This window comes from Coenobita brevimanus, chromosome 90 (genome assembly GCF_032717465.1).
Source record: "Coenobita brevimanus isolate Jiangsu-jjx chromosome 90, ASM3271746v2, whole genome shotgun sequence".
NCBI lineage: Eukaryota > Metazoa > Arthropoda > Malacostraca > Decapoda > Coenobitidae > Coenobita > Coenobita brevimanus.
Genome location: NC_137043.1, coordinates 5675299 through 5747387, shown reverse-complemented (window position 1 = coordinate 5747387; position 72089 = coordinate 5675299). Strand labels below are relative to the sequence as shown.

Sequence of the window (72089 nt, the reverse complement as noted above, 5' to 3'; positions counted from 1 at the left end):
TACTTAATATCACTAGGAGTCAATGGGAGATCGATGATGTGTGAAAGAGGTGGAAGGTAGGCTTTATCATGAAAAAAATATAAACGCATATATAACTATAATTTAAAGAATAGAGTATTTGTGACAGTCAGTAGGAAGAGAAGGGTGTAAAATGGAATGGAAAACGTAAAGTATAATATACATTAACACTATCTATCTATCTATCTATAGCCCGACGCCCTAATCCCGCAAAGGGTGGCCGCAGACAAAACGCCTCCAAGTCGCTCTGTCACCCACCATTTGACTACCCTTCCCCCAACTCACCCCCCCTTCCCTCATATACCTCTCAACTCCATCCCTTCACCTCATCCTCGGTCTACCCCTCCCTCTCCCTCCCTCCACCTCACCTACATACACCCTCTTAGTCAGTCTTTCATTCTCCATTCTCTCCACATGTCCAAACCACCTCAGTGTATTTCTCCTAATCTTCTCAACCACATCCACATCCACCCCACAACGATCCTTCACTTCTTCATTCGTCAACCTGTCCCTCCATGTCACTCCACATGCTCCTCTCAAGTAACTCATTTCCACTGCTCTCACTCTTGACTTGTTCCCCTCTTGCAAGGTCCACGCCTCGCTTCCATACGTCAGGGTAGGGATCACAATACTATCATGTAGTGACTTCTTAACTTCCATACTCACCTCCCTATTTCTCATCACTGCTTTCAGTGAACCAAAAACCTTCCGTCCCTGCTGTACCTTTTCACGCACTTCATCCCCCAAAGTTCCATCCTTACTCATCACACTACCCAAGTACTTGAATGCACTCCCATTCTCCATATCCTCACCATCCAACCTCACTGTACATTCTGTGACTTCATTCCTCTCAAACACCATAACTTTACTTTTGTTTACATTAACTTTCAACTTCCTCCTCCTACACACTGTCCCAAATTCATTCACCAAACCTTGCAACTTCCATTCATCTTCACTCAACAATACTGTATCATCAGCAAACAGCAACACTGGAATCTTCCAAATCTCACCCTCATTCATTAGAGCCACCCCCCTATCCACTGCCCTACCTTGCACCTCCTTTACAACCCCATCCATGTATATATTAAACAGCCATGGAGACATCACACAACCCTGTTTCAGTCCCACACTGAGATCAAAGAACTCACTCAGCTCACCATCCACTCGCACCGTAGCCCTAGCTCCTTCGTACATACTCTTCACAGCACTCAACAATTTCCCATCCAGTCCATATATTTTTAATACCTTCCACATACCTTGCCTATCTATTCTGTCATAAGCTTTCTCCAAGTCCATGAAGGCAGCATACACTTTCTTTCCCTTCTCTAGATACTTCTCCATTAAACATCTTAGAACAAATATCTGATCTACCCGCCCTTTTCCCTTCCTAAATCCCCCTTGTTCTTCTCCAACTAGCTCCTCTGTCATATGCCTAACCCTATCAATGAGTATTCTACCATATATTTTACCAGTCACACTAAGAAGGCAAATACCCCTATGGTTACCACATACTTCTCTCTTCCCTTTTCCTTTGTATAAAGGAACAATTATACCTGATTTCCAGTCCTCTGGAACCCTTCCCTCTTCCCAAGCCAATCTACACAACTTCCATATCCACTCTGCAAAAATCTCACCCCCATACCTCAGCATTTCACTACACACTCCATCAATTCCTGGGGTCTTTCCCAACTTGATCTTCTTCATTGCTTCCACTACTTCCTCCCTACTGATCCCTTCCTCCCTCCTCTCATCTCTTCTTCTCCCAGCCATTCCCCAACCACTTATACTCGCACTGCTGTCACTCTCTACATTCAACAAATCCTCAAAGTGCTCCTTCCATCTCCTCTATTTCTCTCTCTTCTCCACCAACAATCTATTATTCCTATCTTTCACTCCCCTACTATTTCCCATTTCACACTGCCTTACTTTCTTTACCTCCTTCCAAAACAATTTCCTACTCTCCCTCCATTTCACACTCAGATTCCTCCCAAAATCTTCATCCACTTTCTTCTTACTCTTCTTCACCAGTCTCTTCACCTCTCTTCTCCTGCTCACATATACCTCTCTCTTCTCTCTCTCGTCTTCTCCTCTACCTCTACTACTAACCATTCACTATATGCCTTCTTCTTTTGTTCCACAGCTCGTTTCACCTGATCATTCCACCATGCTGTCCCTTGCACACCCTTGCATCTCCTCCTTACTCCACAAACCACCTCACACGATACGACTATCTCTTCCGTAAATATCTTACATACGTCTTCCACCCCTTCCATCTGCTCTAACTCATACCTTCCCAATCTTTCTTCCACTATGCTCTTATACTTTGCCATTTTCTCACTATCTTGTAATTTCTCCACTCTTCTCACAGGAGCTGTTTCCTCCTGTCTTCCCCTTCGTCTCCTCAATCACTTTCTTTGCAGCTCTACCTTGGTCATCACTAAGTGATGGTCCGAGACTCCATTCCCCCACCCTTTCCACACTCTTGCATCCAACACTTGTCTTCTCATTCGCTCATCCACACACACGTAGTCTATCATTGCCTTTCGTTCAACAAGTTCACCATTCATCCTCCTCATTACTCTCCATGTATACCGGTGGATTATCATATGTCGAAAGTAGATGTTGGCTATTGCCAACCCCTTACCAGCACAAATGTCCACCAAAGCACTACCATTCCCATCTACTTCAGCTGGCACACCCCGCTGACGAACCACTCCATCCACTCGTACATTCACAACTTTGCCATTCATGTCTCCAATCAAAAGCACTCTCTCTCGCTCCTCTCAAATTTGTCCATACATGCGTCTACTTTCGCCCAAAACTCATCTTTCACTCTTGCCACTCGGTCCTCTGTCGGAGGATACACACATACAATCGCCCACGCTTGTATACCTACTTTCATCCTCACCCATACAATTCTTGCACCCACTGTTCCATACTCTTTTATATTCTCCTTCCACTTCTTGCTTATCATCAGACAAACTCCCTCTCTTGCCCTCTGATTCTCACTGACTCCCGCACATATACCTAAACCATATTCCCATTCTCTCACCCTTTCACCTTTCCATTTAGTTTCAATCAATCCACTTATTATCCACTTTTGCATCCTCAAGCACCTGAACAATCTCTCTCTCTTTCACTTCATCATTCACTCCTCTCACATTCCATGTTCCCACCCTCAGAATGTCCTTTGTCCGTTCCTTAGTCGTCAACGTATGGTCCGTCCTGGTCCGAGGCGCTTTTGGCCGCGCGCTTGTTTAGTTAGTTCTCTTTACGGGGTGGGGCACTAACCCACCACCAACCCTTTTAGTCGCCTCGTACGACAAGCAGAGATACTGGGGGAGTATTCTTGAAACCCCCCTACCCCCAGGGGGACACAAATACCCCTTAAATCAAGTACTGTGGGAAATACCGGCAATTCAGACGATCCATGTTCCATACATCCTTCGACACGTAGAATTTTACTATAGACAAAAATTAAGACTGGCTCTGAAACACATACCCTTAAGAGGAAATCAACTTATTTGTCAAAAAATGTAGTAATCCATATGCAGTAACTGAAGGGATGTGAAAATGAAGTAGAATGACCAACCAACTTTTAAAAGAAATAACAAACAAATGGAGCAGATAAAATTTGTACTTACATTTGTAGATCAGGTACAGCACAACTAATTACCTGAAAAAAGAGGAAACCACTTGATAAGAGGATGAATGATTGATTCCAAATGAATCTTATAATAAAACAGTGTATGAATAAAACATGACAAGCTAGCTTCCTGCATTGTTAATTTAATAGGTCATAGAGCTACCGCATATGAGCTGAACTCCTACCTACAGTAATCATAATGGCTGTCAATAAATACATGTACAGCAACATATTAAGTGTGATTTACGAACAATGATGGAGAGAAGCCTTAACTGATACAGCTTTCTCTCCTTAGGATGGCCCAGATTTTCGTCCTTTTGTAGCTATTTCTGGTAGTTCAGAGGCATAAAAAGACAGGCCAAGTTATGTTAATCGAGTTAAGTTCAACACATGTGATGCAGGGTTCTGGCATTGGCGTTGTCTGAAATCCCTATCAGAATCAGTCAAATAATTCAATGCTTCCTCTTAAAGGAATACCCGTATGGGTGCTGGCCATGGTACAGCCGATGTTTTCAGTGGATTAGGAGCTAAACTAAGGTTACTTGTCAACAGTTGCCGGAACTGGAAATCGATGAGAGAAAGAAAAGCTAAGTTGTATGATAAGATTATTGTATCAAAGTGATAATCTGAACTTCGACTTTGAATATCAAATACTTATTTATTTATATTTTGTATTTATCTTTTATCATATACTGTTCATTCATTCGTACAGAATAACAAATATAAATGAGTTCAAGTGTATATAAAAGCTAACCCATATCACTGCAATTCATATAACATAACTTAATAGAATACATGCATATGGGGTAAAAAGCAAAATCTACAGTTCGATAATGAATCGTCTCATGCACAGGCTGCAGCAAGTGTCTGTGGGAGGTGCATTATCGGGATAGAAACAATAGCAAGCGGAGTTCCACAAGGGTCAGCCTTAGGAACTGTATTGCTCTTGATAACTGCCAATAAGGTAAAGTGACGGGCACACGTCATGAGATGCTTAGCCGCGGTGATCTAAACATAAACCTTTGAGCCTGTGGCGGGTTATTCACCCAATATCCTGGGATACAAGGCCAGTGCATCATCCATGTTACCACCGTTACCTTCTGTTGGTGTTATCCTTGGTCCTTATTTTACCTTCCATCCCACAAAAGGTGGATGGACATTGGACACCTGATTAGAGTGACGGCAGCTGCCAGCACCAGGATTCGAACCCTGGCGCTAATGGGTCGGCAGCTTTGCCGTTAGCAACACTGACCACTAAGCCACCACGGCTGGTGATTTTCCCATTAATGTTAGCTGAACAGTTAGACTGTTCGCCGACGATACTAATGTATAGAAGGGATGACAGAGATTTAGACATTACTCGACTTCAGAGGAACTTGGATAGTTTGTACTGTTAGTCGGGAAGCGGCCCCATTTAATAAGACCTAATGCAAAATAATGCATTTTGGGCATACCAACAATATAGAGACTTACCACCCGGACAAAAATAATCTAAATATGTCAATGGCCATTACAGAGGAGAACAATGGACTTTGAGTTCTGTTCGATTCTTTGAATTTTTCAAAGCATGTTAGCATATTATCAGATAAGACAAATTTTATGGTTGGTGTTATCAAAAGATGCTTCAGGAAATTAGCAAAGGATTACTCACGTTGTACAAGTCTCTTGTTCGGCCTTCGTTGGAATATTGTTCCACTGTATGATCACCAGTATTTAAGAAAGATGTTGATACCTTCGAGAAAGTTCAACGGATGATAACCAAGATTCTTCCAAAGATTTGTAACTTACACAGAAAGGATAAAGTACCGAGAACTGCCAAGTTTATCCTATAGAAGGAAGCAAGCAGATGTGTTGCGAGTTTTTAAGATAATATCTGGTGTCGATCACCGGGACTATAAATTTTTTCCAGTCAGAAAGAATATAAGTACATGAGGATATTCCAAAAAGTTTTTCAAGCCTCATGCTACACGAATGCAGTGGAACAACAGTTGGTATAGGATAATTCAAAACTGGAAATCACTTCCTGAAAAAAGTAGTGGAAAGCGATTCACATTAGTTCAAGACAGCACTTGAGAGCCAATGAAAACATGACCCACATAAATACAGCAACACTTTCCACCCCTGCACACCTGGCTTTTTGAGAATGTGGGCTTCAGAGAGGCACATAAGCAATTGGCTTCAAGGTCTAATGCAGCTTCTTCATCTACACTGAAACCACTAGGTCGCCCGTGTGAGGTGTGAGCACTATAGAAATTTTCGTTTATGTGATGATCCCCAATTGTCGCATCATTTGTTTTCAGTTTGGTAAATAAATCAGTTACAGGTACAGTACGTGGTACAGCATCACTGGCGGTCAGTGAGAGGAGAAGGATACATTACGGAAGAGAAAAGGTAACCTCAGTCAGATAACTGTATAATTGAACATAAGAGGGATCAGTAAAACAGAGGAAAAAATTATCCAGATTAGACAAGGGCAGTATGAAAATATGACAAGTATCAGTTGCAGTAAATAGGATGTTATACTTTGAGAATGAGAGGGCAAATAAATTTAGAATTGAACACAGGAATAATGAAAGTAAGATAAATATCAGAGGTGACACAGAGAAACGTAAAGAATGTAATGGAAACGATATATACTGAATAAATTGAAGAATATAGTGAAAATGTGTGTCTGTGAGAGTCAGCAGGTATGACATAAATAAACGTGAAAGATATTTCATACGCTCAGATGAAGGAGTTTACGTTTTGCTGTATTAGAAAAGAATATAATGAATGCATGATGCGTATTTACTGTGGTTGTCAGTGAGAAGAGGACAAAGAATAGAAGGGGAACTATTTGGACTCAGAAAAGAATACCTTGCATAACTAAGATGCCAAATGAAATTACCGGCATGTCTTTATTATACGTTCTCTTATAGCCAGACGATTTTATACAGTTCAGGAGAAACCTTTTCTAACTGAAATTACCGTCAGTGAGCTCCCTGTCCCCCTTACAAAGCTTACCATGTTGGGGATTCTTTGTTCATAATGCTTACAAATCAAGTGTGGCAGCGACCTCGAGAATACGACTATTAGTTGTCCTAATCTCTGAACTCCTCTTTTGGATTTGGAAGAATTAACAGAAAACAGGAGAGCCAAAATCTCTCTCTCTCTCTCTCTCCCTCTCTCTCTCTCAGTTGAAATACACCCCCTGGACTACCCCTGGGCGTTACCCACAATAGAATAGAATACTAGAGTTGTTCCGTACATAAGACATAATGGTTATAGTATTAACTACTTTATTCTTCCATGACCTACTCTCCACTGAACAAAATCATTTCGAGTAAACTGGAACAAAATATTATAGATGTCCCGATCATGAGATAGTCAAAGTGTATTATACATGACAAATCGTTTAATAGTTAGTGTTACGAAGTCTCCCTAGCCAACCAGGCTACGACCCATCATATTATTCCTAACCTCAGCACTGCTATGTTGGATACGGTTCCTCTGATGTGGTTGTGATAGTATTTATTGTCTGAGAGGGGGGCCAGAAAGAGTCATATTAACTGAAGATGGAGATAAATGTGACCACGATACTGTTTCCTTGGATCATATTAGGTCAAGGGAAAGATTAACGAGACTAAAGAAAGATTTGTGGGAGGGAAACATTAGGAGTTTATGTAAGTGTGAGACAAAAATGTGATGAGGACAGCTAGTCCTTCCATGTCATGGTTGTAGGCAATTATGCTGTAAAAACAAAATATCATAATGCTTCTCACTGGCGTTGTTTCTCAATCCTGAACAACATCTCTTTAAGTAACTAAGTGTATAAAACAGAGTTACTGAATGCAGGTGGGGGCGGCGAACAATGTCGAAGAAGCCAAAACCGAGGGAGGAAAAGGAGAATAACGACTAAGTGGTGACGTATCCATCACTGTATTCCTTATTTCTCCAGTAAGGATAATAGGCGTTTGGGACTAGGCTTCTTAAAACAGACATTTAAAGCGAGGGTTGCCAGTCACTCTTCCTCCAATGGCATTATATGAACAATAAACCCCAACCCTCATATAAATGTAGGCGCTTATGTCACGTCTAGTTCAAGCGACATACCCCACTAGACCACCAGGCGTCCATTGGGTTATGTGGTTACCATTAAATGTAGTTACAGGTTTCTGGGCTACAAAAACAGTATAAGTTATAAATCGATGTAAAGTTATTTGAAGACAGTTCCACAGAATGAGTGGATGTTCGGCGCTTCCACCTACCTTCCGAGTGGTGAACATACCACTAGAGAATTCAGCCTAGTCAGTGAAAAGCTAATTCTCTTCTAAAAGTAACTAATACCTACCTTACCTTGCAGCAATTGCCCTGATGTGAGGTTCGTTTCACCTATGAATGTGAGTGCTTTGTCCCGTCACATTTGCTGCTTTTACGTATTTATATCGTGTCATTACGTTTGCTGAAAAGATGTCAGTATTATTTTCAGGAAACTAGAGTCTGCATTCGCATGAGCTTAGGAGACTTCATGACGCCGCTTTCTTAACTGTTTATCTTGAATATCACACTTTAAAATTCACTGCTAGTCTCTTTTTATCTGTCTACCTATCTATTGCCAGACGCCTCAATCCCGTATGGGGTGGCCACAAACAAATCGCCTCCACGTCGCCCTGTCCCCCGCCATTTCCCTGCCCTGCTTCCAACTCACACCCCCTTCTCTCATATACCTCTCCACCCCATCCCTCCATCTCATCCTCGGCCTCCCCCTCCCTCTCCCCCCCTCAACCTCACTAACATACACTCTCCTCGTCAGTCTCTCATCATCCATCCTCTCCACATGGCCAAATCACCTCAGTGTGTTCCTCCTAATGCTTCCTATCACATCCACATCCACACCACAATGCTTCTTTATATCCTCATTTGTCAGCCTGTCTCTCCATGTGACTCCACAGGCTCCTCTTAAATAACTCATTTCCACTGCTCTCACTCTAGACTTGTGTCCTTCCAACAACGTCCAAGTTTCCCTTCCATACGTTAGAGTTGGTATCACAATACTGTCATGTGGTAACTTTTTCACTTCCATGCTCGCTTCCCTGTTTCTTATCACTGCTTTCAAGGAACCGGCAACCTTTCTTCCTTGTTGTACCCTTTCAAGCACTGCACCCTCCAAACTTCCATCCTTACTCATCACACTACCCAAGTACTTAAACGTACTCACATTTTCCATTTCCTCACCATCCAACCTCACTGTACATTCACTGACTTCACCTCTCTCAAAAACCATCACTTTACTCTTCCCTACATTCACCTTTAGATTCCGTTTCTTACACACTTTCCCAAACTCATCTACCATGCCTTGCAGCTGCCCTTCGTCTTCACTCAACAACACAGTATCATCTGCAAACATCAGTACAGGGTGTTTCCAAACACTACCCACTCTCACCAGGGCCACTCCAACATCCACTACCCTACCTTGTACCTCTTTTATTACCCCATCCATGTACAGATTGAACAACCATGGAGACATGACACATCCCTGTTTCAACCCAACCTTCAAAGAGAAAAATTCACTCAGACCACCATCCACACGCTCTGCAGCCTTAGCACCATCATACCTACTCTTCACAGCATTCAACAACATCCCATCTACTCCATATATTCTTAATATTTTCCACAATCCTTGTCTATCCACCCTGTCATATGCTTTCTCCAAATCCATGAAAGCCGCATACAACTTCTTTCCCTTCTCTAGAAACTTTTCCACTAAAGATATAAGAATGAATATCTGATCTACACAACCTATTCCCTTCCTAAAGCCTCCCTGTTCTTCACCAACTAATTCCTCTGTTCTTTCCCTAACTCGGTCAATAAGTATCCTACCATACACTTTTCCTATTACACTAAGAAGACAAATGTCCCTGTGATTACCACACACTTCTTTCTCCCCTTTTCCTTTGTACAAGGGAATAATTATACCTGACTTCCAATCCTCCGGGACTCTACCTTCCTCCCAGGCCAATCTGCACATCTTCCACATCCATTCTACTACTATCTCTCCCCCATGCTTCAGTCTATTTATTTCTTCTAAATTATAGTGGAATCTTTTTTTGCTTTCCTTACCTTTAACCCTTCCAGCGCCAGAGTACATCGCGACTGCGGAGGTAAAAATCAAAGATATTGTTCGAAAATTTCTGAATACAATCATGAGAGCAGGGGGGAATCATAAGACTTCATTACTAATATGTCATTTAAGTGAGGACACCATAAATTCTGTGGAAAACATGCTTAGATTATCTTGAGAAATTAGGTTATCATTTAATGACTTAGTTGGACGGAAAAAAGAGATCTAGCAAAGATGGAAATGAAGTATTGTGATATAAATTTTATTAGATATCTAGATCAGTAACGTCCTGTTTCCAAATTTCCTATTGGAATGAAATGTTGACAGGATCCTTTATTTTTTATAGCTTAACGTATATACTAGGCTTTGTTAAAATATTGGTTTATAAAAATATTCGTTAACTGGGGCTTCCATTATACGTAATACTACGCATCTCTCATATTTTATTAATTACACTGGATAACAAACATAAACCATTTTTTTGTTTATGTTGATTTATACGCTATTTCTGATGAATGTCAATGCGTAGATTCCAAATGTGCTATTTGTTTTTGTGTAACTCTAGAGTTACAGGAATTATGCAACAACATATGTATCGTACAAGGACAGGAACTGCAACTTGTTACCATTTCGAGAATGTTGAGAATGTCAAAGAATATATATATTTCCGGGTGTATATTATGTATATAACTAGAAAATGGGCAAACAATAACATCACAAGGAAAGCAGGGCACATAGTATCTAGAAATGCACTTTTGATCTTGACTTTCTTCTCTAGCTGTGATGACAGTCGCTCAACAATCCCCAAACGTAACAGCCCATCATTGTCTCTTTCCACCTGTCCTATTATCTGGTTTCCATCAGCAGAATATCCTGGTGGAACCACTCGCCATGCTCCTCGGTGACTGCACCCAAGTTGCTTTTAAAGAAATCGAGGTGGGAATGCAAATAGTGCAATTTGATTGACATTCTGCATCCAAGCCAGTTGGAACGCGCCGATCAGGTCATCGATAAGCTGTGCGGAATCTGGTCTCCTCTGGTTGCCAAGAAAACCTTCCACAACCCCTCTGAAAGCATTCCAAGCGCCTCTTCATCATCTGTCATTTTACCCTGGATTTTACAACTCGCAAGCATTCTTCGAACTTATGGCCCGGTGAATATACCAGCCATCACCTTTGCCACACTCAACTTGGGAAGCATTATTTGGATATGCAGAAACGCATCACCATCTTTGTCAATGGCTTTCACGAACTGTTTCACAAGACCAAGTTTTACGTGTAGCGACAGTAGCAATACCTTTTCTCTAGTGATCAGTGGAGCTCCCAGAACGTTGCATGACCCTGGTGTGAGACTATCTCTGAGAGGCCAGTCTTTCCTAATGAAATGATCTGCATCACTCCGACTGTCCCACAAACATAAAAAACATGAGTACTTCATATAACCGACTTGCATTCCAAGTAGGAACGAAATCATTTTGAAATCCCCACAAACCTCCCAACTGTGATCTGAGTACTTGATCTTTGTCAGACAAATCTTCACATTCTCATAGCCTTCTTTCATTTCCACAGAATGTGCAACTGGTATTGATGGGGATTCATTGCTATCATACAAAAGTACAGCTTTTAGGCTTTTCACGGAACTGTCAATGAAGAGTCGCCAGTCTGAGGCCCTGTAATCCACTCCCATGGCTTGGAACAAACCTTTAACATCAAAACAATAACACAACAAGGTTTCTTCACAAAGTTTGAAGAAGGATGCAAACTTTCCGTGGCGATTCCTATAGCTGAACTTGCAACTGGGATCCAACAAGTTCCATTCACTTAGACGTGACTCCAGAAGCTCAGCATTGGACTTTGTGAGTCCTAAATCTCGGACCAAGTCATCTAGTTCTTGCTGATTGGGAAAGTGTGGAATGTCTCCAGAACATTCTCCAACATACGATTCATCAGGACTTTCCCCTCCATCATCGACGATGTCGTCATGGTCAGAGACAACTTCTGTGTCTGCAGGAGGGACAGGAATCACTAGCTCATCGTTGTGAGGCACCAGAGAGATCGAAGAAGGCAAAATTGGATATACAATTTTCTTTCTGCCCTTAATGCTCTTCGTACCACTTATATCAACCATGCAAAAATAACAATCGTTGTGGTGATTCAAAGGCTCTCACCACATTCTCGGAACTGCGAAAGGCATCTTTTTTCTTGTTTCTTGTAGTCAAGCTTCAAGTGCAGAGCATCAGCAATCACAAGTGGAATGCAGAGCCCAAACCTTATCTTGATCGTCCATTGCCACTCCAAAATACGATTTGCATCCACGAGCAAATTTGATATCAAGCTGGATTTTGTGTTTGATCATCTTCAGTCCAATATATTCTCCACATACATAACAAAATGTATCAGCTGACAGCTTGCAAGAACATCCACTGGTCATTCTTATCAACAGAAACACCTTTAGGAACAGCTCAAAAACACTTCGACCAGGCAGACTATCAATGTGAGACTATAACCCATCAAATGAACTGACTCGATCCGCGTTGCATGACGCAATAATGGTCATATCAGCGACATCTGCATGGACGCAGATGGTGTGTGTGTGTGTGTGTGTGTGTGTGTGTGTGTGTGTGTGTGTGTGTGTGTGTGTGTGTGTGTGTGTGTGTGTGTGTGTGTGTGTGTGTGTGTGTGTGTGTGTGTGTGTGTGTGTGTGTGTGTGTGTGTGTGTGTGTGTGTGTGTGTGTGTGTGTGTGTGTGTGTGTGTGTGTGTGTGTGTGTGTGTGTGTGTGTGTGTGTGTGTGTGTGTGTGTGTGTGTGTGTGTGTGTGTGTGACGTGGTAAGCAATTCATCAGCCGTTACATCGGAGCATGGTAACAAGACTGGAAATAAACAATTGCCGATTGTCAAAAACCTAGAGACAGACAAACAAAACATACACCATTGGAATCAGCGTGAAAAACTGAGTCTAATAAGACCAAGGAAGTTGAATAAATTCTTTGTTACACAGTGTTATGAAGTGATTTGATATAATCGCCGAGCTCTGTTCTAATAGTATCATATTCTAATGGCTGTCTCCTGTGTGATGTATATAAAGATTTGCTTTATGACTACACCTACCTTCACCATCACAAAGTCGTGTGACAATTGTGTCATGATTAACGAACGCTCTTAACGCACGATACTGTTTTGGTTTTACGTAATGCACATTTTAGTTTGCACTAGGTTAGTAGGTTATAAGCATTGAGGGGTCTGGGGGGCCAAGCAATTAATTAGATTTCAATGCTTATAGTTAGGCTTCCACTGCTATTTATGGTTTTAAACTGTATACATTTGAGTTTGTTTTGGTGTGATGACGACATGTCCAGTCGGCGGGATAGGCATTAAACACGCTATCGGGGGCGTTCAGGCGGCTGTCCGTAATATCACTAGGTAGGTATATTTCTTTTGTTCTCCAGTGTCTTTTGATACTGAGATGTATCTAGTACTAAAATGATTTTCCTTGAGAACGCAAGTCTAAGAAAACAGCTTCAATCCGTGCGTCACTCCTTTTAACATTTACCTAAATATTTTCAACAGGAATAACAGAGTAAGAAGCCTGCGAGACCTCAACAAGTATGTTTATGTATGTGTGTGTATACTGTATATAACTGCCAGGCTTAATGGCCACGTTATGGCCGATAGCCGTTAATTAAAAGAAAGAAAAGAGAGAAAGGAATAACGATACGTTTTATCCATGGCACTGATAATTCTTTAATGATGGAAAGACTTATAACAGTGAAGGTGAATATTCCGACAACCTCTCTTCCCTCCAGTAAGAAATCTCTCCTCGAAAGTGAAAAAAAAAAAAAAAGTCGATTGGCGGCCTTATGAACAATGTGATAACAGGTATGAAGAAGAAAAATGTGATCTGGTTAATAACTGAAAGGCAGCGAGAAATTGAGACCGAGTCCGGGGGGTGATTTCCTCTTGCTGATACGGCCCACAAGATTTACAGGGCACGCAACCCCCCCACCACGACAAGGTAGTTCCTGTGGAGGGGGAGGGGAGACACACACACACACACACACACACACACACTGAACCCTCCAAACATATACAGGGCAGGAAATTTTGTCACGGGTGCAATAAACGTCCTTTGTATAACATTTTTCACACATAATAATTGATCATACTTCTTTGTCAGCTGGAGCAATTTATGATATACAGATCTTTACTTCTTTTGGTCTGTCGACTCATCCGCCGTAATCAGCAGCAATTAACCCTGTCGTTTGCTTACATGCCAGTGGTTTTTCAGCAAATGGGGATACTTTACCTTTGACAGCCAACCTCCGGACCTGGGCTGCGGCTCTTTCAAATGGTAAATCCAGCGACCTGTACTATGCGTGTAGGCATAAAACCGCGTGACACATCATATAACATGTGTTCAACGTTGACAGTGACAGTTCTTTATATTTGTAATACCATAACAATTTTACTTTTAAGCACTAATGTTGATATTACAGTGGTCTTACTGTAAAAAAAAAAAAAAAAATACTGGCTGGCCATATTTCTTTTTACTCTATTTGTTCTTTGATGTAAATGCTAATATTCTGACCCGAGCGTCCGATCTGTTTCATGGTACAGCGTATACTGTCTTGTTTTTTTTAAGTCAGTCACCACTTCAAGGACTCGGGACTGTTTCGTATCTTTGAATTCAAACATTATGTTATACAGCACTAAAAAGCTGATTCCTGCCTATTGTAACTGTCACTGACATCAGTAACCGACAATTGTGCTTAAGACCTTATGCTTCCAAATAATTACATTACATATGGATTATGAACCACTTTCGGGATTGCTTCAAGACGATGATTACAGGTCTGACGCTTCAGGTGTGTTTTTAATTTATCAGTCTTTTAGCAGGTAAAGATAATGTTGTTGGCTGAATCTCTCTCTCTCTCTCTCTCTCTCTCTCTCTCTCTCTCTCACACACACACACACACACACACACACACACACACACACACTTCAGGACAATAATGTCGTCTTAAAGCTATACATGATACAATTACTATTATATTAGCTTAGGAGAAAGAGTGGTTAAAAAGTGGAAAATGGTGTAGTGGGTAGCACGTCCAGCTCGAGACTGTCTTACTGGTACTATCGTGGGTATTCTTGTGACAGGGCGGTGGGTCCAGTGGAAGATTAGCGAAGGAATTTATTTGGAAATTCAAGTAATAAAGCGGCTCCTGCCACAGCCTGGGATTGAACTCGCGTCCTTCCAGACACAAGGAAAAATATCAAATACCGGTAGCTTCTTAGACGTAAGAAAATTGTCATTAGCTTGTGATGAAAAGAACCTGACCCGGTAAAACTGACGTATAATATTTTTTCCAAACAGCAAATGCTAAGCCTACTTTACCCCTGCACAGTTGTTGACTTTGTGCATGGGTTTTGTTCACCTCTGTGTAGAGTACAACTCTCACCTGTGGGAAGGCTCCCCACATACGGCCCTTCTCGAGAAAGTGGAGTCAAAGGCTTTTCGCCTCATTATCTCTCCTTCATTTATAGGCTCCCTTCAACTTCTGTCTCGTCGCCGCACTGTTGCATCTTTATCTCTTTTCTATCGCTACTTCAGTAGTCACTGCTCCTATAAACTGTCTGTATGCATCCCTTCACCACTACGACGGGTGCGTAGTACCCGGCTAATAACAAACTCCCATCCCTATTCTGTCCAGCTTTCTAATGCAAAAGTTAACTGTTATCTTGTTTTTGTTTTTTCTTGGAAGGAACAATTTGCGGGCTCCTGGCCTTTGGTTCCTTCTTCCTTGCATAAAGAAATTGTATTATAAATCCCTTGATATAACGTGGTATCTTTTCGGATATATTCTTGGTACCTCAACTCGCCGACTCGAATTCTTCCCGCTCCTTCTGGCATCTTGCCAAAAATCTTTCTAACAACTTTACCTCATCATCCTTCCCTCCTCTTTTCTACTCTGATGGTTCTGTAGCTATTTCTTCTACTGATAAAGCAGATCTCTTCGCACAGACTTTCTCCTCCAATTCTACCTTAGACAATTCCGGTGCTGTTCCTCCATCACTTCCCCCCTCTGACTTCCACATGGCTGACATTAAAATTTCTTCAGTTGATGTATTTTCTGCCATCACTGGCCTCAGTACTAACAAGGCATATGGGCCTGATGGGGTCCCTCCTGTTGTTCTCAAGAACTGTGCTTCTGTGCTTACACCCTGCCTAGGCAAACTCTTTCGCCTTTGTCTATCAACTTGTACCTTTCCTTCTTGCTGGAAGTTTGCTCTCATTCAGCCAGTCCCAAAGAAGGGTGACCACTCCCAACCCTCCAACTATCGTCCAATTGCTTTAACGTCCTGTATTTCAAAAGTTTTCGAGTCAATTCTTAATAGAAAAATTTTAAGGCATCTTTCCTATCACAACCTTCTTTCCGATCGTCAGTATGGGTTCCGTCAGGGACGCTCCACTGGCGATCTTCTCACCTACCTTTCAAACTCCTGGTCATCCTCCTTTCGGGACTTTGGCGAAAGCTTTGCCATTGCACTTGACATCTCAAAGGCTTTCGATCGAGTCTGGCATAAATCTTTAATTTCCAAACTGCCCTCCTACGGTTTCTATCCTTCTATCTGTGCCTTCATCGCTAGCTTCCTTTCTGGTCGTTCTATAGCCGCTGTTGTAGACGGCCATCGTTCTTCTCCTAGATCTATCAACAGTGGTGTTCCTCAGGGCTCTGTCCTATCACCAACTCTCTTCCTTTTATTCATCAATGATCTTCTAAGCTGTACATCTAACCCTATCCACTCATACGCTGACGACTCCACCCTTCACCTTTCCATTCGGTTCCCGCAACGCCCATCTCAACAGTTACTTCAACAAGCAAGGGATGAGGCTGTGGCACACCTAATGTCTGATTTGGCTCGTATCTCTGACTGGGGTAAAAATAATATGGTTGTCTTTAATGCATCTAAGACTCAGTTCTTACACCTATCAACCCGACAGGGTCTTCCACAGGTATACCCACTAATGTTTAATAATATTCAGCTTAATCCTGCATCATCCTTGAACATGCTTGGGGTTTCATTTACTCGGGACTTATCTTGGAAAGATCATATTACATCTCTTGTAAAATCTGCTTCCAAGAGATTGGGTGTGCTAGGCCGACTCCGCTCTTTCTTTACCCCTGCACAATTGTTGACTCTATACAGGGGTTTTATCCGCCCCTGTGTGGAGTACAACTCTCATGTGTGGGGAGGCTCCCCACATACAGCTCTTCTCAATAGGGTGGAGTCAAAGGCTTTTCGTCTCATTAACTCTCCTCCTCTTACTGACTCCCTTCAACCTCTGTCTCTTCGCCGCACTGTTGCATCTTTATTTCTTTTCTATCGCTACTTTAATGGTCACTGCTCCTCTGAACTGTCTGCTTGCATTCCTCCACCTCTACGACGGGCGCGTAGCACCCGTCTGGCAGCAAACTCTCATCCTTTTTCTGTCCAACTCTCTAATGCAAGAGTTAACCGTTACTCCCAATCTTTCATTTATGCAACAGGTCAGCTCTGGAACTGTCTCCCTCTGTCTGTATTTCCTGCTGCCTATGATCTCCAGTCTTTCAAACGCAGTGTGTCCAGGCATCTCAAAATGATCGGATCTTGAATTTGGCTCTATATTGTATTTTGTTTTTCTCTTGGAGGGAACTGTTACTGCGGGCTCATGGCCTTTGGTTCCTTCTTCCTCGCATTAAAAAAAAAAAAAAAAAAAAAAAAAAACGAATTTATTTATCTCTGGGGAAAACTCTTGAAGCGATGAGGTAAAGGGAGGCTATATTTAATCATTACATTGCGAAAAGTGTTTCCAAAACCGAATATTACTGTCTGAAGTCAACATGAACAAAATATGAAGTGCTCCACCGGCTTTAAGATGTTAAAGTGGCACAAGTTACTCATCATTCCCATGAGTCAGGGGAAGTAGTGTCGGCATGACAAGTCCCGTCCCCTGTCCTGCCTTTTTCTCCATGAACTTTGAAAAATAATCCATTGAATGCACATCAGACGACACTGATAATAATGCTCTGTGTCCAGAAAAGGTATCAGTGTTGCCTGCTAGTCATTACCCTTACTTACTGTATTTTCGAAATCCATGGAGAGGAAAGCCTAGGATGACGAAAGGACTTTCGATGCCGAATGTACTTTCTGTTATACTCAGTTTTTGCTGGATCCATACGATTTTATTCGTCATACACCTCTCACTGAAGGGGTTAATGAGGGCAGTAAATAACCCGTACAGTTAAAAGATGAATAATATCGCCTTAAGGTGGCTTCCATAAAGTGAACAATACGTCATCGGCGTGAAGTATAGCTCAGCCATTTTAACATGGCGAAGATTTTCGGCCTTTGCTTCCTATTTTTCGTTCAATGGCAGAAGTAAATAATATTGCGGCCATATATCCTTTTCATAACAGTTCTGCGTGATCAACTTTATATCCTATATGCTATCTCTTGTTGCAGATCAGCATTCAAGATGGAGTAATGACAATTTTTCTCCTCTATTCTTTTCGCCATAACTTAACCTGTATTTTTTGTCCTCTTGCAGCCTATTTTACACAGCTCTTTAGCAGAATTCGACAATGCTACAGTTCCACAGCTTTTCCACAATACTTGTTGTGACAACGATAAAATTCTAATGCTCATCAACTGTTACAACTCCAAATTTAAGATGAAGAGATGAAGTTTTTAGGCCGAGTTAGAGTAAAATATGTATAGTTAAAGTGAACAGAATACAGATAACTCCGTGAGTCCCTTGATGTCCTATCTTCGTTCGTTCTTGCTACTTCCAGACCATATTACTAAGATTGGGAGATATTTATTGTAGTGAAGTCGATGACATATTGAAATAAGGTCTCCAGCCCAAAAATTGTCTCCAAAGCTAAAAACCTCCCCCGGATATAGCATCATCATCATCATCATCATCATCATCCAATCCAGTGTTTCCCCAGGAGGTGCGTAGGGAGGAAATAGCATGAACATAATAAAAAATGAGTTACCTGATTGCAGGAACAAAGTAAAAATAGATATTACCTTGACAGTTGAGAAGACCACATGAATCAATATAAGACTGTCATTTCTCGATGTGGAGGCATCTCTGGATGCGGCTCTGCCCGTCTCTCACACATTAACGATTTTTGGAGACGAGTTGCTTCATTTCAGAGATTTTAACAGACACATCACAGCACACCACAATACACCACACACCACACACCATGCCACACCAAACACCACAGCACACCGCACCATACAGCACAACACAGTACAAAATCACCCTCCCACACTATACCACACCAATGACATTAACAGAAGGACCCTGAAGCTCCCTCCTCTAGTACTTTTGAACTTGGTTTAGGACCGACAAATAAATAACTATACGCAGCTAAGTATTATACTTTGCTAGAGTACAAAAATAACTCCGAGTCTATTATCAGAAGGGTACAAGCCAACCCCTGAAGCCCGTGACACATTTTATCTAATTAGTCTTACGGATGGGATGACAGAGTGCTTAGAGAGATGATGTTGTATCCGAATGGACGCGAGTTCAATCCCAGGGTTGGACAGGAAACAGTTTAAAGAGTTGAATTTCTTTTAAACAGATTTAATAGATCTAGCATACACCTCACCGACACGTTATTAAAAAAAAATAATAATAATAATAATACCCTTATACCAGTCCGGAATCAGACAGCCGTAGCACGATTCAATACGGACGGTGGGTGTTAGAGCCGAAGTAGTAACATGTGAATGTGTGTGGAACGTAAGAGAAACGGACTGTTATGCCTATGCCCAAAATAGGAGAAAAAATGATATTTTATTTTCGTGAACGAGTTAACTAAGCGTTTATAGGCTTCCACCTCGAAAAATTCCTCCCAAGTTTAATAAAATCACAAAAATATAACCAAGAACATCATATACGTCATGTAACTTAGCAGATTAAACGAGAAAGATAGCCCCAAGAAAACTGAGCAAAAAAGAAAAAATTCTATATGACTTTCACTTAATATTCACTGCCCTGTAAGAGCACAGGGGCCCAGGGCTAAGCTAGTCTTGAAATTTAAGGCACCAATGACGACTCACGGGTTCCTAACTTGTATTATGGGGGCAATTACCACCACCCCCCATGTAAACTCTGATGGGTCACATCCGGTTGGTGTTCCTTAACTCACTAGACCACGGACGTAAGGGAAAAAAAAAAATTGGTTGTGTGGTTGTCTTGGCAACGAATAACTGAGATTGTAAACAATTAAATACAATATGTTCCCAGGACTAATTGCATTAACCTGTATAAGAGCGACACAATATATCCGGTAATTGTTTGTGTGAGAAGTTCTCCTTAACGTTATGGTGGTCTGATGTATTGAATTAGGGACATTGGTTGCTCTGAAGGCCGAGGGGGAGAACTACGCTGGACTGTACTATGTTTAACCTTCCCATGATCGGAACAATTCTTGTATCTCATTCCAGCTAACGCCAGACGCTTATATTCCACTGATTTTGGGACGCATCAACTTGAGAGCCAATTCTACGAGTAGGCTATACGTGTTTCGCTTATATTCCACTGATTTTGAGACGCATCAACTCGAGAGCCAGTTCTACGAGTAGGCTATAGGTGTTTCACCTAAAGTTGCCCCAGATTTTCATCGTATTGCGGCTTATTTCATGCAGCCCAGTGGCACAATAAGATAATGCTATGACTCTGCATCCATACCACAGCACTTCCTGGCGATTAACATCATATTCTAGCGTTAATCTACTGTTTCAACCCGCGATTCAAGACGGAGGCATGGCTATTGTGGGCCAGGTTAGAGTAAAAAGAGTTAAATGTCATTAACCCTTTCATCATAGGAACAACTTTATTCTACTCCAGCTAACACCAGGCAATTTCATTAATCTGAGAGCTGATATAGGAGCCTGAGAGTGTTAATTGCCTGTGAGTTAAGTTTGTCCTGCCGGTATGGTGGTCAGGTGTACTGGATTTGCAGCTTACTGGATGTTGTGAAAGCCTGTCTGTCTATCTATTGCCAGACGCCTTAATCCCGTAGGGGGTGGTCACAAACAAATCGCCTCCATGTCGCCCTGTCCTCCGCTATTTCACTGCCCTGCTCCCAGCTCACACCCCCCTCACTCATATACCACTCCACTCCATCCCTCCATCTCATCCTTGGCCTCCTCCTCCCTTTCCCTCCCTCCACCTCACTCACATAAACTCTCCTCGTCAGTCTCTTGCTCTCCATCTTCTCCAAGCCAAGGGGGATAATTACACTCTATTACATTATACTAAATACTGCCAGGCTCCTGTGACTCATTTATCCTAATACAATCATCTGGCGTTACATCAAAGAGAATACCAGACTTGTTCCGATAATGAGTGGCTACGTGGCAACAATATTAACGCTCTCAGCTCCCTATGATCACTTTGCAGTATGCACATACTCACACACTCAAATGCACGCACACACAAACACTCAAATGCACACACAAACATCACACATATAAACAAACATAAACACACACAAACACGCAAACACACACATACATACGAACTCTCAAACACACACACACACACACACACACACACACACACACACACACACACACACACACACACACAGTCGCTCAGTCAGTTAATTACCGCTCACACTTTTTGTAACGGTTGTTAAAAACAAACACATGTGACAATGACCTGTGATCATAACTACTGTACATGCCGCACCGAACTGCAGACTGGAAGTATTTGATCCGGGAAGAACAGGTTGTCTTCAGACTACTGGAACCCTGCCATGCAGTCCACAGTCAACAGTCATCTCTCTCTCTCTCTCTCTCTCTCTCTCTCTCTCTCTCTCTCCAGTTTATAAGAGCAGCGTTGTTTGTTTGTTTGTTTGTCCTTCAGTCACGTCCATACCAAGGGCCAGAGACCCCCAGACCCACATATATCTAAATCAGGGTGACCCATGGATGGTTCTAAGGGCCTCAAAATTAAGATGTGGGTCATTTGAGGTCACCGGTAGAGTGTTCGCCTTTTTTTTCTTTCTGCCCAGGCAACTCCGGGTACCCCTGCAGCCCAATTTTTGGCATGGAGACTCACATGACCTCCAGTTCGAACATAGGCTATATGAGGATGACCTCCGAGATCATTTGAGGTCACTGGTCGGAGGTCATTTGAGGTCACTGGTAATAGTAAACAAGTGCGCACAAATGTTGTGCATTATTCTGGACCTTCTATAATCCCTCTTCAAAAGCATGAGTGGTTCATGGTCTTTCCAGAGTAGAAAGAAAGATTGAACTTAAAAAAGTAGGATTAGGGTGTTCGCCTTTTTGGTCCGGGCAATGCCGGGTGCCCCTGCTAGTGATGAAATGATCTCCAGTTACAGGAAAAATATCAACTGACATATTACCAATACCCTGCCACGGACTCGTACTTTTAGTATTCGTCTGTGGGGATAGAGAGGAGAAAAGGGAGACCTATGGTGAAGTGGAGGGATGGCGCAGAAAGGTATAAGTGAAGCTAGGTTGAGATGGAGGTAGGACAGCTTAACAGTGGAGAACATGGCGACATGGAGGCGATTGATAAAAGAAAATAAAAATGGTCACTGTCTCATGGGCCATATAAAATAATAAGAAAAAAAAATCCTGGTCACAAAAGGAACAAGAAGCAGCACTTGAGAGGGTGGAACACTGAACTGGTCTAAATGCCGAATATTTGACTCTGTCCTGCGATCTTGACCTTCAATAGATACTACATACATATATACATCATCTTATCCTGTGTTACTCCATGAGGAGCGTCGGAGCCTGGGGTTGGGCAAGTTGGTCCTGACATTTAAGATGAGAGTGACCAGCTTCGCTCATCCGTGAGTGGCATTACGTGAGCAGTATATCCCAACCACCCCTTGGATATAAAGCTATAAACCTACACAGGTTCAATCTGGTTGGAGAGCCTTAATTATCCACTAAACCACCAGGCGCCATAATTTGATTATATGGTTACTACCCAACGTAGTAAATGGTGTCCTGGTGTACAGGAAACCATTTGGCTTGTCACTCAGGGCAGAGTCACCCGCAGACAGAAGGAAGAGGAAAGAAAGTAAGAAGAAAAAGAAACAGAAGAGGAAGGCAGGGGAAAAGGAAGGAAGAGAGCAAAGGGCAGTCATCCGAGAGGAGCTCTACACTGAGTGAGTGGATGGTGAGCGTCCCCACATACCACCGTCAATAGATACTGTGCTTCAATAGATTATTCTAAAAATCCAGTAAATTCATTCTTACAAAATCCTCAGTCCTTCCAGCATGTCGTGTTCATATCAGATTAAAACTGTTTAAGCTGAATTTGGCCACTGACCTTGGTATTTGACCTCTCCCAGTGACCTTGACCTACGACTGACTGTTCTCAAAATCAAGTATCTCTATCTTTTTTTTTTTTTTAACCTGAACTTTTCCATCAGGTTTAGTCTACATCGGGTAAAAACTCTTTAAGCTGACCATGTCATGAGACCTTGACCTTTGACAAAATGTTTTCAGCAATAATAGGTGATCCTCAACTGAACTTCAACTGATTCTCGAAGTTTGATCCAAAGCAGAACAAACCTAGTTATTCTGTTCACTCACAGATACAAGGGCAGAAACTTCACCTTGCCGTGTGATCTTGATCTTTGATTGGTTCTAATCACAAAAGCATTTCGTTCTTGTCTAACCCTTAACCCTTCCAACAGGTTTGGTTCAGACTATCAAAACTGTGTGAGCTTGTCTTGCCTTATGGCCTTGGCCTTTGATCTTTCCCTATCACGTTGACCTTTGACTGATTATTTTCAAGACTAAATTCTTTTATTCATGCCTTATCTTCAACCCTTACGCAAAGTTTGGTTTAAATCAGCTGAAAAAAAGTTTAAACTGACTTTCCCGAGTGTCTTGACATTTTGACTTACTGCTTTCAGAGACACTGGGTTTGACCCGCGTCCGACTCTCATCCCTTCCCTTACGTTTGGTTCAGATCAGAGGAAAACTGCTTAACATTTTATATCTTCTTTTTTTCATACACAACATATTTGTGTCAAACTTTAGCCTTGCTGAATGATATTGGCCTTTGACTAAATGTATTCCTCCTTTTACATTCAATCATTTCACCAAATTTAGTCCAAACTCAAAACTGTTTGTGTTGGTCTTGCCATGTTACTTTGACATTAGACCTTGCACTGTGACTATGATGCTTGACTGATTGTTCTCAAAACTGAAACCCTAAGTTCTTGTCATACCTTGAACATTTCATCCATGTTTGGCTTAACTGTGGTCAAAACTTTATAAGTTGATCCTGCCATATGACCTTGACCTTTTGTTCTCGAAAACAATGAACCCCTTGGCTGACTCTTAACATTTCCGCCAGTTCGGTTAAAATCGGATAAAAATATTTAAGTTATGCTGCTGCTGCTCTCTCTCTCTCTCTCTCTCTCTCTCTCTCTCTCTCTCTCTCTCTCTCTCTCTCTCTCTCTCTCTCACACACACACACACACACACACACACACACACACACACAGGTGTTAATGTGCAATATGAAAAATAATCGCTCAAAATATATGCTGCGAAGTCTGGTGTGCCAACACAAATACAGATGATAACCTTCATACATACAGTACATAAATACATACACAGGACTACATACATATGCAGATGTCTCTGTTCCCAAACGGATGTGGATTGCCACGACATTAGCGTTGTGGGACAGGTAGGATGGAGAGAAAAAACCATATTCTATGTACCACAGGAGGCTTTGCGGCACCTCTTCCTTAGTTATTTGTTCTGCATGCTACATTTTCTTCTGTAAAATTTATATTGTTTCAATACTGACGATGTCTGCATCAGCAGCATACGAGAGGATTATCTGGTGCAAAAAGCAGACTATACCGCTAAGAACTTGGTGCTGTGAAGCCTCCCGTGCTATCAAGAACACATGCCAGGAGAGCCAAATGGTGAAGTGGGACTGCCAGGACTGACACAAGAATGACATGAAGAATTCCTGCCATATGGCTGCGTACACAGAGAAAGCAGGTTGCCTGCGGGCTGGTTTCCAGCGCCGACCCGCGCTGGTTACCTGCGGGGGTAGGCGTTCACAAAGTAACCAGCTCCGACCCGTGCGACGTTAAAGGGACGTTAAAGGGACAAGGGAACATGAAAGGGACAAGGTCGCAGTCAGTTGTGATCTACCAGGCATAGTGAAAATGTCAAGCTCATCTTCTGATGAGTTCATATTACTTGACAGTGTTCACCCAAAGATCAAAAGGAAAAAAATAGCAATTCATGAAATATAATGCAAGAGAGAACAGCTTGGAAAATATCACCATCTTTTTTGTGATCTTAAAAGGGACCCCAAGAAGATTTTTTCCAATATACAAGGATGGCCCAAGAAACTTTCTATATTCACAAGAAAGTTGAACAGTTTATCCGTTACATTTCTGTTTGCATGGAGCTTACTCCTTTTGTCCCATAATGCTGATCGCTCAAAAACATTGCAATTAGGAGCTCAACATCCATCTTGCTCTCCAGTCAGTACACCTCTACCCACCTTTACCCACGCGGGTTGAGCAGGCAAGAATGGTCCGAGGATTCCGGAAAGCGAGTTGAAGCAGGCTGCCTGCTCCGACACGCTCGACCCCGCTTCTTCTATGAACACCCGCACTTGTTTGTATGGTTTAATTCTTGGTGCAGGTCGGGGCCGTAACCCGCGCGGGTAAATCCACTTTCTCTGTGAACGTCCGCGGGCCGCACGTAGCCCTGGTGCACCTCCTGTGCTGCCCGTCGAACTGCATGATATTACATGAATATTTGGGAGCAGTTCAGATATAATGTGAGCAACGGAATGTTTTTGGCATTGACTTACCAGATGTGCTACTTTGAGCAGTTGCAAGTGCATTGGGTTCGACATTCACTAAATTTACCAGCGAATCAGTCCAGATATTTTTTGATTTAGTGAAGATGCCAAAGATATTATCATGGCATATTTGAGGCATATATATTCTTTCTTATTTCAATAAAATATTGGTAATCCTTAACTTGAAAATGAATGCCCGAGTTGCGCAGCTAAACTATACTTGTTATGCACTTTGGGAGTCGAGGCGACTCGTTTGCAATGCATCACGAGGCAAAAAAAAAAGAAAGTTCATTAATCAATATATCGGTGTATATGAAGAGCTATTTTTTGAAAACACTTAGTGTTATAAGTTACTAAAATAGAGGGCAATTAATTTGTCATAATTCATCTAGTTCGGAGTAAAAATACCTTTAGAATCGTTCTGACGGATAGCTGGCTGCGGGTCCATGCCAGAATCATAATGCGGCCTCTTCCCATGTCTGTTATTTTATTTTCGTATCCATACACTGAGACTGTAGCCCGTATTCCCATCACCTCACGAAATTTTCTAGTACCTCTTCCTTATCTATTTAGATTCCAATGACACATTATAATATTCTTATATATTTCATGTACTTTTGTAATTGCATCACACGACAAAAACTATACAGTATATATGCCATTTGCAGAAATAAACTAGTCCACGAGATGTTTTGAAATCTCATTAACAGACAAGAATAGGAGAATGTGTGGGATGATTTCATCCTCTTGTTCACTCACGGCGTAAACAATATACACTATACAATCGCTGGCATAAATAGTGCTCCACTTAATAAAGCTAGGTGACGGTGAGAAGTTGCTTCTGAACCTCACTGAGCCCATAAACGTTCCAGAATATTATGTAAGAATATCGTAATTTTCCACCTGAAGCATAAAGTGATATTACTTTCACAACTGTGCATTATGCGGCTAATAATCCTTTTGAACATCTTTGATTTTGAAATTTTAGTTTTCTGTCATAATTTTCAACCCAGTCCTAATTCCATCCCACAGAGAGGGGGAGACAGCATTCAGGAACAAACGACTAGAAAGCACAAAAATCGGAAAACAAATACGTGAGTTCCAGTGGCCTGAGCTACACAGTTACTCACACACATATTCTTAGCCCCTGATGAACCGATGCTGTGAAAGGTAGTTTACCTCCCCTGACTCACTGTTCTATAATCTATGTAAACTGTACCTTATATGCGGCTTGCAGCATAGCCTGTGCAGACCTTCCTTGTGCTTCATATGAGGTCTGCAGCACGGCAAGGGTTAACACTTCCAGGATACCCTGACTCACTCTCAGCTGAAGAAAATGGTCTGGTGTTAACTAGGTTATTATATTTAAGAATACGCTACCATGAGAGTGTTATTGACTGCAGTAACAACACTATATTCATATGACTTACTTTCAACTAATTATAATCGTCAAGCGTTAGCTGGAGTAAAATAGGAAGCAACAATGAGAGAACATCAGTCACAAACTCAAACACTAACGGCCGTTTTGCAGGTGGCGTAGGAGACCTGGTTAGCTATGTCGATAATAGGAATATACAGGTAACGCAAGAGAATATTAATGTGTAGGATGCACTATAAATCAAAGGGAGATAATGAATATCAAAGTCTCCTATGTCACCTACAGTTTGGTGCCAACTCACACCACTAGGAGTTACAACATCCCCTCTCCCCTCGAGAGAAGCATCCCCTTACCGGTACGTTAGCTTGCAATTTATAGTTCAGATGCATCATGCAAGAGTCTACGAGCACATAAACAGTAATATAAATGAACAAGCATTAGCGGGGATACTCGTGTTTATATATATATATATATATATATATATATATATATATATATATATATATATATATATATATATATATATATATATGTGTGTGTGTGTGTGTGTGTGTGTGTGTGTGTGTGTGTGTGTGCGTATCATTGTCAGTATTATACGTTTACTTGCATGATATTGATTGGAGACCAGTTAAAACTGCACATTGACAAATATTCACTGGGTTTGTTTCGCCTGAACAGCCAACTGAATCTCGGTCAAGTTCACAGCTGCCACTGTTACCAGATAAATCACTTACATGTTGGCGGACTAGGTGGCCTCGAGTCATCTACTCGCAACTGTATGTATATATATATATATATATATATATATATATATATATATATATATATATATAATTTTTATTTTGTTTATTTTTTGTATTTTTATTTTTTTCTTGATTTTATATTTTTTAGACCTTAAGAAAAACCTGATCTAAAGACCCTAAAACTAATCACCTAACAGACAAATCGCTAACCTATACTAAATCCTACAGAGACAAATAGCTAGACCTACACTAACGGAAAAAATACCTCGACTAACAGAACACCATCGACTGCAGATATGTAATGCCTTTCTACATTACATATTTGCACTCATCACCTGGTGACTGTCAGTTGAGGCACAATCTAATATAGGGGACATCAGTATATGAAAGGGAACCAGACGAATCAGGAACATTTCCATATACGTCAGCTGTCGGCCCTAATTAGAACAACTTAAACAAGATGGTATAAGGTATTTACATAATATGTACAAAAAGTGAAGGACCTCGCCCAACAGACCACCATCAACTGAAAATGTCCAATACCTTTCTATATTGCACACTTGTACTCATCAGCTGGTGACTGTTAGTCGAGGAACGGGGTTTAATGTAGGGTACATCAATATTAGAAATAGATCAGTGGGAAGGAGGAACAATTTCAAATATGTCAACTGTCAACCCTAATTAATAGTACAATATATACATAATTACAGTCGATAAAAACCATAACCATATAGTAAAAAGGTCACATCACTCTGATCAGTCCGGTCTCTCTCAGGAAAGCCATCAATTTATCAGTCATAACAATGTCCCCATCACCCAGGATGGTGGAAAGGGTGAAGGGGACGTCTGCTGTGCTGCAGTAATTTATAAGTAAAGCGCGTTCATGAATAAATTGCCGACAGCGCAAGATGATATGACTGATAGACAACACCGCATCACAGATGTCACAGTGCAGTGGGAATCGTTTTTCCATATAAGGTTTCATATGCGTTAACATGGTGGCATTAAGCCGTAATTGAGGCAATACTTTTTCTTCCAGGCAACTGGGACGGTTGGCAGTGTCCCAGTCGCCCAAGTACGGCTTACACGTTCGAATATTTTGTCTGGTCCACTGACCTTGCCACAGAAGATTTATTGATTTCTTTCCGAGAGAGAGACTCGACCGTAGATCACGAGGAACATCCCATGTCTCCTCAAGCTCTACAGCCGACTTTGCAAGTAAGTCAGCCTGCTCACTGCGGTAGATACGACAATGACCAGGCACCCAGATCTGCGTGAATGACTTGTTGCATGAATGCAACTTATTAACGAAGCGGCCCTGGATCTCGTGAGAGTCCGTAGTACAAGACGCAATTGCCTGAAAGGCTGATTTTGAATCCGAAAATATGAAAAATGAGTCGTGCCTAGAATTGAGAGCATAGTCTATGGCTTTGTCAACAGCAAAAAGTTCGGAGGTAAACACAGATGTTTGAGTCGGCAAGGGATACCTGAAGGCACATTCAGTCGATCATACACTTCCACTCACACATTCACTCGACTTGGAACCGTCGGTGTACAATTGGTGGGACCCCAAGTGACGCACGATGATGTTACGAAATAAGCAGTGGACCTCCGCCTCCGGGCCTTGGCCTTTAGTGCTGGGAGCCATGATGCATCCACTGTAAAGCTGGGCGGCTCCCAAGGCGCTATATTTTTTGACACCAACTTGTCACAGTCACTGAGGTCCACACCAAGCTCCTGAGTCAGTAAGTGGAGCTGAATGGCAAGTGGCCTACGTACCCCTCGTATAAGGTGGTGGTATTGACGCAGGGGGGTACAGGCCACATTGCCGTTATTACTTTTCCTAAATGTTCTAAGTCCATAGGACCAAGCCAGGTGGTCACAGCGAATACGGAGGGGAAGCACATTCGCCTCCACTTCCATACGAGCTACACGGGTACACCAGACAACTCCAAGACACATTCGCAAACATTTATTCTGCAACACATCCAATCCTTTCAGCGTAGCATTGGATGCCGAGCCATACACCTGTGCGCCATAGTCTAGCTTCGATCGAATAAGGGACTTATACATCATTAATAAAGATTTTCCGTCGGCACCCCATGTAGTACCAGCGGTACTTGAGGACATTTAAAGGTTTATCACAACGAGCAAGCAAATTATTAACATGAATTTTGAAGTTCAAACGATGATCAAAATGTATTCCCAAAAACTTTACAGAATTTTGAGAAGGTACCGCCTGATTATCCAAAGTTAAGCACAAATTAGGTACGTTACGATTAGTGAAAACTGCAGTGGCACACTTGGGGACGGAAAACTTAAATCCCACTGCAAGGCCCATTGGTGGACGGAATAAAGGGCTGCTTGAATCCACCCAGCCGAAAATTGTGCATTATGGGAAGAGTGCCATATTGCACAATCGTCAGCATTGAGCGAGTATTTAAGATTCCTCAGGATGGGAGCTGATGACAGAATATCATTGATCATAATACTAAATAAAGTGGGACTAAGCACACTTCCCTGCGGCACCCCGTTTTCCTGGATAAATATATCCGATGTTACGTTACGGGGCAGTTTAACAGAGAAAGTCCTGTCCCTTAAGAAATTTTAAATAAAAATAGGAAAATTTCCTCTTAAACCATAAACATAGAGCTTCATTAGTATACCGCATCACCATGTCATGTCATAGGCTTTATGGATGTCCAAGAACACCCCTATCATGAATTCTTTATTGGCATATCCCTCTGCAATACAATGCTCCAAATTCATTAAATGATCTAGTGAACTTCTGTATTTACAGAAGCCACATTGTTGATCATTTAACAAATTCTTTGACTCTAACACAAAAGGAAGCCTATTATTAACCATACGTTCCATGACCTTGCATAGACAAGAAGTCAACACAATAGGACGAAATGAAGTGGGATTCATAAGACAACCAACCTCTTTGGGTATAGGTATGATGTGCGCAAAGTGCCATGAGTTTGGGAATGTTCGAGACGCCCAAATCTCATTGTACAATGCTAACATCTTAAACAGGCTGTCCTGATTAAGATGCTGGATCATACCGTACGTGATGGTGTCAGGTCCAGGGCTGGTGTCTTTACAGGATTTAAGGGCAAGGAGCAGTTCATCTAGCGTAAACTCTTGGTTGTACGGGGAGTCTACGTCTTCTGTGGCAAAATCTATTAACTGTAGCTCAGCCGTGCGTTTATGATGTTGGAAACGCTGGTCATAATTGGCTGAGCTACTTACATGGGAAAAACTCCTGGCAAGGATGTTAGCAATGTCCACAGGCTCGTCATAGATGGTGTTGTTCACCTGCAGGGTGGTCACAAGGATATATGGGCCTTTATTATTTAATATTCTTATAGTGGACCAGACTTTACTTAATGGTGTCGTACGAGTCACCATGGACACAAAGGACCGCCAGGAGTCACGTTTGGCCCTTCTGTTATTCTCCTTGCCTCAGCCCGTGCCTGTTTGTATGCAATAAAATTGTCCTCAGTGGGGTGACTATCAAAAAAACTGTATCTCCTATTGCGCTTCCTTAATGCTTGTCGGCAATCCGGTGTCCACCAATGTGCTCTGTGCTTCGCATGAACTGTAGAAGTCTTGGGAATAGCAGCCTCAGCTGCGTGTAATATGGATTGGGTGAAATTTCGACCTTAACATCTATGGTCTCCCCAGATATATCTAAATTGGTGATCCTTGAGAAGGATCCCCAGTCTGCTTTCTTATTGTTAAATTTTGGAGGTGGACGGTCCGAAACAATGTCGCATGTACAAGAAAGACAGATGGGTAAATGATCACTTCCCAAGGAGTCTTCATAAGGGTCCCATAAGAAATCTTGATGTATACCAGGGGAGGCCAAAGATAAGTCAATGGCCAAAAAGTTACGAGTACGATCATCTACACCAGGGGTCGGCAACCTTTTCAGTGCGAGAGCCAGAGAAATCTTCTAGGAGTAGCCTGCTGGCCGGAGTGCCAAAGAGAACCCAAAAGTGACAGTGTACAAAAATTTTATAGAAAAGCAGGCAAACCAGTGACTAGATTACAAGAAATTTATTGAAAAACATGCAGATCATTGACTTTTACATGGTTTTAAAATAAATGCATACAGTAATTAAAATTACGATACAGACGTCCACACAATATTTTGTGACATAGTGTTACGCCCCTGTGTTGGGCGTGGGCGTGCGTGTGTTTGAGTAAGGCTCAGTAAGCCATTGTCTGATTTGGGCGGACGGGTGGGATAGGACCTACCAATACGAGTAACGAGTGAGTGTGAATGTTGTTGTGAGCTTGGAGGCTGGGTGAAGTGGGTGAATGAAGAGATAGATAGATAGATAGAGATAGAGATAGAGAGAGAGAGAGAGAGAGAGAGAGAGAGAGTAGCAGCAGCAAGAAATGCACTTTATATTATCCACATTCCCTAATGATAAAAGTACATTTCAGACTAAGAAAGTTTGATGCATACCTCTTCTCAGTACGAACTCCTACGCCACGGTGACTGGCCGCTGGCATGACCGTTACTGACTGGTGAGGGAAGGCTGCTCATGGGACGTCAGTCGCATGTAATGCAGAGTTGCCAGATGCCACGATAGTGGCCAGTCCCACGATAGTGGCCAGTCCCACGTCGGCGCCTCTTGACATGATCACGTGTTGCCATGTAGTCATTTTCTCCCTGGCGATTTTCCGTGGTGCTTCTGTGGTAAAGATCTCAGTCATGCAAAATTTGCACCGCGCTACCCGCCATGATCACGTCGCGAGGCGCCGACTTACTCATTTAGTTGGCTAGGTTGTTGCAGGCCGGATTGTTATATAAATATCAAACAGGGTGACGGGCCATGAGTTTGGACTCTGCGGGCTGGATCTGGCCCTCGGGCCGGAGGTTGCCGACCCCTGATCTACATGAGTCGCTCTACCATCGTTCAGAAGACAGAGGTTGGACTGTAGTATTAGGTCGGCTACTTGCTCCCCACGACCATCAATCCTCAAGCTACCCCATTGATAGTGATGGGCATTAAAGTCGCCCAACACTAACTTATTTCCAGGAAGATGTTCAAATAGTGAACTTAAAACATCACTATCAATGAGGCCATGTGGAGGACAGTACAGAGAACCAATAGACAGATATGTGTTGTTAAATTTTACCCTGCACACGACAGCTTCCAGAGTAGTATTTAGAATCACTTCCGTTTGTGGGTGTGATTTGTGTGTGTACAATATATGGCAACTCCGTGACCTTCATATCTTCTATATTAATGGTAGTGTTGGAACAGTGGAGGATCAGGATGATCCTCCAGGCACGTCTCCTGTAAACAAACAACGTCTGGCCTGTGTATAGAAAGCAAGATTGCTATATTGTGTAACTTATTCCTAAGACCCCTACAATTCCACTGTAACATAGTGAATGCGGCGGTTTAAGATATACGTTGGGGGCCAGTATGCTTAGTTTTTTTATGCCCTCCCTAACCAGGCGAGTGGCTACTGGGGGACCTTTCCCGGTGCTTGCTCATGGAGATCTCCATATTCTCATCGATAGCAAGGCTCCCAGACTCCACCAAGGAAGAGCTAGTCTTTCTCTCCCTCACTGGACCAGGAGTGTGAAGGACATAAGGATGTGCCAGCTTGGTGAGGGTGGTCAAATTAATCTTATCTGACTTGTCAGACTTCTGTTTTTGCCGCCTGACTGCGAAGGAGCAGCGGCAGCCTGAGAGTATGAAGTAGCAACAGGGATGTCCGTCAGAGAGTTGGAGCGTACAGGAGGCTTAGACTGAGAGATAGGGCGTTGGGCATGAGGAGCGAATGTTAGGTCAGTCTGCATTTCCACGGTGCACATCACGGGACGGGACACAACCACCGATGCATAGGAGATATTAGGCTTGAGAGTTGCATGCAACTCCTTCACCTTCTTCCTTGCATTGTAAAAGGAAATGCCCTCAGTTGCCTTCACTGTGCAGACCTCCTTCTCCTCCTTCCACTTGGGACAAACCCTCGAGGAAGTGGAGTGAGCACCCTGGCAGTGAATGCAACATTCAGTCTCTGATGTACAGTTGTCAGCAGAGTGGCCTACAGCCACACACTTGCTACACACCATGTTCGAAGCTCGACAAGTCTTTTCGTGATGTCCATAGATCTGACATTTTGCACAACGAAGGGGGTTCGGGATGTATGGTCTGACATTAACAATTTCGTATCCATCTTTCACATTAGCTGGAAGAGATACTTTTCCAAAAGTCAAGATAACGATTGCGGTCTTCATCTTCCTGCCTTCCGAAAATATTGTAATAAACCTCGCCTCTATTACATCTTGATGAGCAAATTCCTGTACGATGTCTTCCTCCTCCATAAGCACAAGATCCCTGCAGGTGATAACACCCTTGCAGGAATTCATGGTATGCAGGATCTTTGTCTGGACATCGTAACAGTGGAACTTCCTCAGTTTCAGCAAATCCTTGACCTGGGCAGTATTTATTGTCTTTACTAAGAGATCTTCACTGGCAAGTTTTTTTCACATGTTCCACCTCACCTGCACACATCAATCACCTTCTTGATGATGAAGGGATTGAGGCTGGACAGGGGAGTAGAACCAACCGCATGAATGAGGACGAATGAAGCGTTATGTACATTTATGTCTAGAGGAGTATGTGTCTGGGGCCATTCAGTCTGGGAGCCGTCTGTCTGTGGATCAGTCGGGTGTCGGTCAGGCAGTAAGGGCGTCCGCCATAGTAATCACTTCCCCCTAAAGGTGGAAGTGGGAAGAAGGAGAAGAAACAAACAAGGGACAAACAACCCGGGGCAAAACACCTAAATCTGAGGTTCCCCTCTCAAACCACTCCAGGGAGGCCCGACCGTGTCTATACACGCCCCAGAGTGATCAGTGGGAGGGACCCCCCGTGGGCGAGTAAGCAAAGGTAAACTCAGGCAAAGACACAAACACCTATTGTATCTCTAAATAGGGAAGGAAGGAGAATGAGCACTAGCTAGCCTAACTTTAAAAAAACACCCTAGTGGCGGAAAAAACAAAATCTATGCCGGTGAGGCATCCCTGAAAGCTAGAGGAGAGCTCCGAAAACACGTCTTCACCCCCCGCAGCCATGCATCAAAAAGTACCCCTGTATTACTCGGCTTCTTCAAGAATTTAATCGCTGATTCTGATGAATCTGGTGCATTTGGATTAAACATTAGTTTCACTCACGTTCATCTTTCTCGCTACTTTGAGACTTTATTTAGGTCATTAACAATTTCTTCCAATGTCTGTCGTTTCTGAGATTGGGACAATGTCATCTGCAAACCTTAAATGGTTTGGCTTTTCTCCATCTTTATTTACTCCTTTGTTTTCCCAGTCTAAATTCTGAAAATACTTTCTAGGGTGCTGTAAATTATTTTGGTGAAACTGTATCTCCTTGACGTATGCCCTTCTCAGTCTTAATTTTGTCTGAGTCTGTGCAGTCTAACTGTAGCAGTTCCATCTTTATACATGTTTTTCAGTAGTTATAGAAAGTTCTAATTTACGCCTTGTTCCCGCAATGAGATTGCAATTGTCATGTGTTCCAATAAGTCGAGAGCCATTTCGTAATTAACAAAATCTAGGCGCATTTTGTCTATCTATCTATCTATCTATCTATCTATATGTGTGTGTGTGTGTGTGTGTGTGTGTGTGTGTGTGTGTGTGTGTGTGTGTGTGTGTGTGTGTGTGTATTCTGTAGTTTTTTCACTTAATGGATTCATTGTGTGCAGAACTGTAAATGATCATTAGCCAAATAACCCGCTTCGGAATCGTACCACTTCAAGAGGTTGGTTTTCTTCCAGATTTGTTGTTATTCTGTTCGTAAGAACTTTAGTGAGGAGTTTGTAATTAAGTAGTAATAAGTTAAATGGGTCGATGGTTAATAAGATCTTTTGAGTTGCCTTTTTTGTAAAGCATAGTAACTATTGCATTACACCATGATTTCGGAGTTTTCTTCTTTACACACTGAGAAATAAGAGGACAGGATCACACAGCTACCTGGCGGGTCCCAGGGTTGTCGATATGAGAAGACCTTGCAGATATAGGAGACACTGTCTTAGACAGCGCAGACCATGGGACCCCCCTATAGATTTTATATATATATATATATATATATATATATATATATATATATATATATATATATATATAACAGAACGGAGGAAGGAAAAACAAATGGGTAAAAAAAAATAATCCATACACCAGATTACTGGTGTCCTCTGTTCATAAAATATCTGTAGCAATTAGACTTGAACAGTTGTGGGTTGAAATTTGGAGGAAAACAACTCTGGGGAAGCGAGTTCCAGAGAGATGCAGTTCGGGGAATGAAAGAATTCTGATAGGCAGAAGTTCTGCAATATGGCTGAGTGACATTCCAGTCATGAGCGCTACCAGATGCCCGTGTAGCACGAGGGAAGGCATAGAGAGGTGGCACCATGGACGCAACTTCGTCTGAGCATTTGCCAAAAAAATATCTGTAAAATAATGCAAGGGAGGCAACATTCCTTCTTACTTGCAGGGGAGGTAGTTTATATGTAATGGCAGGGTTGTTAATGATTCTAACAGCTTTATTCTGAATTTTGTCTAGTTGTCTTAATGTAACCTCTCCACAACCATTTCACAAGGGTGAGCAATATTCAAGCTGAGAGCGCACATGACTCTTATAAATTATAGCTAACTGCTCATCGGCGAAGAAGTTACGGACTTTGTACAATAATCCAAGTTTCTTTGAGGCGGTTTTAGCAAGTGATCTGACATGAGAGGTCCAGCTGAGGGCACTTTTAAGTGAGACATCAAGAATTTCAATACTTTTGGAGATGGGAATATTAGTAGCACTGAAGGTAATGTACGAATCTGGCAATATCTGTCTATTAGTAAACTGTATATATTTAGTTTTACTAGCATTAAAAGAGACAAGGTTGTTTTGTCCCCATTCACTGATTGTAGATAGATCTTGATTTATGGAGATGGCTGTACTGAGTTGAGAGGTAGAGATATTAGACTTTGTAAATGGATGTCTGAGTGTGAATGAACTATGTAGTGTTGAGTCATCTGCATATGAGTGAATGGAATTGTGAGTGACAGATAAGAGATCATTAATATGAACCAGAAATAGGGTTGGCGCCAGAACTGAGCCCTGCGGCACGCCGGCATTAATTGAGTGGAAATTCGAATATACATCATCTACTTTTACTCTTATTTTCCTGTCACTAAGATAAGAAGAAATCAAAGGAACAAAAGACGTTAGTCCATAGCAAGGGAGTTTGGACAGCAGGGAACGGTGCCATACTCTGTCAAAAGCTTTAGAGATATCAAGAGCTACTGCATGAGTTTCTCCAAAGAGATCAATAGATTGATGGATGGTATGAGTTAAGAGATTGAGTATGTCAATGGTGGATCTTTCGTGGCGAAAACCGTATTGTCTATCACTAATTAAGTTGTTGGATTCAAGATGTTTAATAATATGCTTATTAATTAAAGTTTCAAATACCTTACCAAGAGAAGATGTGACAGCTATTGGTCTGTAATTGGAGGGGTCAGACGAACTTCCTTTCTTCGGAACTGGGTGGATATTGGCTTCTTTCCATGAATTTGGGAATAAAGAAGTACGTATGCATTGTCTGAATAATTTAGCTAGGACAGAGGCAAGTTCAGGGGAACACTTTTTCAAAACAATTGGCGGAATTCCATCTGGGCCTGGAGCTTTGTTGGTAGGTAAATTGTCTAGGATGGATTTTACATATCTTGTCTGTATTTTAAGTGGGGCAATTTCGGGAGAATCAAGTTCCAGTACTGAGACATTCTGGCTGGTATCATCTATGGTAGAGTTTCTGGCAAAGGTACTAGCAAAGATATCTGCTTTCCCACGTGGGTCATTTGTAATATTGCCATCTGAAGATTTTAGTGGTGGAATGGAAGATGACTTGTTAAAGTTATTATTGAAAGAATTAAGAGTTGACCAGAATATTCTATTGTCATTAGGGTTGTTAAGTAGTTTTGATGCTTGCTTTTGAAGAAAGTTTGATTTAGATGGATTTATTACAGCTTTTGCATGATTTCTAGCAATTTTAAATTGGGAGTGATTTAGATGTTTTTGATTTTAAGTAAGAGTTATATGCTAATGACTTTTGGGCTGTTGCTCTGGCACAATTGCCATCAAACCATTTTGGAGAGTTTGATCTTTTAGTGAATTGTTGACTTGGTATGAATAACTCCATACCAGCTAGTATTAAGTCGCAGATGTGGGACTGGGTAGAATTGGGATCACTAGAGAAGAAAGACTGCCATGGAATATCAGCAAGATAATTTCTAAATCCATCCCAGTCTGCCCTGTCAAAGTGCCATCGGGTCACCCTGACAGGTTCAGAATGGGGAGGTGTAGGAGGGTTAACTAATGAGGCTTTGATGAGATTGTGGTCAGAGGATCGAAGTGGTGACAGTACCTCTATCCTGTATTGATCTGGATTATTTGTCAAGAATAAATCCAAGAGATGGGCATTATGGTCAGGATTATCAGGTATTCTGGTTGGTTGCTTTACCAACTGGGTGAGGTTAAACGATTCCACAAACAGCTCGCATTCTAGACCAGCATCATCAGTCCGGGCAGAATGCAATAACCATTCAACATTGTGTACGTTAAAATCACCCAAAATGGTAATTTCATTGTCAAGGGCAAGGTCAAGGTTACTCAACTGAGTGGATATGGAATCAAATACACTGGGTTCCGAAGAAGCACTGGGGGAACGATAAACTACACAGATATATTTGGTAATGTTTTGACAATTTAATTTATATAATGAGTAATCAAAACTGGATGAAGTGAAGTTTAAAATAGTGTCAACTGCATATTGGGATTTGATATAACAACAGGTGCTGCCCACGTTACGAAAGTTTGTAAGGAGATGGTAACCGGGAAAACAAAATGGAGATATATCGGTAGAGGGCGAGATTTGTGGTTCTGTGAGGAAAAGGGCCAAAGGGGATATGGACTGAAGGAAAAAATGAACCGAGTTTAAATTTGTGGTAAGGCCGCGGATGTTGGTAAAGAATAAGGCTGCATCGTCACCTCCTCGCCGACGAGCATTCCCGGAAATAGCAACAGTCACTGCCGGCACAGTCGCTTGATGGCGACCGGGAGGACCCTGTGCCTCCAGCCCTACCCTGCCGGTGGTGGCAATCCGAGGTACCACCTCATTTATTATTAAGATTGCAGCGGCCATTACTAAAGATGTGAATAGAAGGTGTGATATGTTATGCGCATGTAGTGTGCTGTAGACAGTTGGAGGTAGAGGTATTATGAGAGCATGCTGGCCTACTCTCTGTGTAAATGAATGCACTGAAAATGTTCAGAAAAGGGAGATGGTCAGGATCAAGTCCTGAGGGCTGGTGAAACTGAGCTCCAGCTCTCCCTATCACCAGCTTGCCATCAACCTCGGGAATATTGCCCTATTCGACTGGTGCTACAGTCTACTCCTCATCTCCACCGAATATACTGAATTAGGTGGCACAAAAATTACATCTCAGCAGAAACTGTATGGCATGGAGGTGAGATAATTTACCATAGTCCCCCCCAACCAAACATGAATTAAACTGGTGATGGTTTCTTGGGCGTTCCTTTTGGATCATCGTCTACTTGGTCCAACCGCACTGCCTCCTATGCTTACGGACTGTGTGCCACAGAAAGTGAGTAGGCACTGTCTTGGCAAATTAGGGAACTGGACATTAAACTGATATCCATTAAGGTCTACATGTGCCATGTAAGAAGCCTCACAGAAGATTACAAACTTCGTACTTTAATGGCTGAATTAGAAAACACCAGTTGGCATATTATAGGTCTCAGCGAGATCCACAGAAGAGAAGAGAATTAATTCAGGTCCAAGACAGCAACCACCTATTTTACTACAGAGGAAGGCAAAATGAAAGAGTTAATTGTGTAGGACTTCTAATTACCTGAAATCTTGCAGACAATATTGTTAAATTTAGCAGTGTATCTGAGAAAGGACACACACAGCACAAAGCCAAACAGGAGACAGAGTGTGTGTGCTGGGCAATCTCCAGGCCCTGTACTCCCTCCTTACTGTTATTTAATCAGCCCATACCCCACTGACCAGGCTAATGTATGGCCCGGCCTGCACTATAGGTGCAGGAAATCTGTAAACGAACGAACGAAATGACAGTGTAGCATGGATTGTTATTAGACTAGGCAAAAGATACACCCTGAAAGCAATACAAGTATATGCACCGACTTCTAAAAGCTCAGATGCATTAATAGAAACACTCAGTGACAACATTTCCCAGATGATGGAAGAAGAAAAGACCACACACACACACACACACACACACACACACACACACACACACACACACACACACACACACACACACACACATTTTTTAATGAAAGGAAGAAGGAACCAAAGGCCAGTAGCCCGCAAACCTTTCCTTCCAAGAAAAAAGAAAAAACAGTACAACAGACAGCCAAATTCAAGACTCGTTAATGTCCAGATGCCTGGACACACTGAGTTTGAAAGACCAGAGATCATAGGAAGTAGGAAATACAGACGAAGAGAGACAGTTCCAGAGTTGACCTGTTGTATAAATGAAGGACTGGGAGTAGTGGTTAACTCTTGCATTGGAGAGTTGGACAGAAAAGGGATGAGAGTTTGTTGCTAGGCAGGTGCTATGCACCCGTCGTAGAGGTGAAGGGACACAAGCAGACAGATCAGGGGAGCAGTGATTATTGAAGTAGCGATAGAAAAAAGATAAAGATGCAACAGTACGGCAAAGAGACAGAGGTTGAAGGAAGACAGTAAGAGAAGGAGAGTTATTGAGACAAAAAACCTTTGACTCCACCCTATTGGGAAGAGCTGTATGTGGGAAGCCTCCCCAAACGAGAGTTGCAGTCCACACAGGGGCGAATAAAACCCGTGTGTAAACTAAAAGAAAGTACGGAGTCAGCTTAGCACATCTAATCTCTTGGAAGCAGATTTTACAGGAGATGTAATATGATCTTTCCACGATAAGTCCCGAGTGAATGAAACCCAAAGCATGTTCAAGGATGATGCAGGATTGAGCTGGATATTATTAAACATTAGGGGGTACTCCTGTGGAAGATTTTTTTGGGTTGATAGGCGTAAAAACTGAGTCTTTGGTGCATTAAAAACCACAAGATTATTTTTACCCCAGTCAGAGACACGAGTCAAGTCAGACATTAGGTGTGCCATAGCCTCATCCCTTGTCTGTTGAAGTAACTGCTGAGATGGACGTTGCGAGAACTGAATGGAAAGGTGAAGGGTGGAATCATCAGCGTACGAGTGGATAGGGTTAGATGTACAGCTTAGAAGGTCATTGATGAATAAAAGGAAGAGAGATGATGATAGGACAGAGCCCTGAGGAACACCACTGTTGATAGATCTAGGAGAAGAACGATGGCCGTCTAGAGCTACGGCAATAGAACGACCAGAGAGGAAGCTATTGATGAAGGCATAGACAGATGGATATAAACACATACAGCTCTTCTCAATAGGGTGGAGTCAAAGGCTTTTCGTCTTCTCAACTCTCCTCCTCTTACTGGCTTCCTTCAACCTCTGTCTCTTCGCTGCACTGTTGCATCTTTATCTCTTTTCTATCGTAACTTCCATGGTAGCTGCTCCTCTGAACTGTTTGCTTGCATCCCTCCACCTCTACGTCGGGTGCATAGCACCCGTCTAGCAACAAACTCTCATCCCTTTTCTATTCATCTCTCTAATGCAAGAGTTAACCGTTACTCCCAGTCCTTCATTCATGCAACAGGTCAAGTTTGGAACTGTTTCCCTCTGTCTGTATTTCCTACTTCCTATGATCTCCAGTGAGTCCAGTCTTTCAAACTCAGTGTGTCCAGGCATCTCGAAATGAACGGATCTTGAATTTGGCTCTATTTTGTACTGTTATTGTTTTTTCTTGGAAGGAACGGTTTGTGGGCTCTTGGCCTTTGGTTGCTTCTTGCTTGCATTAACAAAAAGAAAAAAAAAAAGGAAGAGGGCAATTTGGAAATTAAAGATTTATACCAAATTTGATCGAAAGCCTTTCAGGTGTCACGTACAATGGCAAAGCTTTCTCCAAAGCTGAGTCCGAAAAGTAGGTGAGAAGATCGCCAGTGGAGCGTCCTTGACGGAACCCATACTGACAGTCAGAAAGAAGGCTGTGATAGGAGAGATGCTTTTAAATTTTTCTGTTAAGAATTGACTCGAAAACTTTTGAGATACAGGATGTTAAAGCATTTGGACGATAGTTAGAGGGCTGGAAATTGCCACCCTTCTTTGGGACTGGCTGAATGTGAACAAACTTTCAGCAAGAAGGAAAGGTACAAGTTGATAGACAAAGGCGAAAGAGTTTGCCTAGGCAGGGTGTAAGCACAGAAGCACAGTTCTTGAGGACAAAAGGAGGGACTCCAACAAGCCTGCCTTTGAATTAGTTGTTTTACGGGGAGGGACACTAACCCTCCGCCAACTCATTTGTTGACATATAGGGAACACATATGGGTTGGTTACATAGTTATCACTCATTGTTGTAAATAGTTTCCTGGCTTACAAGAAACCACTTGACTTCTCATTTAATAAAAAGCCGCCTGAAAAGAAAAGTAAATAAAAATGACAGGAAATATAAGAGAAAAACGAAGAGAGGAAGAAAGAGAATGATGACGGTGAAGAAGTAGGAAGCACTGCAACTAAGTGACTGGATGATGGTCGCCAACACCTACCACATATTATATATATCCTATTGGCTCCCAGAGTTCCTGTGCGAGGGATTTTGCTGCAAGGTTGCTAGGCGTATCGCCATCCGCCTGTCGGCCCATAGTCGCGAAGCTCATAGGTCCCTACCCAGGGGTTCCTTTCTTTATAAAATTTTGTAAATGCCCAGTTCCGTCCTATATTGAGGACACTGGATGCTAATGGGTTATATATGCATATATATATATATATATATATATATATAGAGAGAGAGAGAGAGAGAGAGAGAGAGAGAGAGAGAGAGAGAGAGAGAGAGAGAGAGAGAGAGAAATTTATAAAGCCTTGTGTATCTCAGAATAGCCTACCACTGGTGGCAAACCTTGCTATAATTGTATAAGGAGTGATTTCCTCTCACATTCCAGGGCAGTAATTTCTGGGAGGGTAGGGGGGCTATAGCCCCCCCCCCAGTGTTTCAGTATATTCATTTGTCAAAACTTCATCTATGACTGGGGGCTTATAAGGCTGAACTTGAAAATAAAATGGAAGAAAAATTTTGAGTAGTTTAGTTGATAATCCAAACAAATCTACGTGTGTCTGATCAAATATTTCTTAATTTGATCCAAGTTTATCATAAACTAAATCGTAATAGTACTTAGATATTGATTATTTTATCATTTCCATAAGAATAAAGGCAGGGAGGTATATTTCAACCTGAATTCTACCACAGGCGTGAGAGAACAATCTTGGTAGAAGTGCAGCATAGTGCAACAAAAATGTAAAATGGCCAAATTATTACACTAATTCACAGTTTAACCCGCCCCATCCCGACCACTTTTCCACCACTGACTCCCCCCGATCCCGACCACTTTTCCACCACTGACTCCCCCCGATCCCGACCATTTTAGGAAATTTTTTTTTTTGGCTCAAACCTTCGCTTTTGGTGAGAAACATCGAAAATTCATAGAGAAATCGCTCAACTGAGGTTTAAAATACTCATTACAGGTAGGAGAGCCTCCTTACCTTACTGGGTTTTCTATCAGGCTGACACCAAAGAAAACGAGTTCTATGGGAGGATAACTATTTCACACCACTCATAAACGGTATTTATTTATTTACTGTTACGAATTTATATGTAGTACAAGAGTATATTGGTTTTCAAGCAGTAATATAGGCATTATAAGCATTGTTTCACTCACTAATACCTAACCTTTTTTGCCACATTACCTGATCATCATTTCTAACTGTTTCTTCCTCTAATGCTATGTAAAGTTTGTCCTCCACATTGTCATTGATTGGGGAATCACTCTGGCCCTGAATTTTGTACCGTGGCATGACATGGCTATACTGGCCAGGTCACTGATAACAGGTGAATTGCTGAGACAATGGCATGCAGGGGGGGGGGAGGAGGTCATGCTGGGTAAGGCATTGTCTCTGCCTGGCATCTTGTTGAGGAAGGTGTCACGTGTATACATACCAAAAATGACTCGCGAAAATTGAAAATTGTGCAAATTAGGGACCTTGCATTTTTTTCGCGTTTATGTACGTCAATGGGATTGGCAGTGACAAAACGTGTGGACGTAAAAGAACGTCGACGGGACGCCGCGGGTTAAGCTGAAAGTGTAGATTGGCAGAAAGTGAAGTCTTATTCAAACACCCACCTCCACCACTAAACATACATGCCTCATTCAACATCAGGTTTTAGGTTCGTTCGTTCATTTAAAGATTCTTTGCACCTGTAGTGCAGGCCGGACTATACATTAGCCCGGTCGGTGGGGTATGGGCTAGTTAAAAAACAGTAATGGGGGAGGACAGGACCTGGGGATTGCCCTGCACACACATCCTGTCTCCTGACTGGCTTTGTGGTGTGTGTGAGGTTTTAGGTAGAATCAAACTTAGAAATATCGGATGGTCTGCAAACTTAAGAGCTTCAATTTAAAGTTTGTAGTATGGAGGTATATATATTTGGTCTAGCCCCCTCAAAATTCTTTTGAAAATTACGGGCCTGCATTCTCAGTGTTCCTGTATTCCGACTTCTCTGTCTATTAGTCTGAAATAGTTTTCTAAAACTACTGATATCTTCTTTGTTGGGTGGACTGGAACATCGGAGGTTGAAGGTGACATCTCCGGCAGTCCACCATCCTTCTGGAGGACTACAGCTCCACCGCCTGATCATATCGGTGTCACCACGTGAGGGCGTCAGTGTCCAATAAAATTTATCACAAGTAATGGAAAGATATAATTCTCGACCACGTGCAACATTCACGATATGAAGTGGCCCATGTAAACTATGAAAAATAATATATGACTAGTTTAGGTCGAAAAATATCCCGGAAAGTAAGCAGTACAATATTATATACACATTCTTGGCCGTGTTGGGTACGGGCAAACTGATAGTAAGAAAATTTTTGGGAAAGTTAGTTGTGAATTGGAACCAAAGAAATGCACACATTAGGAAAGGAAGGAGTTCATGGAAAGGTTTCCCGCTCGTGGAAATTTGACGAACATAATCAGCCTCTTTACATTAATAATATTTTAGTGGAATTTAACTGTTACCAATAATAACAGGTGTTATAAACTGACTATTTTCAACGTCTTGCCTTCACCTCAGCGTGGTCCAATTTAATAATCAGATCGTAAGATTCAATCGCACACTTGACAGGCATTAATTAACCGGGTAAGTTTTCCGATGGGTCTATTTTTCAGACCACTTCGGATGTCGGCTGTTCAATTGATACAGACCCACGTGATAAGTTCTCTAGAAATACATCCTCATCATCCAATCCTGTGTCGCCCCATGAGGAGTGTAGGAGCCCGGGGCTAGGCAAGTTGGTCCTGATCTATAAGATAAGAGTGACCAGCCTCACTCATCCCTGAGTGGTATTACGTGAGCAATAAACCCTAATCATCGTTTGGATTAACCTGCAACGGCTCAATCCGACTGGAACGCCCTAATTACCCACTAAACCACCAGGCCCCATAATTTCATTATATGGTTACCACTCAGCGTAGTAAATGGTTTCTTGGTGTACAGAAAACCATTTGGCTTGTCACAAAGTGTAGAATCATCCATAGGCAGAAGGAAGAGGAAAGAATGAAGGAAAGGAAGACAGAGGAGGATAGAAGAGAGGAAAGGGCAGATACCGAAAGCAGCACTACATGAGTGAGTGGATGGTGAGTTCCCCCACCTACACCAGCGTTAATTGAATGACGCTTCGTTTAAGAAAAAAAAAAATAGGCCAATGTTTTACCTTTGAAGCGATGTAAATGAACGATTTAAAGCGTTTATTTCCTAAGGTGGTTCAGCCCTTGAGAATGCGGATGTCGCTTTGGTTTAATTCTCTGATGATTTCACTCATTAAGGCAGAATTTAAAACTGGAGGAGTTACATATAATCGTTTACTAACTCCACTACTTAAAGCTCTTCTAAGTTTGAATAGTGTCTGTAAATAGCAGGCATAAAATTGGAATATATATATATATATATATATATATATATATATATATATATATATATATATATATATATACTAAAAGAGACTGACATGATTAACATATATATATATATATATATATATATATATATATATATATATATATATATATATATATATATATATATATACTAAAAGAGACTGACATGATTAACATTTCAGTTCGTTATTGTATTAAATGTATCCTAAACCGAGTAAAGGCATTAAAATGTACCAAAAAGGAAACGCAAAGCACGCCAACACACACAAAGGGTTAACGTTTACAAGCACTAATGCGTGGAGGTGTGGGACGGTCTGGGCAGCCCATTGTGTGATAACCCCGTCCATATGGTGACGTATCTTTTTATTGTATTCCTGGTTGACCTAGATTATTACACTTATATTAGGGGAGACGTCTTGCAGTACTAAGAGAAATAAAATTGTGTGGAGATGGTTAGAACAAAGTAGGAAATACGTAACCGGACTGATGAGGTGAGCTGCACAAACAATTTTGAGGAGCAGACTGTAACACCAGCTGAGCAGGGCAGTACTCCCAAGGTGGATGGAAAGCTGTTGACAGGGAGAGCTGGAGCTCCCGTTTCATCAGCCCTCGGGACTAGGTCCCGACCATCCCCCTTTGCTGAACTTTTTCAGTGTCTCAATAACACAGAGAGTAGGCCAGCATGCTCTCCAATACAAGTTTCTCTGTGAACACCAAAGTACGTGCACAGTACACACTTCACTTCCTTTCCCAAAATTAAAAAATCGTGGCTGCACTACACTTGGCCTCGGAGTCCCCAGGGGGGAGGGGGACCATAAATACCACCTTCCGCCCCTCTCCTGGTGACGACTCGAGCTGTCTGGAACCACTGTCTGACTCTCTTCTTCATTTCTGCAACATTCGCGGCCTTTCCTCTAACTTTCGCTCTGTTGAGCACTACCTCTCCTTCTCTAAACCTCACCTTTTTTTTCTAACTGAAACTCAGTTGTTTGAGGCATCTGACAACAAACCCTTTTTTGTATCCTCCTACTTTCTCTATGCTCATTTCAAAGCCAAAGGTGGATGTTGCGTATATTTATGCAACGACCTATCTTGTTCTCGTGTTCCTGAACTGGATTCTTCTGAATTCTCTACACTCTGGCTTCGGCTTTCCTGTCATTCTCTGACTAAATATATCTGCGCTGTTTACTTATCTCCTAATTCTACTGACAATAAAAAATTCTTCGACTATCTTACTTCTACGATGGAACACATTCTATCCATTTCTCCTTTCTCTGAAATCTCCATTCTAGGAGATTTCAATGTTCACCACCACCTTTGGCTCCCCTCTCCTTTCACTGATCCACCTGGTGAACTAGCCTACACCTTTTCTATCCTTAATGACGTAGAGCAGCTTGTACAGCACCCTACCCGTATCCCTGACCGCTTTGGAGAGAGTTCCAACGTACTTGACCTCTTCCTTACAACTAATCCTTCTGCTTACACTGTTAATCTTTTCTTTCCTTTGGGCTCCTTTGATCACAACCTTATCACCTTAAACTGTCCTATTGCTCCGGTACAGCCTGTGGACCCTCCAAAGAAACGTCGTCTGTGGCACTTTGGAGCTGCGGATTGGAAGGCCCTCAGGCAGTACTCCTTTGATTTTCCTTGGAATGATTATTGCTTCCATGGCCGGGAGCCATCTGAGTGTGCCTTGTGCATTACGGAGGTTATTCTCTCGGGCATGAAAGCATACATTTCTTTCTCATATCTTCTGACTAATGCAAGAAAGCCTTGGTTTAATCACGCTTGTTTTAATGCTGTCCGCAACAAGGAGAGGGCCTATAAAAGGTACCGGAGCCAACCCACCCCTGAATCACATCTTTTATACGTTTCTGCCCGGAATCGTCCTAAGTCTGTTCTTCGCTCTGCTAAAAATATTTTCATTCGTACTAAATGCTCTCAACTCTCCAACTCGAATTCTTCCCATTCCTTCAGGCATCTTGCCAAAAACCTTTCTAACAACATTACCTCATCATCCTTCCCTCCTCTTTTCTACTCTGATGGCTCGGTAGCTATTTCTTCTACTGATAAAGCAGATCTCTTAACTCAGACTTTCTCCTCCAATTCCACTATCGACGATTCCGGTGCTGTTCCTCCATCACTTCCCCCCTATGACTTCCTCAACGCTGACATTAAAATTTCTTCAGCTGATGTATTTCCTGCTGTTGCTGGCCTCAATACTAATAAGGCATATGGGCCTGATGGAGTCCCTCCTGTTGTTCTCAAGAACTGTGCTTCTGTGCTTACACCCTGCCTTGGCAAGCTCTTTCGCTTTTGTGTAACAACTGGTACCTTTCCTTCTTGCTGGAAGTTTGCTCTCATTCAGCCAGTCCCAAAGAAGAGTGACCATTCCCAAACCTCTAACTACCATCCAACTGCTTTAACATCCTGTATCTCAAAAGTTTTCGAGTCAATTCTTAGAAAAATTTTAAAGCACCTTTCCTGTCACAACCTTCTTTCTGATCGTCAGTATGGGTTCCATTAGGGACGCTCCACTGGCAATCTTCTCACTCACCTTTCAGACTCCTGGTCATCCTCCTTTCGGGACTTTGGCAAAAACTTTGCCATTGCACTTGACATCTCTAAGGCTTTTGATCGAGTCTGGCATAAATCTTTAATTTCCAAACTGCCCTCTTACGGTTTCTATCCTTCTGTCTGTGCCATCATCTCTAGCTTCCTTTCTGGTCGTTCTATAGCCACTGTTGTAGATGGCCATCGTTCTTCTAGATCTATCAACAGTGGTATTCCTCAGGGCTCTGTCCTATCATCAACTCTCTTCCTTTTATTTATCAATGACCTTCTAAGCTGTACATCTAACCCTATCCACTCTTATGCTGATGACTCCACCCTTCACCTTTCCATTAGGTTCCTGCAACGTCCATCTCAGCAGTTACTTCAACAAACAAGGGATGAGGCTATGGCACACCTAATGTCTGACTTGGCTCGTATTTCTGACTGGGGTAAAAATAATCTGGTTGTTTTTAATGCATCAAAGACTCAGTTTTTACAACTATCAACCCGTCAAAATCTTCCACGGGTATACCCACTAATGTTTAATAATATTCAGCTTAATTCTGCATGATCCTTGAACATGCTTGGTGTTTCAGTTACTCGGGACTTATCTTGGAAAGATCATATTACATCTCCTGTAAAATCTGCTTCCAAGAGATTAGGTGTGTTAAGCCGACTCCATTCCTTCTTTAACCCTGCACAATTGTTGACTCTGTACAGGGGTTTTATCCACCCCTGTGTGGAGTACAACTCTCATGTGTGGGGAGGCTCCCCACATACAGCTTTTCTCAACAGAGTGGAGTCAAAGGCTTTTCGTCTCATTAACTCTCCCCCTCTTACTGACTTCCTTCAACCTCTGTCTCTTCGTCACACTGTTGCATCTTTATCCCTTGTCTATTGCTACTTCAATGGTCACTGCTCCCCTGAACTGTCTGCATGCATTCCTCCACCTCTACGATTGGCGCATAGCACCCGTCTAGCAGCAAACTCTCATCCCTTTTCTGTCCAAGTCTCTAATGCAAGAGTTAACCGTTACTCCCGGTCCTTCATTTATGCAACAGGTCAGCTCTGGAAGTGTCTCCCTCTGTCTGCATTTCCTGCTTCCTATGTTCTCCAGTCTTTCAAACGCAGTGTGTCCAGGCATCTTGTAATGTTCGTATCTTGAATTTGGCTCTGTCTTGTATTTTGTTTTTTTTCTTGGAAGGAATAACAATTTCGGGCTCGCGGCCATTGGTTCCTTCTTCCCCGCATTAAAAAAAAGCAAAGATGGATTGTTATCTGTATATGGCGTACGCTGAGTAGAAAGTACGTCTTTATTTAGTTATTCGAAAAAGAGAAGACCAAGGGTGATATTTCCGACCGTGTTCGAGACTTCGTTGCACCTCTTCACCAGTGAATTACTTTTCATATTACAACTTTCTCTTCACTTGCATGTTCGTTCGTTGGTTCGTTGAAAGATTTCCTGAACCTATAGTGCAGGCCGGGCCATACATTAGCCCGGTCAGTGGGGTGTGCGCTGACTTAAAAAATAATAAGGGGGGAAGACAGGGCCTGGGGATTGCCCAGCACACACTCCCTGTCTTCTGGCTGGCTTTGTGGTGTGTATGTGGCTTGCATGTTATCTATGTGTTTGTAATATGGACACAGACTGCATAACTACCGTACAAGAGTTTACCAACATCCCATACGCAAAAAGAAGTTGTTAAAGGAGAGGTAAATTTTTTCATCTTATCCTGGCACAGATTTTCGTATTTTTGCATCCTATTTCACGCAGTGTACCACTGTGCCAAAAAAAAAAAAAAATGCCGCAGTAGTAATTATTTTCATAGCACTTTTTCGTGACTAGCATCATATTCTACGGTTAATCTACTGTAGGAACGCGTCATGAATTATGTAAATTTTTGCCTCCTTAGCTAAAGACAGTAAGATTCCAAGAGCCTTGAAAATCAGTAGTGTAGGCATTTACAACAGCCTTACTGTTTTGGTCAAGTTTGACAACTAAGTAAAAAACGGTAACAGCCAATCCCACGTTACCCCCTTGGTGGTGTAGTGGCCCGAGGCTACGTATACGTCGTGCGGTACATTTAACATTAAATGTTTAGGCTATATTCCTTGATGACATTGCATGATCAGGGTAGGTGATGCCGACCATCAGCCACTCACGTGATGCAGGAGGTCACTCTATATTGAGTGGCAAGCCTAATGGTTTCTGTGTAATCCAGGAAATCATTAATAACGCTGGGTGGTAACCATATAACCAAATAATGAGGTGATGTGGAGCCTGTTATGGTGCCCTGTTTGATGTGTGGAAAGAAACAATTGCTGCGTCCATCTAGGAACCAAATCTGCACACTCTTCCCCGAGTCATGCTGTGACGAGGTGCTGTCCACGACAACAGGACATCGCCTCACTGCACTGGATGGCCCTGCAGGGGTAATTGCTGCGGTTGATAAGCTTGCTCAGCCAGACAGATCGGGGTTGATTTACTACTGCATGATCGAACAGCCTCAATCAGCCTTTGGGGATCAAACCTATGCAAGACTTTCACCGGGGCGTTCTAACCACCAGGTGCACAGACAGTTAAAAGTATACAGCGTCTGCAAGTTATATGGTAAGAGGGGAGAGTGAGACGAACAATGAATCTGTTCAAACCTGTGAATTACGATTCAGGGATCACATAACTCTACTGACTTAGGAAAATAGTCTTTATCAAAGGCCCCAAGAGACAACTGTGGGTTTTTCGATCATGTAATACCACCAAGGGGAGTAGGCTGGTAACCTACCCTTAAATGCAATGGTCTGCACAGCATAACCTTGGGACCTACAGCCTGAAATGGGTAAATTGGGACTGACTCTTTAAACTGTGTGTCCGGGGTGGGATGGGGGGTGAAGAAGGGCATGATTGGAGTAAGTAAGCTTCATATTACCTGCTAAATCACCATAAAATTACATTTTATATGGAACTGGGAGTACAAGATGTGGTGGGGTAGAGAATCCAAAAACTAGAAAATCAACCTTTTTGGTCTTTGTCTCTCTTGTGGAAGGCACAGTCTGGATTAGAAAATAATAATAATAATTATAATAATAATAAGCTGACTTACTATTCCACCGTTTCTATTTCACACTTAGCGCGTTTTCCATCTCTCTTCTTCCTGATGTATCAATTCACAGATAATCATTTAATGACTAAGAAACATACTATGCCTCTCGTAGTTTGTGGATATTAGTCAGCGGAGGAAAATGAGAAGTAGAAGCGGCAAAATAATAGGAAAAGTTTTGTTTTGGCTGTACCAAAACCAAGCTGGCCTTGTGACTGTGAAATATAATTATCTTACAGGACTTTGGAGGTTTTGTAGCACTCTTCGTAAGCGATTTATTGTTCTTACTTAACCTTGACAACCTCTGGTAGTTTCTAATTACACTTTATCGCCATTAATTACATAAATACCATACAAAAGAACTTTCAGACGTAAAGCGTAAAATAAACAGATAGACAAGAGGTGCTGCAAAGTCTTTCATGGCACCTAGAAAATGGCCATTAGATATGGCGTCCACAGGCCGTGATACATGTTGGGGTGTGGAGGTTGTGGGTGGGGTTCCTGTGTCTGTATCTGAATCTATATTACCCCATAAGAGTTTCACTGTTGGACTGAACATTCTCCTAGAGGTGGAAGTGGCATCCCTAATTAACTTACCCCATCCTGGTAAAGTACAGATAGGGAAGAGGTGCTTAGAAATTTGGAACTCAGTAGCGTTGGCCTTTACTACATGCTTATTAAATGTATAAAATGACACAACGAAAAATAACATTATTACTCGGAAAAGTTATCTACAAACTATGCTGCGTGTAGGAAAGGATGATGAAGGAGATGGCTGAAACTTCCATATTCGAGAGTTCTGATTAGTGGGTCCGATAAATACCGACTCGATCATAAGGTTCAACGAAGGAGACTTGACTTTCTCCATTTATATTCTGGAAGGGAAGGAGGAGGTCATAAATAGGAGTGAGGCTTTACTATCCAAGGATGACATCATAAAGTGCCTGGAAATAGATGACAGCCACGTGATATATCTGTCTTCACTGGACGACGGGGGACACAGTGAGACTTGAAAATCACTTGAAGTGAGATTTAAAAATTGACAATGAACTGGAAGGAATTGGGAACAAAGAACTTCGAAAAATCAGTGAGTTAGGAGGAAAGGAGACACAGAACTTGAAAATCAGTAGTATGTGAGGGAAGAAGACCTTAAAATTGAATAAGCTGGGAGGAAAGGAGACTTGGAACCTTGAAAATCTGTAGATTACTCCCGTACTGTAGTCCTCCTGGTTGTGTAATGCACTACAGCTAAAAGTGACACAGTTACTGAGAGATGGCGTTCATATAATGTGATGCACCGGTGAGAATGCATCAGTGAGAGGAAACCTGAAGCCGTGAAAAGGAATGGTTGTAACCTTTACCATTATTCACAGTGCATATGTTTAGTTAACCAAGCGAAAATGACTCGCTACATAGTGAGAAAGTAAGGTTTATAGATTTCTGACTCTGATGCCGAGGTAGCTAACACAAGACAGATCTTTTCTCGTTATTTGTATAAAGAGAAAGTCCTAATGCCACCCGTTATCGTCCATCTTGCGTGTCCGATTTTGTTTTCCCTAACATAGTATCTGTCATATACTTAATTTTCCTCTTTCCACGTTTATTATTTTTCCAGAAAGAATTCTAAGATTTCATCGCTCCTTGCAGTCACCAGGAAAAGGTCAATTATAATTTGCCACTGTTTATCTTTTAAGATTCTCCCGTTCATTTGATATCCGACGTACTAATTATCTATTTTCTTTAATATCTTTATTGAGAAAAATCCTTACCATCACATTGGTTCCTTTCTATGTTTATTGAGAAAATACTGACTCTCTTTTCTGCAAACTTCGTCTCCAGTTTCTTGTACCCTAATCACATTCTTACATGAAGTAGGCATATATATATATATATATATATATATATATATATATATATATATATATATATATATATATATATATAATTTACATTTTGTTTTTGCTGACCTTCTGTTTCTGTCCTTTCTCCTTTCTTTATTTCTCCATCCCTTGTCGATTAACACCAGTCTTTAGCAAGGCGAGGCGATTTAGTTTTGCCTGTGTGTGTGTGTGTGTGTGTGTGTGTATTGCCAAAATATATCGAAAAGTTATAGACGATTTTTCACCAAACCTTCAGGAAAACCAACTACTGTATACGTGGATGTGCAGAAGCCTGTTACTTATGGAGAAGATTTGATCAAAGACGACTGAATGCCAGCCGCCATACATCTTAACATGGGTTTTCGTGAAACGCGGTGACTAAATTCTGTGAAGTTTTGCGAACTTTCTTCAAATTGGGTTTGTAGGTAGTCTGTGTCTTAGCCAACAACATATTTTGGAGGGTGATTAGCATTTGGCCTCCGAATGGTTTTGTTTCATTTCTCATCGTCTCATTCTTTCCTTTGTTATTCTCTTCTGCAGCCAAAGTGCTAAATTTCTGTCTCTGTCCTCCGCCCCCCGTGCCAAATACCCTGGTACCGGCCAGCGGTGCTCAGAACTTCTCTCTATTTGGACATGACAGCTTTACGACGGTTCATTTTTGAGCAACCCCAACTTGCCCGCCTCCATCATTGTCCTGAGAGAGAGAGAGAATGACAAAGCTGAAAAGAAAGAAAGAATGAGTTGTACCACATGTTGTACCAGAAGGCAGGGTATGTTTTGTTGTTGACTGGTTAGAAGGGAAATAAGAAAGAACTAAAGTTTTAATGAGAAATATGGCGAATCATTAACCTCTTCAGCCCGCGAACGCTGTTGAATTCTGGCGGCAACCGGACAATTTTCTTTCGAGACAGGAGAGCCCTGGGTAGTGAACGGGTTAGGGATGGCTGTATCTGACCCTTACAGTAACAAAAGCTGCCTTTGTGTTAAATTAAAACTCGGATGATAACAAGAACGAAATGAAAACGGCGCCTTTGGGATAATGGCTATAGTGTCTTCAATGGGGAGAGAGAGAGAGAGAGAGAGAGAGAATAAATAATAATAAATCACATATCAGACACGGCCTCAACAACTTCCATATCTCTTTTTCTCACTCATTTTCCATAACCACTTCCTCTTAGCCTACTATGCCTCCTCTCATCATCGAACTCGCTCGGGTATAACTTATTTTTTTGTAGAAGTTACTGTGTGTGTGTGTGTGTGTGTGTGTGTGTGTGTGTGTGTGTGTGTGTGTGTGTGTGTGTGTGTGTGTGTGTGTGTGTGTGTGTGTGTGTGTGTGTGTAAGTTATTAAAATTGATTTTGCCTCTGAAACATTTATTAAATTCTTCATTGTTTTGAAATGTGTGCTATGGTATAGTTAGGCGTCTGTTAATAACTGATTTATATAAATATCTGTTTTATTAAATGCAGCGTGTCTGAACAGTTACTTGAATGAAACTGAATATAAATATAGTCGGCTTGCTTCTTATCTGATGAACCTGGACTGCTCCCGCAACCTGAATTTTTTGCGCGAGTTTCATTAACATTATTTAGGTCGAAATGAGTCTACTTGGATTACTATAGTTCATTCAGCTTAGCTTGCCCCGGATTTTCGTCCTTTTCAAGTTGATTTCGCTAAGCTCAATGGCAGAAAATTACTACAGCGTTACATCCACCGTATAGCACTTGTCTGTGACTGGTATCATATTCTAGTGTTACTCCACTGTTACAATCGCAATCTAGAGGGAGAGATTGTAATTTTAGGCCTAGTTAAGGTAAAATAAGTATAGCTACATCGACCCTTCCGTCTGACTATACTTGCCCATCAACTGAGCTGAAGGAGATCGGGGATCGTCGTAGGACTGGGAGAAAAGAAATGGAAAAGAAAGAAAAAAAAAAGGGGGGGGAAAGGCGCTAAATCTATCCAGGATACGATAAGAGAAATTTCGTTGTTATATTTGAAAGTTCCAATAACAGAAAAGTTGCTGTTGACTTCATGCTTCTCCATCCATAGCCACACAGGCGATTAACACTCTTAGGCTCATGTGACTTAGCTGAATAAAGTAGACTTTCCTTACCTGGACAGTAATATTAGAGTTGAACCTGCCATGAGAAAGTTAATGGTAAAAGTTTTAACGATATCAGGCACCTGGGCTCACTCTCAGCTTAAGGAAATAATGTGAAATTAGCTGGAACTGATTGTCAATAACACTATCACGGTGCAATCACTCACTCACAGCTGAATAAAACAGTCGCGTGAGGTGAAATACTAAACAAGACGCAGCCAAGTCAGGGTTAAGAATGGAGTCCCAGTATGATGGTGAGAGCTTGTGAGATGTTGATGAAGGAAGGATTAATTAAATGAGAGATTATCTCCTGGGAAATTGATGAAATTAGCAGCCAGGGTCTCCCAACGTTTCCTCTGACTCAAGGAGTAAAACTTTTCTTTACCTTATTCTTGTTTTCATTTTCTTCACCGGATATAACAGCACTGTAAGAGTAGGTATTGTTTATGAAATCTGTGGAAAAATCCAGGGGAGATTTGCTTAGCGCAGCACGGCCTGGGAGGTGAGAGGACAGGGTAATGGAGGGCAGGTAAGGAGGGGAGTCAGGAAGGGGGGTAAATCACTAAAATGTCAACAATGGATGGGAGTACAGATGAGATTTGGAGTGCTGACTAGTGTTGGACATTGGCAGTACTGATAGATGATACAAGCCACCACTTGAAAGCCCGGGATAATTCAAAATAACACAGAATCACAAAAGTGACGCCCCGTGGTATGATCCATTGCGCCCGAGCGTCACAAAAGTGACGCCCCGTGGTTAAGGGGTCATGCCTCGCTGTGCTGTGATTTATGAACGCTACGTATATCCCATTCAGACCGAATAGTGTGTCTTAAGCTGAAGAAAACCGTTGACCTCCAAACCGGTAAAAAAAAAAAAAAAAAGCGCATTTCTGAGTCTCAGACTTGGTACAGCTTTTTTGTCCTGTCACCCTGTATACAGTATCACTTACTGTACTTGGGCAGAAGAGGTCAACCTAGTGTGTTGGTATGATATTGAATCACACAGTACAGAGCTGTCTCTTCCTGGTATAATCCATAATGCGTTGTTAAATCCTCAGTCATAATTGCTGTGACACGTACAATTTACTGGCAGTTCGTGTCAGGTAGCCATTAATCTATTCAGGGCGTGAAGTGTTCTGACTTTTGTCTTCCTGCTGTCCTGAGAATATTCCACGAAGCTTGGCGGTGTTGCCTTGTCGCCTGTTAAAAATACACATTTAAGAATACAAAGCATACATTTCTACTATCTATATAAATACGTTTATGAATACCTATGTATGCATTTACGTATGTATGTATTTATGTATGTATAATGAAGAAATGCAGCATTATAGGCATTTTATCATTATATATCTAAATGTACATGTATATGTCTACCTATTTTTGTTTTCAAATTGTCAGAGTATCGTGTATGTAAATATGTATGTATGCATGTAGGATACACTGATTTATTTCCTATGAACTTCACATTTTTTGTGACATCACGCTGTTTTACCAGCAAAATTCAGTCCAATGGTAACGACGCAGACTTGGTAAAGTGTACAATATGTTGGGCAGTGCCCGCTGCCGCTGCGGCGTCCTGTGTATCTGGGATCAGTTGGGGAATAAACAGCATACTGTCAACGGCCTCTCTCTAGCATCCCACATTGCGCAGTGAGTAGGATGGCCTCCCGGCCCCGCCTCGGTATTGCTGCTACATCCAGGGCTGCCCGCACACCTGGTGCAACACCCAGGGGCACTCCCCGTCGACGTGCCCTTGTGCAGCAGGCCCAGCAGGTGCAGCAGATGTTGGCAGGCCAGCAGAGCGCCATCGCCTCCCTGCATGGTGACCTCGCCAGTCGGAGGCCATCCTCGAGAGACCCTGCTGCTGCTATGCGGAGAAGTGCATGGCTGAAATGTCATCTGCTGCATTTCGCTCTTGGAAACGCTCTGTTGAGTGCTGGATCCAGTTGAACAGGTGGGCTGCCTCGGAGGCTGTGTTGCACATTTGCCTACGCTGCACACCGGCCCTACAACGCGCCCTGGACGCCAAGTTCAACATGTCTCGGTGGCAAGCCCTGTGGACAGCCACAGCCCTGGATTCTATTGAAAATTTAGTGCTACAGGGAACCAATCAAGCAGTGAACTGGTGTAAGTTTTTCAGTAAACGCCAAGCAGCCGGGGAGTCAGTGAGTTCTTCCTACAGTGTTCTCAAAGTGCCGCCGACTGCAAGTTTCAGTGCCCACAGTGCCAATGTGACCTGTCTGAGTATGTGTTATTGCACAGATTAATCTATCTATCTATCTATTGCCAGACGCCTCAATCCCGTTTGGGGTGGCCATAAACAAATCGCCTCCAAGTCGCCCTGTCCCCCGCCATTTCACTGCCCTGCTCCCAACTCACACCCCCCTCTCTCATATACCTCTCCACCCCATCCCTCCATCTCATCCTCGGCCTCCCCCTCCCTCTTCCCCCCTCCACCTCACTCACATACACTCTCTTCGTCAGTCTTTCACCCTCCATCCTCTCCACATGGCCAAACCACCTCAGTGTGTTCCTCATAACGCTTCCTATCACATCCACATCCACACCACAATGCTCCTTTATATCCTCATTCGTCAGCCTGTCTCTCCACGTGACTCCACAGGCTCCTCTTAAATAACTCATTTCCACTGCTCTCACTCTTGACTTGTGTCCTTCCAACAATGTCCAAGCTTCACTTCCGTACGTTAGAGTTGGTATCACGATACTGTCATGTAGTAACTTTTTCACTTCCATGCTCACTTCCCTGTTTCTTATCACTGCTTTCAAAGAACCAGCAACCTTTCTTCCCTGCTGTACCCTTTCAAGCACTTCACCCTCCAAACCTCCATCCTTACTCATCACACTACCCAAATATTTAAACGTACTCACATTTTCCAATTCCTCACCATCCAACCTCGCTGTACATTCACTAACTTCACCTCTCTCAAAGACCATCACTTTACTCTTCCCTACATTCACCTTTAGGTTCCGTTTCTTACACACTCTCTCAAACTCCTCCACCAAGCCTTGCAGCTCCCTTTCGTCTTCACTCAACAACACAGTATCATCTGCAAACAACAGTACAGGGAGTTTCCAAACACTCTCCTCTCTCACCAGGGCCACTCCAACATCCACTACCCTACCTTGTACCTCTTTTATTTCCCCATCCATGTACAGATTGAACAACCATGGAGACATGACACATCCCTGTTTCAAACCAACTTTCAAAGAGAAAAATTCACTTAGTTCACCATCCACATGCACTGCAGCCTTCTCACCATCGTACATACTCTTCACAGCATTCAACAACTTCCCATCTACTCCATATATTCTTAACACTTTCCACAATCCTTGTCTATCCACCCTGTCATATGCTTTCTCCAAATCCATGAAAGCCGCATACAACTTCTTTCCCTTCTCTAGAAACTTTTCCACTAAAGATCTAAGAATGAATATCTGATCTACACAACCTCTTCCCTTCCTAAAGCCTCCCTGTTCTTCTCCAACTAATTTCTCTGTTCTTTCTCTAACTCTGTCTATAAGTATCCTACCATACACTTTTCCTATTATACTAAGAAGACAAATGCCCCTATGATTAATGAGTGGGTTATATAATTCCGTCATGAAGCGAGAGGTGTTCCAGTTATGTGATTCATTTAGCAGTGTGGAGGAGTTGCGTAAGTTTTGTGTTGCATTTGAGTCCGCCACGAGGGACGCCGAGTTTGGCAGGAGTTTCGAGCGGGAATTTGCTGCGGCCAAGCCCGACGCACCGGTGCCAGACGTATCCCAGGAGGCCGTGGCGGCTGCTTCCCACCGTTCCCCCATCCCTGTGGGAAAAACCTGTGGTAACTGTGGCGGCTCCCACCCCCAAGGAAGGTCTCACTGCCCTGCCAAGTCAGTTATGTGTCATAATTGTGGAAAACAGGGACATTTTAAGAAAGTGTGTAGAAGTGAAAGAAAAGCTGTGGCTGCTGGTTCTGAGCCTGTAGCGGCCATAACCCAGACCTCAGGGACAGTGCTCGTGGCCGGTACAACTTCACAATCGCACCCCATGCTTAGTGTCTCAGTCTCATGTGATAGTGGGGGGACGGCGTGTACAGTGATGGCCATGGCCGATACTGGGGCCCAGGTGCGTGTTGCTGGCAGGGGGCTCCTTGGCTCTCTGTCTTTACGGCCTGCACCACTACAGCGTCGGGCCGGCCTGAGGGATGTCGCCAACATGCCCCTATGCCTGCTGGGCTCTGCTGTGTGCACGATCTCCCACAGGGGCCTATCATCCACCCAGGAAGTGTGTTTCGTTGATTCGACAAGACACCTGTTCATATCGTTGTCCACGTGCATTGACCTTGGACTGGTGCCCCAGGGCTTCCCATTGCACGCTCAGATAGTGGCGGGTGCCTCCCAGGTGCCACCCACTTACCAGTCTGACCCGGTGGGGGCACTGCCAAGGAGACCTAACACCATGCCCCTGCCACCATTGGAGGAGAATGTCCAGCGCCTGGAGGAATGGCTTCTCCGCCATTTCTCGTCGTCTACATTCAACACAGATCGGCGGCCACTTCCTGTCATGGCAGGTGAGCCGCACCACATCCACCTATTTCCTGATGCCATTCCCTTCGCATGCCACAACCCTGCTCCTGTGCCTCGCCACTGGGAGGTGGAGGTAAAGAGGTAGCTGGATGAAGACGTGCGTATGGGGGTTATAGAGCCAGTCCCTGCCAGGGAAGCTACCGTGTGGTGGGCAAGGATGGTCGTGGTGGCCAAGAAGTCTGGCCAGCCACGGCGCACTGTGGATTATCAGAAGCTGAATGCTGCTTGCCTCCAGGAGACACACCACGCGCCCACGCCCTTTGACATGGTGTCGAGAATCCCGTGCCAGTCCTTTGAGATGGTTGCTGACGCCCACTGGGGTTTCCATCAGGTGGAATTGGAAGAAGCCAGCCGCAAGCTCACCACTTTTGTTACACCCTGGGGGCGCTATAGGTACCGGAGGACCCCCACGGGCCACTGCGAGGCTCCTGACACGTACACTAAAAGGTTCGACGACGCTCTGGTGGACATTCAACGGAAGTTAAAGTGTGTGGACGACACCCTGCTGTATGACGACAGTGTGGAGAAGGCGTTCTAGCACACCTACGAGTTTCTGGAGGTGTGTGCCAGGAAGGGTGTCAAACTGAAACCGGAGAAGTTTACGTTCTGCCGTCGGGAGGTTGAGTTTGTGGGGTTCCACGTAGGGTGGGACACCTACAAGCCCACAGACGAGCGTCTGTCTGCGGTTCGAGACTTCAGTATGCCAGCACAGCCATCCCTGACTGACATCCGTTCCTGGTTTGGGTTTGTTAATCAGCTGGCACCATTCTTGGCCACAGCACCCATCATGGAACTCTTCCGTGATCTGTTGAAGAAACCCCAGGGCAAAAGGATCTTCTGGGACGAGCTCCTTCAGAAGAAGTTCCAGCAAGCTAGGGAGACGATCTGTCAGCTGGCCAAGGACGGGTTAGCATTCTACGACAAGGCCAGGCCCACGGTCGTCATAACGGACTACAGCAAGGAAGGCATCGGCTTCGTGATTCTTCAACAGTACTGTGGGTGTGTGTCGGTGGAGGCCTCCTTCTGTTGCAAGAGTGGGTGGCGCCTCGCGCTCTGCGGCAGCCGCCACCTGTCAACGGCAGAGTCAGGCTATGCCCCAGTGGAGGGTGAGGCCCTAGCGGTGGTGTGGTGCCAGCGGAAGGCGCGATTCTTCCTGCTGGGATGTCCTAACTTGGTGCTTGTCATTGACCACCACCCCCTGGTGAAGCTTCTAGGGGATAGGGCGCTAAAGGATATCATGAACCTGAGGCTATTCACCCTAAAAGAGAAGACATTACGGTTCAGGTTTACAGTCAGGTACCTCCCTGGGAAGCGCAACTGTGCAGTGGATTTTCTGTCTCGCTACCCTGCCCTGCACACCAAACCCGACGGCGCAGACAAGGCTCTGACCATGGACCTGGAGGTGGCAACTGCAGCAGCTACCGTGGCTGCCCTCGCTGATGACGACTGCATCACTCTAGATGAAGCATCGGTCACACGAGCTGCCGCTGACGACCCTGTGTACCAGCTGTTAGTGGCTAAGGTCCTGGCGGGAGACTGGCACCCACAGCGGTCGCAAGAGGTTGCCTGTCTTCGCCAGTTCTACGGGGTCAGGGACAGGCTGTCAGTGTCACAAGGGCTTGTGACATACACATTCTATCAAAGATCCGTCCGGTTTGTGATCCCCGAGCTTCTCCGTCAGCAGGTAGCCGCCCACCTCCACTCAGACCACCAAGGGCTTGACTCGATGCTGCACAGGGCTCGCCAGACAGTCTACTGGCCTGGCATGAAGGGGACCTCCAGCAGCTAAGGGACTCATGCTCAGCCTGCAATGCCCACGCCCATTCCCAGGCCACTGAGCCCCTCGTCATCACCCCTGCACCAGAGTACCCATTCCAGTGCACTGTGGTCGACCTGTGTTAGCTAGAGGGCCAGCACTACCTAGTCTACGATGACAGGCTTACAGGGTGGCTGGAAGTTTGCCACCTCCTCCAGCAAACTCATGTCACATCTCCGCCGCTTCTTCGCCGGCTGGGGGGCGCCAGAGGAAATTTCCACAGATGGTGGGACCAACCTAGTCAGTGAGGATATGTGCAACTTCTTCAGGCACTGGGGGATCAAGATGCGCATCTCATCAGCCCACTACCCACAGTCAAACCGCTGGGCGGAGGCAGCAGTTAAGTCGGCCAAGAGGCTGTTGCGCATGAACGTCGGCCCTGCTGGCACCCTCGATGCAGACAAGTTGTGAGTCGCCCTTCTTCAGTATTTGAACACACCCTTGCGAGGCATTGATAGGTCCCCGGCGCAACTCGCCACCGGCCGCCAGCTTCGAGATGGCGTCCCTACAGTTCAACAAAACTACAAGGTGGACAGGCACTGGCGGCAGGCCTTTCGCCGGAGAGAGGTGACCATGGCCCAGTCCAGTGGTGAGAATGTGGAGCGCCAGGGGCCAGCTAGGGCTCTCAGGCCTCTCACTCCAGGTACCCGGGTATGGGTACAGAATCAAATGTCCAACATTTGGGACAGGTGTGGGGTTGTTGTGGAGACACTGCCCCACTGCCAGTACACTATCAGACTGGATGGCAGTGACCGTCTGTCGCTACGCAACCGACGGCACCTACGGGTGGTGTGTGGGAGCATTTCTGAGGCTAGCCCAGCATCCACTCAGGCAGCACCCACCACGTTCTCACCACCCACACCCAGCCCACCACCACAGCCCCAGCAGCCACCCCCACACTGCCCTCAAAGAACACCACGTCGACCCCAGTGGCTATCTGACTATGTATAACCTTAATTCCTCTTTAACCTCTACCTACCTTACTTTACCGGTGTTTCCCCCTATATGTGAAAGAAGAGTTTTGTCTATGCTGGATATATTTTATTGACAATGTGTGCTTACACTCATCTATTACAGCCAGAAATCCCCTGTTTTGTTACACCAGGTGCCTTCCATGGATTGCCAGTTTAATTACGATGCCTACCCCCACATTTAATGTAAAAGGTTGAATTGAATTTATTTCGTTAATGCAATATGTCAATGCCATATTATTAAGGGGGGGGGGGGATGTACAATATGTTGGGCAGTGCCCGTCGCCGCTGCGGCGTCCTGTGTATCTGGGATCAGTTGGGGAATAAACAGCATACTGTCAACGGCCTCTCTCTAGCATCCCACATAAAGTAAATATCAGATGGATCAACCAACAAATTCACTAGAGGCATTTAATGGAAGTCAGTCAACAAAGTCGCTGATGGACTGGCGTCGGTGTTCACAGCATTTTTCCTCACACATTTTCAAAACTTTTAGGAAATTCACTAATCTCTGGAAGTGTGCTTGATTGTCAGGTGGTAGAATGATGGAGTACTGTCCGTATCGATCTCGGGCTGCGGCTGGGAAATGTTTAAAGGAGGCTCAGGTGATCTTCCACAAGACTCATCAGAATGTCATAAAAACATCCTCGTTAATGACATCACGGTAGTCCTGAATGAGACACCCTCTAGGCCAGTGGTTCCCAACTCGTTTCAGGCCATGAACCACCAACCCAATAAGAAAAATGTTGTGGACCATTTCATTTTTGATTAAGTATAAAGAAGTATGCACAACAAGCATTTTTGTTTGAAATACATTTATTCAAAATAATTTCGAGAAATTATACAAAATAATAGCCAGCTAACATTTTAATATTTCTTAAAAACATAATTTCCTGGAAATAGAATAGTTGTGTAACATTTTACCCTAAAATTTATTTCTAACAAACAGAATTTTCAAATTATGCAGGAGTATACAACTAATAAACACTTTCCTTTCAAATTATATTCATTCATTTTTACTTGCAACCAGACTTTTGGATTCTTTTCTCACTCACAAGCTTTTCAATATTAGGAGCGGTACTTGATAATGCACAACGAATATCGCTTTCCACTGCAAGACGATTCCTCTGTTTCGACTTAATGTGCAGCAGACATGAAAACCCACTCTCACACATGTAAGTTGATGCAAATGGCAAAAGATATCTGAGTGCATGTGATGACAGATTTGGGTAAGTACCAATCATGCTGGCCCAAAATTTTTCCATGGTAGATCGTTGGTACATATCTTGAGCCGCCAAATCATTTTTCAGCTCCAAAAATTCCTCCTGCAGATCCTCTGGAACACTGTGAATATCGCTTGTGAATGGATTCCTGATGAAAGATAACTCATCCCTTGTCATGTCCACCTCTGGAAAGTAATGCTGAAATTCATCCCGCAGCTTTCGTAAATGCTCGGGAATTTGCATCTGAATGCCTTTCTTTTCCCCAAGCACGGCATTCACACGTGGAAACTGAACCAAATTGTCACTTGCGACTCGTCCGATCCAGAGTTCTAGTTTCTCAAGAAAAGCCCTGATGATGCCTTGGTGAGAGAACAGATTTGCACATTTCCCTTGCAGCTGAAGATTCAGTTTGTTCAAGATTACAAAAATATCAGCAAGGTATGCAATTTCTAATTCTGACTGTGTTAGCATATTTCTTAAATCCTCTTTCCCTTGAGACTGGAGAAAGAAAGTCATTTCTTCTCTTAGTTCAAAAATTTTGTTGAGTACGTTCCCTGCTGACAACCACCGTACAGAAGTGTAGAACAACAACACCTCAAAGTCGGAACCCATGTCCTGACATAATTTTCTGAACAGCCTGGTGTTCACTGCTGATGATTTGATGTAATTAACCACCCTCACTAATCCTTTGAAAATGGCGTTCAGGTGATCCGGCAGTGTTTTTGACGCTAATGCCTCTCTGTGAATGAAGCAATGAATACCAGTTACCAATGGAGCACGCTGCTTCACCAACGCTTGGAAGCCTGATCTTGAGCCTAGCATTGCAGGTGCACCATCAGTGGTAACACCCACCAAATTTTTCCAATCCAGACCATTTGCTTCGAAGAAATTGTCAACAACTTCTAACACATCCTGAGCCCTTGTGGTGGTGTCAAGAGTCTTACAAAAGAGAAATTCTTCTTTGACGTCCCCATCAACCATGTATCGTGCAAACACCATTAGCTGAGAGGACAATGAGACATCAGTTGATTCATCCATCTGTATGGCAAACAATGGAGATTTCTTTATTTCATCCACAACTTGTTCACTGATGTTTTGTGAGATATCATCTATCCATCTCGATACAGTGTTATTAGATACAGATATATCATTTAGCTTCCGTGCTGCGTCCTCACCGACAACAAGTCTCACCATTTCTTTTGCACAAGGTAGCACAAGTTGCTCTACAATTGTATGAGGCTTCTTGGCCTGTGCAACTTTGTATGCTACAATGTAGGAAGCTCGCACTGTATTGGAGGTCTTTTCATAGAATGTACCTGATGAGTCAAGGCGCTGCCGCTTGAGAGCTGATAACTGCCGCTCAAAATAATCTTTATCCTTTTGCAACAAACTGGGGTGACACTTTTCGAGATGGAGCTTAAGCTTAGCTGGCTTCAGTGACTCATTCCCCAAGACTTTGAAGCAAATAACACACTGTGGTAATTCCATGCCATCTTTTTCTTGACAAGTGAAGCCGAATTTAATGTAGTCCTCTGAATACTTGCGCCTGACAGTCCTCCCCGCCATTGCTATTTATTCAGATCTGTGGGCAGTGCAAGGAAATATAAGTTACACGTTGAGTTTGGCAATACTAACGATAAAACGTAAGATGAAGTCAGTAATGTAACACCATGTGCCGTAAACAGCATAAACCAGCATAACACAGCACGCAGCATAACAATTGACCAGAAATATTTCACTCTGTTCACACTTCCTCCCTGCTTCATAAAAAAAAAAACTACATTTTGCAGAAAAAAACGAAATCAAATTACACCAGACCTGTTAAACAGCGCAGGACGAATGATACAACTAATCATCTCAGCTGTTCGGTTGCTACTGGTGTCTGGCTAATGGCCACAGCGCAGCAGCTGACAGGAATCAACAGGATGGCCTGTCACCTCCGCAATGAACTCACACCATGTCACTCAAACGCCACAATGAACAACACATCGAATATAAATGAATTAACAATAATTCTAACACAACTTAAAGGCTGTCAATACATTTCTTAAATAGGAATAATATTATAAAATGAATGGCCCTTTTTTTTTTTTTATTAAATTGTTCGCACGGAGTTTTCAGTAAATTCAAAATTATATAGTCATTTTCAGTTTGTTACCAAATACAGTGGACATCCTGTGGACCACCCAAAAAGTCACCATGGACCACCAGTGGTCCATGGACCACCAGTTGGGAACCACTGCTTTAGGCTGAAACCTGCACATGTAGTGGCTTTCGTTAAGGACTAATATAATGGTAACAGCAGGGATTTTATGGAAAGTAATCGCCACACTTCGTTCCTCTAGCCTGGAATCGATCAGGCGTTCTTATAGAAGGAAGACCAACACTATGCCACTTAAAATCCTCATCCTCTGCCTTCAGTAAAGGAGGCTCTGTTTTTATACCTTCACATTGATTACTTTTTTTTCCCATTTTATTCTAACGGCCTTCAGATCACATTTTTAGCATTAAAGAGACTTTTGAGTTAGAAGGGTTTAGTACAGCAATCCTTTTCCCTTCAGCACAGTAAATCATTCCTGATGCTGTATATAATCGCCTTAAGTAAAAAAATAAATGAACTGACAAAATACATCACCATACTGTAAATGACTAAGCAGAAAAGATCCTTTTTGACAAAGTTAGCCCAATGACTTATTTTTCACATTATGCTTATTACGTTTGAAAATAACAACTCAGGAGATACATTTTGAACTGGAGGTTTTAGATAAATCTTTTCTTTAACTCCTCCAGAATAAATGATTTTTTTTCTTTGTTGAATGTAATCGTCTAGTGTTAGCAAGAATAAACTGATACGTCATCGTACTGAAGAGGATCAACTGACATGTCCCCTACAAGTTATCTGCGTTGATGTGTTGAAGAAGTTATAGTATTCCTTGACCCGCACCTCTCTCGTCTTATGTTGACGGTGGCCCCTCTTACTGTTACTGGGGGTAATTATGTTACCACTCTTCCGGTGGTTAAAGTGGTGGTAATCAAGTGGTTAGAGGAGTGATCTGCTGTATGAAAGGATGCAGGCTCGATATCAGGTAGGGGAACGGAAAAATCTGATGGTTTGAACTTTGTTAAAATAGACTTCAGTGATCTCCCGCAAGCCCAATTGACATATAAGAACATCCCCGCTGATACCTTAACATTAATCCTGAATGAAACACCCATAACGTGCATTCAGTATGGACGGAAAGGATTAGCCTCCAAGTGGTAACAGGTGAAGGTGTGTGTTACGTAGGACTGCTGGTCCTAAGGGATCGGGTCATGAAGTATATGCTGTTGTAAGAGTAACGTATTGGTTGGTCCCAGAGTAACCCTATACTAATCTAGAGTTTTCATTGATGTACAAGAATAAGCTCCTAAATGTTAGTCCCGCGCCCACAAAAATGTTGATCTATTTAATGGTCAGTCCTACCATACATACTGTACTGTAGCCTGTTCGCTAAACGCTCATATCAGAAGCTAAGGGAGGTCCATTACCAAAATAGCCTGTGTTTATGTGAAATTTAATACTATATGATTCGTCTGTCTTCCTCAAAACAATGTATTTCTTATTCATGTTTAAATATCTTAATATATGTGACGTATTATTTCAATGTATTTTTTCTAACCCTCAGGATGACCCCTAAATTTGAGCTCATTTAACGGCCAAGTGTAGTTAGATTGGGGGTCTATATGACTAATAACTAAACATTTATTTTTACCTTGCAGCTATCACTCTTCCAAGTTCAAGCAACCAGGATTTAGTTATCAAGTTGTGGTAGTGGCCCGGTTGCGTCAGATCAAAGTAGACCGACTAAATTTAATCCTGCCAGTAGTTAGGGATGTGGATGGTGGAAGAGAATCCATGAGTGAAATGTGGGAATGTTCCGGAATGGGAAAAGCATGACCCCGGAAGCCTGGCCCTTCACAAATGCGAGTTATCACTATGGGTGGTAATTATAAGAGATCCTGATCAGTCTTCGATAATGAACTCTCCATACCAGTTTCTTTCTTTCATTTTTCTTTTTGTTTGTAACCTTAATGTTCACTCCAGTTTGACTGCACTGTGTTTGGTACGTACCTCTGTCAGGAAGAATGAGCATCCATACACACAGCTTAAGCTACAAATTGTTTATAAATTCGGGCCTTCAACCCTGGAAGCTCAGTGTGTTACGAATCACGGCATGGGATCCAGGCTAATGCAGAATGAAATTAATCTGTTTACATTTGTTTCGTCTTTCAGCAACAGTGGCCTTGTTTACTAAAGATTTTACAGAGCAGTTCCTGTCCTCATATAATAGATTTTTTTCTGAATTGTAGATAAAAATCTGATATCAACAGCTCTTAAGGCTGCGTTTGTTATGGCGATGTTCAGTATCTCTCTAGAAGCAAAACTATTTATAACTCTCTTCACGAAGGCGACGATTTTGACATTTTATTCTCGTAACTTGCAGACGATTCACTTCAGCCTAAGAATAGCTTCTTGTGAATGCGTAAGAAAAAGCATCTGTTCATCACTGAACAAAAAGACGATATTATTTTTTGTTTTATCCTTAGACCAGTGATTCTTTGCCTTTTCGTTCTGTGGTTCCCCGGTAATAATACATTAACCTCCTCGGCCTCTTGGCTTACATACATCTTTCCTCGATGAAGTAAACAGGGGACCGTCGTTTGAAGAAGCATGTTGGATATGAGATTGAAAACTCAAGGACTCAACTCTAAAAACATGGTGTATGCACACAAGTATACATTCAAATAGCGCCAATTCAAGTACAGGCTAATATTTCAGATTACATTTTTGGTACCAGCTCGGGTAATAATAATGACACAGCAGACGATATCTTGCACAAGAAACCGCTTACGCTGCTTCCAAGTGATGTTCATCATCTTTGACAACTATGCTTCAAGCAGATATGTGAGCCGAATTTCAGAAGCACTTGACAAACAACGTGCTGATAACAGAACAGCAGCCAGTTCTCAACCTAAATCCTTCAAGATTCTCTCCATTGCCTCGAAAGCAAATTAATATCATAAATTCCAAGGAATGTCTTGCACTGCCTCCATGTGCACTCTCTGCTCAGGTCGGCAGACAAATGAGATTTCAGTGAAGTTTGCCTCGGGAAGATTATTTAGGAATTGCGGCTCCTGATACTTAAGATTATCCCCCCTCGTCGAGGAAAGGATTAAGGCCCGCAAGTGAACCAGGGTTCAGGGGTTGACAACCACTGCTCTAAACATTATTTATTTATTTATTTATTTATTTATAGCCAAGGAAATATCTCTCCTATGGAAAGGGATGGAGTTGTGCAGTGGAGTGAGTAGTTATCGAAACAGTCACATTCAGCTCCGTATGTGTGTGTGTGTGTGTGTGTGTGTGTGTGTGTGTGTGTGTGTGTGTGTGTGTGTGTGTGTGTGTGTGTGTGTGTGTTACTATACAGGGCATTGATGTATGTATGTTGGCTATGTGAAGTGTGCATTACGTTAAATCAGCACAGTAATCACTTGTGTATGCCTGTGTTGCGTCCTACAGTTGTGCTATGCATAAATTTGCTGTGTAAGTATTTAGTACTGTGCTACACACACACACACACACACACACACACACACACACACACACACACACACACACACACACACACACACACACACACACACACACACACACACACACACACACACACACACACACACACACACACACACAGGCGCAGTGGTAACGTTCTCGCTTGCCATCTGGTAGACGGGAGTTCGCGCCTCTCTCAGGTTGCGAAGTTTCACTGACGAAGTGGGTGGTTACTGTCCCCTTGAGCAAGGGGACGGGTGTGTGGGTGTGTGAAGGTCACAGCCTTCCCTTAGATCGGACTATATGAGCTCTCAGCTCCCTTCCGGGAGGGTAAAATGCTGACGATCACGACCATCAAGTGATCCTGACCGACCCGGTGAATTACACACATCAAGTGTAACATTACATCAGTTCATGAACGCGGGTCTCCAGAGAAGGTCTCCAACAAAATAAGTGACACCTGATAACTTGCCACTGTTGACATTATTAACACTCTCGGGCGCCTGCGACTCACTCCCAGCTGAATATAATCGCCTGCCGTCAGCTGGACCTGGATAGACACTTCATATTATGCCAACCACGAGAGTTAATGGTGACAGTACTATCACTCATGCTCATGTAGCTTACTGACAGCCGAATATAATACCAGAGTTGTTTCCCGCATGAAAGTGTAAAATGTTAACTGCATTAACTCACTGAGGCTCCTATGACTCACACTCAGCCGAATAAAATCGTCTGGCGTCAGCTTGAAGAGAATACTAAGCGCTGTCCCGAGCATCTATCTATCTATCTATATACCTAGGCTGCTTCCCCCAAGGAAAGGGAGGTAGCCGAGACAGGACGACACACTCCCCATTTACTCATCCATTCAAACACATTCATTTGCATCTTAACCCCAAAGGGGAGAACGGACAGATCCTCACCGCACCACACCGCACAAGGGTCAACTGCGCAATGCAATCAGTGACATCCACAGCAGGGCCCAACAGTAGAGCTGGTTTACCCCTGCCACATCATAACAGACCCCTCCCCTTACCCGCACCTGACCTGACTAGCTGATCAGACCAAATGCGGGAGAATATCCCCTCAGGGCTGCGTCATCACTTATTCATTTACAATTTCTCTCCATTTATTTCTGTCACGCACAGCCACTCTTCCTTGCTCAACAGACATCCCTCTCGCAGCCAGCGCTCTCTTCACACTGTCCACCCATCCTATTCGTGGTCTTCCTCTCAGCCTTACACCTCTCACATCAGATCTAGTTATCTTTTTCACCAATCGCTCGTTATCCATTCTCTCCCTATGCCCAAACCATCGCAACACCCTCTGCTCAACTCTACCAGCCATCTCCCGAACAACTCCAGTTCTCCTTCGCACTTCATCATTTCGCACTCGATCCATACGCATCACTCCACACATACTCCTCAGACACCTCATCTCCATTACATTCAAACTTTTCCTCTCTGCTACACCCATATTCCATGTTTCAGCCCCATATAACACAGTCGGTACCACAACACCCTCATACAGCCTTCTCTTTACATCCATTCTAAGCGAACGACATCTAAACACTTTTTTCATTCCTCCCAGCACCTTTCCTACTTCATTTATTCCAAACTTCACTTCTGCATCTATTCTTCCATCCACAGCAACATGTGACCCTAGATATTTAAAACACTCTACCTCCTCAAGCAACTCGCCATTTAAAACTATATTCATCCCCCTACCATCTACCAACCTCGTACACTTCATCACTTTACTCCTATTCTCATTTACTTTCAATTTCTTCCTTTCACACACCCTTCCAAACTCCTCTACCAACTGTCTCAATCTCTCCTCTGAATCAGCCACCAGTGCAGTATCATCTGCAAACAGCAGCTGCTTCAGATTCCACCCTCCACCATCAACATTCACCAGACTCAGACCTCCACCTTAATGTTATCAAAACACTAAACATTCTCCAGCAACAAAGGTACGTGTAGCCTATGAAAACCCTCCTGTTTTCAAGCTATTAACCCTATCAGCAATTATACACCAATTACTTGATTGTGGAGCCGTGGTGGATCTGTGACATTAATTCTGAGAACGAATCCAAGTCGTGGCGAGAATTTAATACCGTCAATCTCCTATGACTCACTCTGAGCTGAACATAATTCTTTAGCATTAGCTGGTCTGGGAATTTAACACCGCCAGGCTCCTATGACTCACTTTCAACTGAATATTATCGACTGGTTATAGCTGGGAAAAAAAAAAAAAAAAAGTGTATTTACCCTGAGCATAAA

The 72089-nt window shown here is 42.9% G+C and overlaps 1 protein-coding gene and 1 pseudogene across 1 annotated transcript; one reads left to right on the top strand and one right to left on the bottom strand.

Moving 5' to 3' along the window:
• Positions 1-57497: 57497 nt before the first annotated feature.
• LOC145411560 (uncharacterized) lies at positions 57498-61993 on the top strand (annotated as a pseudogene).
• A 1419-nt stretch (positions 61994-63412) lies between these two features.
• LOC145411559 (zinc finger BED domain-containing protein 5-like) lies at positions 63413-65780 on the bottom strand. Its single transcript, XM_080281567.1, has 2 exons — positions 64229-65780; positions 63413-63570 (listed from the first exon to the last, which is right to left on the bottom strand). The coding sequence occupies exons 1-2, from the start codon at positions 65778-65780 to the stop codon at positions 63413-63415; spliced, it is 1710 nt and encodes a 569-aa protein (XP_080137693.1).
• Positions 65781-72089: the final 6309 nt, after the last annotated feature.

Bases quoted from the DNA above. Each gene is read 5' to 3' on its own strand.
- LOC145411559 (XM_080281567.1), bottom strand. From the start codon at position 65,780: ATGGCGGGGAGGACTGTCAGGCGCAAGTATTCAGAGGACTACATTAAA. The intron at 63,571-64,228 runs GTACTTACCCAA...AACATTTCCCAG, and splicing joins ATTTTGGGCCAGCATGATTG to CCGCAGCCCGAGATCGATAC.